Source organism: Triticum urartu, chromosome 2, assembly GCF_003073215.2.
Source record: "Triticum urartu cultivar G1812 chromosome 2, Tu2.1, whole genome shotgun sequence".
Taxonomy (NCBI): Eukaryota; Viridiplantae; Streptophyta; class Magnoliopsida; order Poales; family Poaceae; genus Triticum; species Triticum urartu.
Window position 1 is genome coordinate 642,653,032 of NC_053023.1, and position 72,089 is coordinate 642,725,120.

Below are 72,089 nucleotides of genomic sequence, written 5' to 3' on the forward strand. Positions count from 1 at the left end.
TACTTGATCCTTCTCCCTTCTGGGGTGGTAAGCAAAATTGATTTACTAGCACATTAAATATTTCCTTCATACTTTGATAACCAATCCATTCCTAATATCACATCCAATCCTTGGGATTCCAATACTATTAGGTCTGAGGGAAAAACATAGTTACCAATCCTTAATGGTAACCGATCACACCATAGACTAGCCACATATTCTGCTCCAGGCGAGGTTACTAACATGGGTGACCTAAGGGCTTGGGTTGACAATTTACTTATCCACAAATCCCCTTGATATGTATGAATGCGATGCACCAGTATCGAAAAGAACGAGTGCAGTAAATGACTTAACCAAAAACTTACCAATTACTGCATCCGGCTACTCTTCAACCTCCTCCACGCTAATGTGGTTCACCTGTCCCCTGTTGAAAGGGTTTGGATTCTTCCCAGAGCTTCCATTTCCGTTTCCATTCTGGCATTCAGGACATTCATTGGCACAATGTCCGGTCTTCTGGCACTTAAAGCAAGTGACTTGGCTCAGGTCTTTCTTGGGTGGGGTTGATGGGTTGGTGTGGTTCTGGCCATTGCTTCCTCCATTCCCATTACCATTCCTTGTGCCGTTGTGCTTGTGCGAGCTACCTCCTCCATGGGTATGTTGAAAATGTCCTCCCGGTCTAGGGGTAAAACGTGGCTTCTGCTGAGCTCCAGAATTGTACTTCCCTTGTCGATACTTCCTCTTGCGGTTCTCAATCTGCTGCTGCTTCCCTTCAATCATAAGAGCACGGTCTACCAACTCCTGGTAGTTGTTGAAGGTTGGTACCATCAACTGCATGCTCAACTCATCATTCAGTCCTTCCAGAAACTTCTCCTGCTTGGTTGCATCCGTAGCAACGTCATCTGGGGCATAACGTGCTAATTTACTAAAGTCCTCCACATATTGGCCGACTGTCTGTCCTCCTTGGCACAAGTTGTGAAACTCACGCTTCTTCATGGCCATAGCTCCTGCTGAAACATGGGCAGTACGAAAAGCCTGCTGAAACTGGTCCCATGTGACAGTGTCGACTGGGAAAGTGGCTGTGAAATTCTCCCACCATGATGCTGCGGGTCCTTCAAGCTGATGTGCGGCAAACTTCACCTTCTCTGCATCTGTGCATCCTACTGTGGTCAACTCTCTAGCTGTCTTGCGGAGCCAATCATCTGCTACTATCGGCTCGGTGCTACTGGAAAACACCGGCGGATTCAGCCTAAGAAAACGGGCTAAGTGATCAACAGGTGGTGGTGGTGGTGGGTTGTTGTTGTTGTTGCCTTGATTCTGATTCTAGACTAGCAACTGCATCAATGTGTTCTGCTGCTGGATCAACTGGGTGAGCTCCGGTGGAAAGGTAAATCCGGGGTCACGTCTCGGAGGCATCTGAGGGTTTAGAAAAGATGAGATGTAAGAATAGAGGGGGGTCTAAAGAGAAAACACTACCCATATGCATATGAGGCAAAAGCAAACAATTCAATTCACTGAATCAATCAAACAAGGGCATACAATCAATCTAACTATCGCAAAAGTGCTCGGACTACTATATTTACATGGTGGACTACTACTACTGATGAGGTGGTCTACTAGAAATATTCTTCGGTTGCAGACTCCATGATATCTGCTCCTGCTTCATCAACATAGTCATCATCGCTATCATCTGGATCCGAATCGGTGTCGTCGATGATGATGTAGTCTTATGGGCGAATCTCCTTGGGTTCTTCGTCTTCATCTACAGGTGTAGGGCCTCCCATAAATATTCCGATCTTCACTGTTGGGTCGGCATTCTTTTCCACCAATACTTCAATTTCCTCTTCATAATCTTCACGAGTAGCCTTGTGTTCTTCCTCCAGTTCCTTGATTCTTGTCCTTTCCCTCTTCAGGTCTATCATGTCGGCACACATCTGGTTCTCCTGTCGTCGAATGTGATGGCTTAACTCCTGGATAAAGTCTGCAATTGATCTATCCTTTTTGGTGCTGATCATCTCCTAGTGTTCATCTTGGCGCCCACAAATCTGGTAGATAGTATCCTTGAGATCATTGCGGTAGACTTCTCCAATGCGTCCCATGGCGATGTGAGCTGTCGTGCTCTTTCCTAGACTCCAAGTTGGTCCATCAAAAGAAAACTCTATGGGCTCAGTGACTGGCATGAACGTCCTTCCTGGAACTTGAACTTGAATCATCCAACGCTCTTCTTTAGGTAAAGTGGCGTTGTAGGTTCCGGTGAAGCTTGGTACTCCTATGTTCAGGTATCTCGTGACTTCCTTCAGGTGACGTCCAAAGGGTGTATCTTCATCCGGTTGCGTGAACTTGTTCCTTGCATCCGCCATCCTAAAAGAGTAGAAAAGATGAGGAGTCAGAAGAGAAGAGAGTAGATAGTGATCTAGGTCTTTAGCTTAGTGGTCGTGTCCTACTGTTAGCGTGTGCTCTGATACCATCTCTGTAGCGACCAGACCTCAAACAGTCTGATCTCTGTGCTCCGGTGTCATCCCTGGATCAGTAATGCTGACACCACACAGTACTCGGAGGATTTATAATAGAGTAGCAATCACACACTTATTACATCGAGTGTCTCAAAAGAGAACTTATTACAATAAATATGGCTTAAGGCCATCTAATAACGATAACAACGGAAGGCTTGGAAGATAAGTGAGTCCATCAACTCCAACGGCATCACTGAGTATAGAACCACGGCAGAAAAACTCCTTAATCGTCGTCTGAAAAGTCTGCAACATTAACATTGCCGCCCGAAACGGGTCAGCACATGGAATATGCTGGCAAGGTAACACATAGAGAGTAATGGAATGAAACAGCTATACTATATGCATATTTGGCTGATGGAAAGCTCTATGGTTACAGTTTTGCGTAAAGCCAATTTTCCCTATTGCAAAGGAATAAATTTTATTTAACTATCATGGTAGTTGTTAAACATTGAGAATGGTTGACACCATCCTCAATCCCAATTAAAGTAATCATCATTAAACAAAACCCAAATAAATAATTTGAAGTAACATGTTGAGATTCACATGATAATCCAGGTACTAGATACTCAAGATGTCCATAACCGGGGACATGGCTAACCATGATTAGTTTGTTACACTCTGCAGAGGTTTGCGCACTTTTCCCCACAAGACTCGATCGCCTCTGTTTGGTTTCTCGCACTACATGGTGTTTGAGAAGACGGATGACCGAGACATAGTCTTTCAGAAGCGCTAGCACCTTACGATCGGGTAGACCGTACCACCTACATCCCCTACATCTGCTAGTCTACCACTGTAAGAGTTCGCACTGACTTAGTCAACTATGCTAGAGCCCATAATAGCTTGTGGCTGCACACGGAAGTTTCTATTATGAATAGTCTCATGATCCCTTTGAGCCTGGGTGGCGGTCCAAAAGAAAAACAGGCAATCCTAGAATACCCAGGTACCTCAATCCACCCAGATGTGTGTTGAAGTTACCACCTTAGATAAACCATTATTTAACAAACTCACATCTGTCATGGATATCACTCACCCAATCCACGTCTACTAGCATAGCATGGCATAATGGCAAACGTAGAAGTAACTCCCAATGGTTTGATAATAAAACAGGTAATAGGTACTACCTCATCTACTTCCCATCCCACAATTTAATTAGATCCTAATCATGAAATGTTTGAGGATTGGTCTAATGCAATAAAATTGGGTAGTAGAGAAGGGTATGATCAAAGTGTTACTTGCCTTGATGATGATCCGCGAAACCTAGAGATTCGAAGTAACAGGCGGCGCACTCCGGGTATTCTATCGCAGACAAACAAACAAGCATACAATAAGTACTCATCTAATGCATAGGTAAAAGTCAAATAAGAGATCTAACCATAATGTTCAACTTAAGAACTCCGGTTGGCAAAAAGGATCAAATCAAACGAAGCAACGAAAGTCAAACGGCAAAAGAAAACAACTTCGTTCTACTAATCTGGATCTAAGGCAATTTTTACAGTAGCAAAAACTTGTTTAAGTTGGTTGAACGGATAGAGGGTTTCGAGACAAAACTCCAGGCGCTTGAATCGCCTGATTCCGATAAACGAGCGAAAAGTTATACTAAAACGAAAATCGGATCTGAGATCGCGATCAGAAAAATCGCAGATTTAATCCGAGAAAAAGAAAAACGACGAACGTTCGCTAGAACGAACGAACGGACGAACGCTCACTATTTAAATAAACCGGAGAACCGATCTATTTAAAAAAACCAAAACTAAAAAAACCAATGAAAACCGATGGAAAGCCGAACGGTTTTTCGAAAAAAAATAAAAAAAAACCGGCGCGGACTTTGAGGCGACGGCGAACCTCGGGCGGCGTGCGGCGGCGGTGGCGCTGGACTGGGGGCGGCTCGGGGCTGGGGCTAGGGTTTGGCTTCGGCTGGGCCTCCCCCCGGCTTATAAAGGATGGCCGGGCAAGAGTCCCAGGCGGACACGGCCCGGTTAAGTCGGTGCGCGATTTTTTTTTAAAATAATTACGCGCCGAAGAAAAATAAAAAGAAATACTAAACCGACTCCAAAAATCCCAAAATAAATTTTCCCGTGCTTCTAAAATCAAGCCTCACAAGGTGAACATTTATTTGGGGCCTAAATGCAATTTTGAAAAACGCACATTTTTCCTAAATTCAAATAAAATACCGAAAAACTCCGAAATAAAATATTATTTGATTTTATTATTAAATCCTCAATATTTCTTTATTTTGGGAAAGTTATTTTATTCCCTCTCTCATGTTTTTGTAATAGAAATAATTGATGATAAAATAATTAAAATCAAAAGATCCTATTCTCAAAATTTGAGAAAACTCAAATATGAAAATAACGAAATCCCCAACTCTCTCCGTGGGTCCTTGAGTTGCGTAGAATTTCTAGGATTAAAACCAAAAGCAAATAAAATATGATATGCAATGATGATCTAATGTATAACATTCCAAATTGAAATTTTGGGATGTTACAGGGGCGGCGGAGGCAGGGGTCTGGGCCGGTGGTCGCTGGCGGTTTGAGAAAGATCGTCAAAGTGACTGGCGGGAGGTAGACGAAGGCCATCTGCCTATTCCTTATAGATCGGACGATTCATTAAAAAAATCTGACCTATTTATTTTCAGTCGACTGTTATCTTAGATATGACCACATGTGGTGGTGTGCTGGAGGAGTAACTGCATTTCCTGTGCTCATATATGACAAAATCATACGGAGTAGAATCTAATTTTGTTTGCCATGCAATGTTGTAGAGCTATCATATGTCTCCTGTCATTTATTTTTCAGCCACCTGCCATCTTCTACTTTTAGAGTGCACTAGTTCTGCACACACTTCACCCTTACTCTCACTATTGTGTTTTTATGCAAGGGTATTTCAGACTCTGCTGCCATGAGAGAAGCTAAAAAGAAAAGAGAGAAGTCACTCCAGCTTCGTATGTGGGTAGGCAAGACATGTTACAGCGCTATAAAGGTTGCAGTGTTAGCAGATGGAGACGGTAAACGTAGCTCTGGAGTTGATGACCTCGCTCGCAATGAACCACCATCCCAGGTGCTTGCTTTAACTTCGCGGTGTCATATGTGGTTGTATGTTCCATATGGTGTCTAGCTTGTCTTCGAAAGGCCGAAGTCGGTAAGATAAGGAAAGATATTTTTTACATGAACCACCATCCCGTGAGCACCAGAAGACAAATAGCTAGTCAGGGCACTGGCCGAGCCAGTGACAAGCCCAGCAAAGATAGGCATCACCTGGAAGCCAACTAAAAACTTGCGATGGTGGCGAAGCAGCCCGCCTCCCACCAGGCTCTCAGGTCCTAGATGATCATGCTCACCACTCCAGCCGGATGTCTAGCTTGTATTGCTTCCAATTTGGTTAAATTGCATCTGCTTAGCTTACACATTATACCTTTGAATATGACATGCCTTTCTGTTTTTGGTATATACTAGTACATCTGTGTATTAACCATGTTCTTACATCAAACTAATGTTCTTGTGTATCCCTCATCAATCACTTATGACGAGGCAGGCAGGCAAGGGGACTACTCCTCATTTAAAGAATGCAGCGTCAGCCTCCCGACATGATTCTCAAGAAACCAAAATGCTAGATGAAGACAGTGAACGTAGCTCTGTAGTTGATTACAGCATTTCCCCTACACTAGCATCGCAGGTGCTTTCTCTAACTTGGCAGCGTGATATGTCGTTGCATGTTGCATATGGTGTCTAGATTGTAATTCTTCCAATCTGGTTAAACTGCATGTGCTAGTCTGCTTAGCTTATACATTATACCTGTTAATGTGACACGCCTTCCTGTATTTAGTACATAGTACATCTGTCTATTAAGCATGTCCTTACATAAAACTATTGTTTTATTTTTGTATCCCGCATCAATCAACATGACAAGACACCTTTAGTATATGCAGTGCGATATTAGTTGCATCTTTCATATGATTTATAGCATGCGCTGCTTCTAATTTGTTGAAATTCCATTTATGATGGGACGCTTTTAACTTGGCAGAGTCATATTGGTTGCATCTTTCATGTGGTGTCTAGCTTGCATTGCTTCTTATTTGCTGGAATGGTTTCTACTTAGTTTACACAAACAGTTGTGAACATGCCATGTCGTCCTGTTTTTCGTACATATTCCATCCTGGTATCATGTGTTTGCCTTACATCAAAGTAGTGATTGTTAGTATCATGCATGAATGAGTTCTGAAGAGAGAATTTTATTGCTTTTTCTTGTCGGTTTTACTTGACAATTCAAAATCAATAAAGCGGAAGGAAGTTAGCAAGGCGGCGCATAAAGGTGCTCCATCCGAACGGAGGGCCTCTACATTTTCTACTCCTCCACACCCCCAAGATAATTTCCAAGACAACACATGCATAGACACTCAACAAAGCTGTGTTTATGATGAGCACGTCTCCCCTAGTGCAGCATCACCGGTGCTCCCTCTAACTTGGCACTGTTATATGTGGTTTCATGTTATGTGTGATGTCTAGCTTGTATTGCTTCTAATTTTGCTGAATTCCATCTGCTTACTTTACACATTATACTTGAATAAGACACGTGTTCCTGTTTCTAGAACATACAATATCTGTCTATCACACCATGTTCTTACATCAAATTACTACTGTTGTGTAACCTGCAACAATCACTTATCATAACACATGTTTGACTTCGGAGTGTGATATAGGTTACATCGCACATTCTTTTCTAGCTTGTACTACTAATTTGTTGAAATGGCACTTATGACGTGACAGTTTTAACTTGGTAGAGTGATATTCGTTGCATCTTTCATATGGTGTCTAGCTTTCATTGCTTCTAATTTGTTGAAATGCCTTCTCCTTAGTTTACACATCATAAGTTGTGAATATGCAATGCTGTGAATATGCAATGGCACTAATGACGAGAGACCTCTAACATGGTAGTGTGATGTTGTTTGCATCTTGCATATGATTTATTTCTTGTACTGCTTCACATTTGTTTAAACGCCATTTATGATGAGACACTGTTAACTTGGCAGAGCGATATTTGTAGCATCTTTCATATGGTGTCTACCTTCCATTGCATTGCTTCTAATTTGATGAAATGTCTTCTTCTTAGTTTACACATCATAGTTCTGGATATCTCTTCCATCTTGTTTTTCATACATATTACATCCTCCTATCATGTGGTTGTCTAACATCAAAGTTCAGTTCGTCTGCATCACGCATCAATTTGTTCTGAAGAACTAAATTGTTATTCGTTTTTCTTGTCGGCTTGACTTAACATGGCACAGAGAAAGAGGAAGAAACACAGAATGGCAGGGAATGAGAAGCGGATGAATCCTGCAGATTCTGCTGGTACTGATGGTGCAATAGAAGGTCAAAGTCCAGCAGAAAATTCTACAAACACGACATCCCATGCTACATGAGATGCAAAAAAAGCCAAACAGAAACAAATAGCTGCCACCAAACAAGCAGAGATAGCCCTAGTTCTTGCAACACCTACCATAGTACTACCAGCTGCACGACTTACTCGTGCATCAACTGAGCTAGCAGCACGTTCCCAAGCTCCCTTGCCACCTGACACTACTTCCCAAGCACTCTTGACACAAGACGAGTTGGCAATATCAGATGAACCTTGTGAGCTTCAGCAACAAGAAGGTAGTTGTTGGAGTCAAGTTATAGTTGCATGCTTCTTTATATGTAGTCTCACAGTTTGATGTACACTAACACTTCCTATGTTCATAGCTGGACTAGAACCTAGGCGCAAGAGGAAGCAAACATCAGGGATAATGCTCGATAGGTTAACTAAATCTAGAGGAGGAAGAATGGAGATCCATTTTGAGGCGGGTTTAAAAAGGCCACGTGATGCTACAGAGTTAGCCAAGTTAGTATCAGAGGCAGCGGTTGCCGTTAGGTGTCATGTACGTATCCTCCCAACATGGATTCAGTACAGGAATGACAAATACGAAACCCAGTTCAACACCTTCCTCGACCATTTATCTGTAAGTATGGTTATGTATGGAAACTAGTAATATCGTCTTGCTCTGTCCCATACTTTCTAGGTTGCTGATAATGAGACTCCCATAATTTTCAACATATGAGGTTCAAGTTGGATAGCCAAGATGATGCAACTAGACAAGCTTGCACCCATGTTTTCAAGTCTGCTCTACGACAGTATCGGTATAACTTGAGGAAAACTCACATTCAAGGCAAGGCTAACAGTGAACTTTCCCAAACATCTCCAGTGGAAAATATATCGGATGAAGACTGGAGGGGCCTTGTTAAACACTGGTCTGATCCGAAGTATTAGGTACATTATATATATATATATATATGATCAGATCACATGTTGAAGTCCTATTTACGCATGTGCCACACAAATCTATCTTCTTGTAGGTGAACTGTTCAAAGAACAAGGCCAACCATACGAAAGTGAAATTCCAACAGACGGCAGGATCTCGTAGCTATATTGCACACTGCGAGGCTCTTGTAATTAGCTGATGTTTCACTCTTTTTGCTGTACCATATTATCAGATCTATATTGACTTGTTCGAAATGCATAGGAAAGCCCGCAAGGACCAAAAAGTACCTGAACCAAATGTTGTGGAAATCTTCAAGGACTGCCACACCAGCAAGAAGAAGGGCATGACTACACCAGTCAAAGCCGCTGTTGTAAGTCCTTAATCCTCATGCCTTTTAACTACTACTTACTCTGACTTGTGCCTTGAACTGCATGGTTTGTAGCCAATGTCTATTACTCTTCTAAATTTTATACACAATTGTCTTAGCTTATCATTGCACCTTACAAGGTTTAAAAGAGAGGAGTGATGTTCCTTTGATCTTGACCCGTAATCTAGTTCCATGCTGGACTTGCCCACACAACGTTACAATTGCATGTTTGTCTGTTCTCAGTTGTTTTGTGATATGAATGATGTCATACTATGCTTACCGTATTATAAACTTCGTCTCTTTATCCTTAGCCCTCAATACAATGTGAAGAAATAGACAATACATTAGTGATGGTACATGGTCATATGTTTGGAACCTGGTTTTATTATGTACTTTGCAATAAAATACAACTAATATTTTACATGGGTTCACCAGAATAAGTCCTGTATACAGACCAAAGCTATTTTGTTTGGTTTTGCTGCCTCCTTAATATCTTCTGTTCTGGTACTACTAATGTAAAACCTCAACTTTTCAGCGAGCTATGGAAAAAATGGTGGAACCGCGACCTTCTGAAGGTGGCGAAGGAACTATAACTGCAGTGTCAGCTCTTGCTGTAGTGGGTCAGTACTTGTCCACTAACAGTGCCAAAAGCACGTTCCTGCGTAATACTTGGTTGGTTGTTAAGGCAATATCGTCCAAACTGCCTCATGATCAAGATATGCAAGCTCAAAGCAATGTTGTATCTGCACTCCAGACACAAGTCCATTCCCTAACAGAGACCCTTTGTGAAACAAGGGGAAACATTGCTCAATGTCGTCAAGATATGCATGGTTTTGAAACCAGACTATCATATATTTGCTATGTTGTTCAGGAGCCTAGGGGAAATGAAGGCAAGGGTTATGGTGCTCCATCGGACAATACAGCATGAAAACATAACAGTCAGGTCAAATGAAATGAGCTTCTGAACTTCTGGTGGTGCATTTATCTGCTAGACTGTTAAGTTTTATGCCAACCTTCCTTTTGTTATATAGCTGTAATTTGTTTTGGTGCGATACAAAATTTATTCTTAACGTGTATCCACCGGGTGAAGAAAACAGCAAGCCATTTTTGTATAGTGTAGGGTGTTCCCGATATTTGCACTGGTGGCGATCTTTGATGCCGAGTGGATCTAATCTGTGCAATCGCCTTAATAGCCTAGCGTTAGTTTCGGCCTTATTTATTTCCTAGTCTTCTTTTTCCCTGGTTTGCTAGTGGCCGCAACTACCATGGGCCATATATGGGCCGTAGGATCCGTGGGTCTCTTACGAGCCGTCGATAAATGGGCGTATAATCAGTGGGCCTCGGGCCGTCGGATAAATGGGTCTACATGGGCCGTAATCGGGCGTAATTGGTATCGGCCCAGCACGGTAACAGGCCATTAACAGGCCGTAGGCAGCAAAGGCTTAATTCTGTCATAGGCATAACGGGTCGTTAATGGGCCAGAATATAGGACGGGCTGGAAACGGCGCAATGGGTTAACATGCCAGAAACGGGCCGACTCTTTCCATGGGCCGAATTTGGCCCATTAGGGTAACAGGCCAGTAACGGGCCGACTCTTGCCATAGGCCAAATTTGGCCCATTAGGGGAACAGGCCAGTAACGGGCCGACTCTTGCCATGGGCCGAATTTGGCCCATTAGGGGAACAGGCCAGTAACAGGCCGGAAGTAATCGAGGGCCGAAAAGGAGCCCAAGAACGTATGGGCCGTCAATAGGCTGAAAGCTAACACGGGCTGGAAACAGCCCATGTAAATCACGGGCCGTTAACGGGTATAAAGAAAATTACTGTTCATTATGGGCTAGAGTCACCCTGGGCCTGTAAAGGGCCGAAAGATACGAAGGCCTCATATGGGCCGAAAGACGTCATGGGCCATACATGGGCCAAAAGTGAAATGGGTTGGAGTTATATTCGACGGCCCACATGACGTTGTTGGGACGATTTCCTTTAGGGCCTAACGGGCCGTGAGTTAAAGGGCCATAAAATGGGCTATTTGTGAAGAGACCGTTAACAAGCTTTTCATGGGCCAGCCCGTTAACTTTTGACCAAGTCAAACGAGCCAGCTTTGTAAGCTAAATGGGCCAGTGGTGGGCCGTGGCACGTGTCGACATATCATAGGCGCCTATCTGACCCACTGACGAGCTGACACATGTTTCGTCCGGCCAATAAGAATTTTACATGTGGAAATTTCCCATTGGTCGGGGCTGTTAACGGGTTATCGGATCCAAAACCCGACCCGATAGCTTAACGGCGTTCCGTTACGGTGGATGCCACATGTCGGTCACCCTTGACGAAAGCACTTCTGTGACACGCAATTTATCTTCATGGAAGTGGACACTTCCGTGATGATAATTTTGGTAATGTCATGGAACACTTCTATGACAGCACAGGTATGACTATCTTGATTCTCTCATAAATTTGTCATGGATGTACATGCATGACAAAAAACGCGACCTACTGTGACAAACACATATCATCACGGAAGTGTATTTTTTTGTAGTGTTAGGAACCGCCACTAGCGTGCTTAGCATGGAAGATGTTGATAACTGATAGTCGTGAAGTGAATGAGAAGGGTGCATGTCTCAAAATATCATTTATCTCTGTTTTAAAAACTTGAGCTCTGGCACCTCTACAAATCACTGCTTACCTCTGTGAAGGGACTTTCTATTTACTTTTATGTTGTGTCATCACCTTCTATAAACAAGCGCCAGAAACTAAGTAGAGCACAGCGGTCATGATTTGTGCATTGTGTATAGCTAATGTTGGGTGCATCATGACTGGATCTTTCCTACCATGACTTACAATGTTTAGTCGCTTCTTGAACTTTGGAGGTGCTCTGCATTTATGTTTTGCGGTCTCAGAAAGGGCTAGCGAGATACCATTATTGTCATATTATATCATGATTGTTTTGATAATGTGTTGCTGTTTGAGATATCTTATTATTGCTCGCTAGCTGATCATGTCATTGATATGAATAATTATAATCTTTAAGAGTTATTGTAGACATGGTTAGTTATAATGCTGGCTGAAAACTTGGGTGTTGTTTAAGCTTATTTATGCAAACAAGAGCAAAAGAGTTCGTAAAAGTTTTTCTTTCTCACTTTCACAACTGAATTGCTTGAGGACAAGCAAATATTTAAGCTTGGGGGAGTTGATACGTCTCCAACGTATCTACTTTTTCTCATGTTTTTCCTCTTGTTTTGGACTCTAATTTGCATGATTTGAATGAAACTAACCCCGGACTGGCGCTGTTTTCAACAAAACTACCACGGTGTTGTTTTTGTGCAGAAATAAAAGTTCTCAGAATGGAACGAAACTTTTTGAGGGTTTTTTATACTAATAATAAGAATTTCTGGAGCCAAGACCCACCGGAGAGGGCCCCCTGGGTGGGCACAACCCACCAGGGTGCGCCCCCCTCTCCTAGCGCGCCCAGGTGGGTTGTACTGACCTGGTGGCCCCGCTGATGAACCCCCTGATACTATAAATTCACATATTTCCAAAAAAATCAAGGAGAAAGAATTATCACGATCCACGAGACAGAGCCGCCGCCAAGCCCTGTTCTTCCTCGGGAGGGCAGATCTGGAGTCCGTTTGGGGCTTCGGAGAGGGGGATCTTTCGTCATGACCAACCTATCTCCATCGCCAATTCCATGATGCTCCCCATCGGGAGTGAGTAATTCCTTCATAGGCTCACTGGTCGGTGAGGAGTTGGATGAGATTCATCATGTAATCGAGTTAGTTTTGTTAGGGCCTGACCCCTAGTATCCACTATGTTCTTAGATTGATGTTGCTATGACTTTGCCATGCTTAATGCTTGTCACTTTGGGCCCGGGTGCCATGATTTCAGATCTGAACCATTTATGAATTCATCATTATATCCATGTTTTAGATCCGATCTTGCAAGTTATAGTCACCTACTACGGTTATGATCTGGCAACCCCGGAGTGACAACAACCGGGCCCACTCCCGGTGATGACCATAGTTTGAGGAGTTCATGATGAATATCATCCAACAAGTCACTGATCCAATTGATGACCCACAACTATAGGGGATCTATTGTAGTCCTTTCGATAAGTTAGAGTGTCGAACCCGACGAGTAGCAGAAGGAAATGATAAGCGGTTTTCAGCAAGGTATTCTCTGCAAGCAGAAGGAAATGATAAGCCGAGCATATAAATTCTGAATAATTATTTCTCTTGAGAGCTCATGATTGGGGAATGAATATAACATTGATTTAAGCCTCCCCCAAGCTTGAGCGATGCTTTCTCCTTCACGAGGCCCAAAATTATATATATAATTGCGATCACGATGAACAAGATGCATAGGATAAAACTTCTGATGAAATTCCAATTTCAATCATTTGTAGTTCCATGACCCCATATCATCACATAGCCTATACCATGTCAATGCATCTCCGTTCAAAGATAAAGGGAAGACCTTCTTAATAACATATCCGGGCACACCTGCAAGCTTAAATAATCCACAAACTTCATCCACATATATTAGGTGCTCATCAGGATGCTTTGTTTCATCTCCTGCAAAAGGATTAGCTAGTAGTTTTTCGATCATACCCGAAGGAATTTCAAAGCAGACATTTTCATTTTCAGTAGGTTCAGTAGGTTGGGGAGAAACTTTTTGCTCTACTGGTCGGGGTGAAGATACCCCGAACAAGCCCCTCAGAAGATTAGTTTCCATAGTAACAAGTGAAAGTAAATTTCAGCACACTATATAAATTTTTCCTTACCAAACTCCACCTACCAAAGGTGCTTCACTCCCCGGCAACGGCGCCAGAAAAGAGTCTTGATGACCCACAAGTATAGGGGATCTATTGAAGGAAATATGCCCTAGAGGCAATAATAAAGTTATTATTTATTTCCTTATTTCATGATAAATGTTTATTATTCATGCTAGAATTGTATTAACCGGAAACATAATACATGTGTGAATACATAGACAAACTTAGTGTCACTAGTATGCCTCTACTTGACTAGCTCGTTAATCAAAGATGGTTATGTTTCCTAACCATGAACAAAGTGTTGTTATTTGATTAACGGGATCACATCATTAAGAGAATGATCTGATTGACATGACCCATTCCATTAGCTTAGCACCCGATCGTTTAGTATGTTGCTATTGCTTTCTTCATGACATATACATGTTCCTATGACTATGAGATTATGTTGGGTTGGCGTATTTCGAGATTAGGATTTGTCACTCCGATTGTCGGAGAGGTATCTCTGGGCCCTCTCGGTAATGCACATCACATAAGCCTTGCAAGCATTGCAACTAATGAGGTAGTTGCGAGATGATGTATTACGGAACGAGTAAAGAGACTTGCCGGTAACGAGATTGAACTAGGTATTGGAATACCGACGATCGAATCTCGGGCAAGTAACATACCGATGACAAAGGGAACAACGTATGTTGTTATGCGGTCTGACCGATAAAGATCTTCGTAGAATATGTAGGAGCCAATATGGGCATCCAGGTCCCGCTATTGGTTATTGACCGGAGACGTGTCTCGGTCATGTCTACATTGTTCTCGAACCTGTAGGGTCCGCACGCTTAAGGTTACGATGACAGTTATATTATGAGTTTAGGCATTTTGATGTACCGAAGGTTGTTCGGAGTCCCGGATTGATCACGGACATGACGAGGAGTCTCGAAATGGTTGAGACATAAAGATTGATATATTGGAAGCCTATGTTTGGATATCGGAAGTGTTCCGGGTGAAATCGGGATTTTACCGAGTACCGGGAGGTTACCGGAACCCCCCGGGGAGCTATATGGGCCTTAGTGGGCCTTAGTGGAAAAGAGAAGGGGCTGCCCTAGATGGGCTGCGCGCCACCCTCCCTCCCCTAGTCCTATTAGGACAAGGAGAGGTGGCCGGCCCCCCCTCTCTCTTTTCCCCCTCCGCGAATCCTATTCCAACTAGGATTGGGGGGGGGGGAATCCTACTCCCAGTGGGAGTAGGACTCTCCTGGCGCGCCAAGCTTGGCCGGCCAGCCTCCCCCCTCTAGTCCTTTATATACTGAGGCAGAGGCACCCTAGAAAGACACAAGTTGATCCACGTGATCTATTCCTTAGCCGTGTGCGGTGCCCCCAGCCACCATATTCCTCGATAATACTGTAGCGGAGTTTAGGCGAAGCCCTGCTGCTGTAGTACATCAAGATCATCACCACGCCGTCGTGCTGACGGAACTCTTCCCCGACACTTTGCTGGATCGGAGTCCAGGGATCGTCATCGAGCTGAACGTGTGCTCGAACTCGGAGGTGTCGTAGTTTCGGTGCTTGGTCGGTCGGATCGGGAAGACGTACGACTACTTCCTCTACGTTGCGTCAACGCTTCCGCAGTCAGTCTGCGTGGGTATGTAGACAGCACTCTCCCCTCTCGTTGCTATGCATCACATGATCTTGCGTGAGCGTAGGAAATTTTTTGAAATTACTACGAAACCCAACAGTGGTATCAGAGCCTAGGTTATTTATGTTGATGTTATATGCACGAGTAGAACACAAGTGAGTTGTGGGCGATATAAGTCATACTGCCTACCAGCATGTCATACTTTAGTTCGGCGGCATTGTTGGACGAGACGACCCGGACCAACATTACGCGTACGCTTACGCGAGACCGGTTCCCCCGACGTGCTTTGCACATAGGTGGCTTGCGGGCGACTGTCTCTCCAAATTTAGTTGAACCGAGTATGGCTACGCTCGGTCCTTGCGAAGGTTAAAACGGAGTCTATTTGACAAACTATCATTGTGGTTTTGATGCGTAGGTGAGATTGGTTCTTGCTTAAGCCCGTAGCAGCCACGTAAAACTTGCAACAACAAAGTAGAGGACGTCTAACTTGTTTTTGCAGGGCATGTTGTGATGTGATATGGTCAAGACATGATGCTAAATTTTATTGTATGAGATGATCATGTTTTGTAACCGAGTTATCGGCAACTGGCAGGAGCCATATGGTTGTCGCTTTATTGTATGCAATGCAATCGTGATGTAATGCTTTACTTTATCACTAAACGGTAGCGATAGTCGTGGAATCATAAGATTGGCGAGACGACAACGATGCTACGATGGAGATCAAGGTGTCGCGCCGGTGACGATGGTGATCATGACGGTGCTTCAGAGATGGAGATCACAGGCACAAGATGATGATGGCCATATCATATCACTTATATTGATTGCATGTGATGTTTATCCTTTAAGGCATCTTATCTTGCTTTGATTGACGGTAGCATTATAAGATGATCTCTCACTAAATTATCAAGAAGTGTTCTCCCTGAGTATGCACCGTTGCGAAAGTTCTTCGTGCTGAGACACCATGTGATGATCGGGTGTGATAGGTTCTACGTTCAAATACAACGGGTGCAAAACAGTTGCACACGCGGAATACTCAGGTTATACTTGACGAGCCAAGCATATACAGATATGGCCTCGGAACACGGAGACCGAAAGGTCAAGCGTGAATCATATAGTAGATATGATCAACATAACGATGTTCACCATTGAAAACTACTCCATCTCACGTGATGATCAGTTATGGTTTAGTTGATTTGGATCACGTAATCACTTAGAGGATTAGAGGGATGTCTATCTAAGTGGGAGTTCTTAAGTAATATGATTAATTGAACTTAAATTTATCATGAACTTAGTCCTGGTAGTATTTTGCAAATTATGTTGTAGATCAATAGCTCGCGTTGTTGCTTCCCTATGTTTATTTTGATATGTTCCTAGAGAAAATTGTGTTGAAAGATGTTAGTAGCAATGATGCGGATTGGATCCGTGATCTGAGGTTTATCCTCATTGTTGCACAGAAGAATTATGTCCTTGATGCACCGCTAGGCGACGGACCTATTGCAGGAGCAGATGCAGACGTTATGAACGTTTGGCTAGCTCAATATGATGACTACTTGATAGTTTAGTGCACAATTCTTAATGGCTTAGAATCGGGACTTCAAAGACGTTTTGAACGTCATGGAGCATATGAGATGTTCCAGGAGTTGAAGTTAATTATTTCAAGCAAATACCCGAGTTGAGAGATATGAAGTCTCCAACAAGTTCTATAGCTAAAAGATGGAGGAGAATCGCTCAACTAGTGAGCATGTGCTCAGATTGTCTGAGTACTACAATCGCTTGAATCAAGTGGGAGTTAATCTTCCAGATAAGATAGTGATTGACAGAATTCTCTAGTCACCATCACCAAGTTAGTAGAACTTCGTGATGAACTATGATATGCAAGGGATAACGGAAACGATTCCCAAGCTCTTCGTAATGCTGGAAATCGACGAAGGTAGAAATCAAGAAAAACATCAAGTGTTGATGGTAGACAAGACCACTAGTTTCAAGAAAAGGGCAAAGGGAAGAAGGGGAACTTCAAGAAGAAACAAGCAAGTTGCTGCTCAAGTGAAGAAGCCCAAGTCTGGTCCTAAGCCTGAGACTAAGTGCTTCTACTGCAAAGGGACTGGTCACTGGAAGCGGAACTACCCCAAGTGATTGGCGGATAAGAAGGATGGCAAAGTGAACATAAGTATATTTGATATACATGTTATTGATGTGTACTTTACTAGTGTTTATAGCAACCCCTCAGTATTTGATACTAGTTCAGTTGCTAAGATTAGTAACTCGAAACGGGAGTTGCAGAATAAACAGAGACTAGTTAAGGGTGAAGTGACGATGTGTGTTGGAAGTGGTTCCAAGATTGATATGATCATCATCGCACACTCCCTATACTTTCGGGATTAGTGTTGAACCTGAATAAGTGTTATTTGGTGTTTGCGTTGAGCATGAATATGATTTGATCATGTTTATTGTAATACGGTTATTCATTTAAGTAAGAGAATAAATTGTTGTTCTGTTTACATGAATAAAACCTTATATGGTTACACACCCAATGAAAATAGTTCGTTGGATCTCGATCGTAGTGATACACATAATCATAATATTGAAACCAAAAGATGCAAAGTTAATAATGATAGTGCAACTTATTTGTGGCACTGCCGTTTAGGTCATATTGGTGTAAAGCGCATGAAGAAACTCCATGCTGATGGGATTTTGGAATCACTTGATTATGAATCACTTGATGCTTGCGAACCATGCCTCATGGGCAAGATGACTAAGACTCCGTTCTCCGACAATGGAGCGAGCAACAGACTTATTGGAAATAATACATACTGATGTATGCGGTCCGATGAGTGTTAAGGCTCACGGCAAGTATCGTTATTTTCTGAACTTCACAGATGATTTGAGCAGATATGGGTATATCTACTTGATGAAACATAAGTCTGAAACATTTGAAAAGTTCAAAGAATTTCAGAGTGAAGTGGAAAATCATCGTGACAAGAAAATAAAAGTTTCTACGATATGATCGCAGAGGTAAAATATTTGAGTTACGAGTTTGCTTCAATTAAAACAATGTGAAATAGTTTCACTACTCACGCCACCTGGAACACCATAGTGTAATGGTGTGTCCGAACGTCATAACCGTACTTTATTAGATATAGTGCGATCTATGATGTCTCTTACCGATCTACCACTATCGTTTTGGGGTTATGCATTAGAGACAGCTGCATTCACGTTAAATAGGGCACCATCTAAGTCCGTTGAGACGACACAATCTGAACTGTGGTTTGGCAAGAAACCAAAGTTGTCGTTTCTTAAAGTTTGGGGTTGTGATGCTTATATGAAAAAGTTTCATCCTAATAAGCTCAAACCCAAATCGGAGAAATATGTCTTCATAGGATACCCAAAGGAGACTGTTGGGTACACCTTCTATCACAAATCCGAAGGCAAGACTTTTGTTGCTAAATTCGGAGTTTTTCTAGAGAAGGAGTTTCTCTCGAAAGAAGTGAGTGGGAGGAAAGTAGAACTTGATGAGGTAACTGTACCTGCTCCCTTATTGGAAAGTAGTACATCACAGAAAACTGTTTCTGCGACACCTACACCAATTAGTGAGGAAGCTAATGATGATGATCATGTAACTTCAGATCAAGTTACTACCGAATCTCGTAGGTAAACCAGAGTGAGATCCACAGAGTGGTACGGTAATCCTGTTCTGGAAGTTATGTTACTAGACCATGACGAACCTACGAACTATGAGGAAGCGATGATGAGCCCAGATTCCGCAAAATGGCTTGAGGCCATGAAATCTGAGATGGGATCCATGTATGAGAACAAAGTATGGACTTTGGTTGACTTGCCCGATGATCGGCAAGCCATAGAAAATAAATGGATCTTCAAGAGGAAGACGGACGCTGATAGTAGTGTTACTATCTACAAAGCTAGAATTGTCGCAAAAGGTTTTCGACAAGTTCAAGGTGTTGACTACGATGAGAGTTTCTCACTCGTATCTATGCTTAAGTCTGTCCGAATCATGTTAGCAATTGCCGCATTTTATGAAATCTGGCAAATGGATAAACAAAACTGCATTCCTTAATGGATTTATTAAAGAAGAGTTGTATATGATGCAACCAGAAGGTTTTGTCAATCCTAAAGGTGCTAACAAAATATGCAAGCTCCAGCGATCCATCTATGGACTGGTGCAAGCATCTCGGAGTTGGAATATACGCTTTGATAAGTTGATCAAAGCATATAGTTTTATACAGACTTGCGGTGAAGCCTGTATTTACAAGAAAGTGAGTGGGAGCACTACAGCATTTCTGATAAGTATATGTGTATGACATATTGTTGATCGAAATAATGTAGAATTATTCTGCAAAGCATAAAGGAGTGTTTGAAAGGAGTTTTTCAAAGAAAGACCTCGGTGAAGCTGCTTACATATTGAGCATCAAGATCTATAGAGATAGATCAAGACGCTTGATAAGTTTTTCAATGAGTACATACCTTGACAAGATTTTGAAGTAGTTCAAAATGGAACAGTCAAAGAAAGAGTTTCTTGCCTATGTTACAAGGTGTGAAATTGAGTAAGACTCAAAGCCCGACCACGGCAGAAGATAGAAAGAGAATGAATGTCATTCCCTATGCTTTGGTCATAGGTTCTATAAAGTATGCCATGCTGTATACCAGATCTATTGTATGCCCTACCACTGAGTTTGTCAAGGGAGTACGATAGTGATCTAGGAGTAGATCACTGGACAGGGGTCAAAATTATCCTTAGTGGAATAAGGAAATATTTCTCAATTATGGAGGTGACAAAAAGGTTCGTCGTAAAAAGTTACGTCGATACAAGTTTTGACACAGATCTGGATGACTCTAAGTATCGATCTAGATACATATTGAAAGTGGGAGCAATAAGCTAGAGTAGCTCCGTGCAGAGCATTGTTGACATAGAAATTCGCAAAATACTTACGGATCTGAATGTGACAGACCCGTTGACTAAAATTATCTCACAAGCAAAACATGATCACACCTTAGTACTCTTTGGGTGTTAACCACATAGTGATGTGAACTAGATTACTGACTCTAGTAAACCCTTTAGGTGTTGATCACATATCGATGTGAACTATAGGTGTTAATTACATGGTGATGTGAACTATTGCTGTTAAATCACATGGCGATGTGAACTAGATTATTGACTCTAGTGCAAGTGGGAGACTAAAGGAAATATGCCCTAGAGGCAATAATAAAGTTATTATTTATTTCCTTATTTCATGATAAAATGTTTATTATTCATGCTAGAATTGTATTAACCGGAAACATAATACATGTGTGAATACATAGACAAACAGTGTCACTAGTATGCCTCTACTTGACTAGCTCGTTAATCAAAGATGGTTATGTTTCCTAACCATGAACAAAGGTTGTTATTTGATTAACGGGATCACATCATTAAGAGAATGATCTGATTGACATGACCCATTCCATTAGCTTAGCACCCAATCGTTTAGTATGTTGCTATTGCTTTCTTCATGACATATACATGTTCCTATGACTATGAGATTATGCAACTCCCGTTTGCCAGAGGAACACTTTGGGTGCTACCAAACGTCACAATGTAACTGGGTGATTATAAAGGAGCATTACAGGTGTCTCCAAAGGTAGATGTTGGGTTGGCGTATTTCGAGATTAGGATTTGTCACTCCGATTGTCGGAGAGGTATCTCTGGGCCCTCTCGGTAATGCACATCACATAAGCCTTGCAAGCATTGCAACTAATGAGGTAGTTGCGAGATGATGTATTACGGAACGAGTAAAGAGACTTGCCGGTAACGAGATTGAACTAGGTATTGGAATACCGACGATCGAATCTCGGGCAAGTAACATACCGATGACAAAGGGAACAATGTATGTTGTTATGCGGTCTGACCAATAAAGATCTTCGTAGAATATGTAGGAGCCAATATGGGCATCCAGGTCCCGCTATTGGTTATTGACCGGAGACGTGTCTCGGTCATGTCTACATTGTTCTCGAACCCGTAGGGTCCGCACGCTTAAGGTTACGATGATAGTTATATTATGAGTTTAGGCATTTTGATGTACCGAAGGTTGTTCGGAGTCCCGGATGTGATCACGGACATGACGAGGAGTCTCGAAATGGTCGAGACATAAAGATTGATATATTGGAAGCCTATGTTTGGATATCGATGTGTTCCGGGTGAAATCGGGATTTTACCGGAGTACCGGGAGGTTACCGGAACCCCCCGGGGAGCTATATGGGCCTTAGTGGGCCTTAGTGGAAAAGAGAAGGGGCTGACCTAGATGGGCTGCGCGCCACCCTCCCTCCCCTAGTCCTATTAGGACAAGGAGAGGTGGCCGGCCCCCCCTCTCTCTTTTCCCCCTCCGCGAATCCTATTCCAACTAGGATTGGGGGGGGGGGAATCCTACTCCCAGTGGGAGTAGGACTCTCCTGGCGCTAAGCTTGGCCGGCCAGCCTCCCCCCTCTAGTCCTTTATATACTGAGGCAGAGGCACCCCAGAAAGACACAAGTTGATCCACGTGATCTATTCCTTAGCCGTGTGCGGTGCCCCCGGCCACCATATTCCTCGATAATACTGTAGCGGAGTTTAGGCGAAGCCCTGCTGCTATAGTACATCAAGATCGTCACCACGCCGTCGTGCTGACGGAACTCTTCCCCGACACTTTGCTGGATCGGAGTCCGGGGATCGTCATCGAGCTGAACGTGTGCTCGAACTCGGAGGTGCCATAGTTTCGGTGCTTGATCGGTCGGATCGGGAAGACGTACGACTACTTCCTCTATGTTGCGTCAACGCTTCCGCAGTCGGTCTGCGTGGGTACGTAGACAGCACTCTCCCCTCTCGTTGCTATGCATCACATGATCTTGCGTGAGCGTAGGAAATTTTTTGAAATTACTACGAAACCCAACATCTATCAAAGTACTTTCTATAAGTAAGAGTGTCGAACCCAACGAGGAGCAGAAGGAATGATAAGCGGTTTTCAGCAAGGTATTCTCTGCAAGCACTGAAATTATAGGTAACAGATAGTTTTGTGATAAGATAATTGGTAACAAGCAATAAGTAACAAAAGTAAATAAAGTGCAGCAAGGTGGCCCAATCCTTTTTGTAGCAAAGGACAAGCCTGGACAAACTCTTATATAGAGAAAAGCGCTCCCGAGGACACATGGGAATTATCGTCAAGCTAGGTTTCATCACGTTCATACGATTCGCGTTCGGTACTTTGATAATCTGATATGTGGGTGGACCGGTGCTTGGATGTTGTCCTTACTTGGACAAACATCCCACTTATGATTAACCTCTATTGCAAGCATCCGCAACTACAACAAAAGTATTAGGGTAAACCTAACCATAGCATGAAACATATGGATCCAAATCAGCCCCTTACGAAGAATGCATTAACTAGGGTTTAAGCTTCTGTCACTCTAGCAACCATCATCTACTTATTACTTCCCAATGCCTTCCTCTAGGCCCAAATAATGGTGAAGGGTCATGTAGTCTCTGTTGGAAAAGGCAGTGCCTAGGAGGCGCTTAGGCATGCCTAGGCGCTAGGCAATGGCCAAGTGCCTCGCCTAGGGCATAAATGGAGCTCTAGGCAGGGCAAGCAAGGAATTACCTACCCAGGAAAGAAATCATGCCACATACTGCACTGACACGGCAAACGGGTTATATTCTAATGACATTAGATGGTAATTAACTTATTTATATGTCCTAAACTAATATCAACACCCATATAATAATCACAAAATACACTACGAGTAAAAACTATATTACCGCCTAGGCCGCGCCTAGGACGCTTAGGCATCGCCTAGGCACTAGGCGAAGGCCAACCGCCTCACTTATGCCTAGCGCTTTTTCCAACCTTGTTGTACTCGATGTTCACATAACACCACTAGAGGAGAGATAACATACATCTCATCAAAATATCGAACGAATACCAAATTCACATGACTACTAATAGCAAGACTTCTCCCATGTCCTCAGGAACAAACGTAACTACTCACAAAGCATATTCATGTTCATAATCAGATGGGTATTAATATGCATACAGGATCTGAACATATGATCTTCCACCAAATAAACCAACTAGCATCAACTACAAGGAGTAATTACACTACTAGCAACCCACAGGTACCAATCCTAGACTTAGACACAAGAATTGGATACAAGAGATGAACTAGGGATTGAGATGAGATGGTGCCGGTGAAGATGTTGATGGAGATTGCCATCTCCCGATGAGAGGAGCGTTGGTGATGACGATGGCGATGATTTCCCCCTCCCGGAGGGAAGTTTCCCCGGCAGAACAGCTCCGCCGGAGCCCTAGATTGGTTCTGCCATGGTTCCGCCTCGTGGCAGCGGAGTCTCGTCCGGAAAGATGGCTTGTGATTTTTTCCTCATCGAAAGACTCCATATAGCAGAAGATGGTCATCGGAGGGCCACCAGGGGGCCCACGAGGTAGGGGGAGCGCCCCCCACCCTCGTGGGCAGGGTGTGGCCCCCTGGTGAACTTCTTGCGCTCAGTATTTTTTATATATTCTGAAAATGACTTCTGTGAAGTTTCAGGACTTTTGGAGCTGTGCGGAATAGGTCTCTAATATTTGTTCCTTTTCCAGCCCAGAATCCCAGCTGCCGGCATTCTCCCTCTTTATGTAAACCTTGTAAAATAAGAGAGAATAGGCATAAGTATTGTGACATAATGTGTAATAACAGCCCATAATGCAATAAATATCGATATAAAAGCATGATGCAAAATGGACGTATCAACTCCCCCAAACTTAGACCTCGCTTGTCCTCAAGCGAAAGCCGAAATCAAAAAATATGTCCACATGTTTAGAGATAGAGGTGTCAATAAAAATAAAATACGGACATGAGGGCATCATGATCATTCTTAGAACAACAACTTATATAATTCTTGTCATATGATCTCTTATGCTAGAGTAATAATTCAATCACAATTTCAAGTATGAATCATAAACTTCATTGGAAACTAACAAACTATAATCTCAGTCATTGGAGCAATTGCAATTTATCATAACATAGGAAAGAGTCAATATATAAGAGCTTTTCAGCAAATCCACATACTCAACTATCATATAGTCTTTCACAATTGCTAACACTCACGCAATACTTATGGGTATGGAGTTTTACTCGGACACAGAGAAAGACATGGGCTTATAGTTTTGCCTCCCGACGTTTTACCTCAAGGGTAATGTCAACAATAATAGTTCATGAAAACTCACATCCAATTAGCCATATATACCAGGATCTTTCCAACATATTGTGCTTGCCAAATGATAAAATGTAAAAAGGAAGGGTGAAGATCACCATGACTCTTATGTAAGGTAGGAGATAAAAGTAAAAGATAGGCCCTTCGCAGAGGGAACCGGAGATTGTCATGCGCTTTTATGGTTGGATGCACAAAATCTTAATGCGAAAGAACGTCACTTTATATTGCCACTTGTGATATGGACCTTTATTATGCAGTCCGTCGCTTTTATTTCTTCCATATCACATGATCGTATAAAGCTTATTTTCTCCCACACTAATAAGTCATACATATTTAGAGAGCAATTTTTAATGCTTGCACCGATGAAAACTTACTTGGGGGATCGTACTCAATCCATAGGTAGGTATGGTGGACTCTCATGGCAAAACTGGGTTTAGGGATATTTGGAAGCACAAGTAGTATCTCTACTTGGTGCGAAGAATTGGCTAGCATGAGAGGGAAAGGCAAGCTCAACCATGTTGGATGATCCATGACAATATAATTTATCTCAGATGTAAGAAAACATAACCCATTACATTGTCTTCCTTGTCCAACGTCAACTCTTTAGCATGTCATATTTTAATGAGTGCTCACAATCATAAAAGATGTCCAAGATAGTATATTTATATGTGAAGACCTATCTTTCTTTATTACTTCCTATTAATTGCAACGATGACCAAAACTATGTTTGTCAACTCTCAACAACTTTTATTCATCATACTCTTTCTATGTGATCTCATTACTCTCCATAAGATCCATATGATCTCTTTGTTTCTTTTTATTCTTTCTCTTTTCTTTTATTCACTCAAGATCATGGTAAAATAATCAAGCCCTTGACTCAACACTAATTTTTATTATATATAGCCCCTGTTCAAGAATTCGTTCGTTTAACAAGTTAACTTGCGGATTAATCCTTATTCGTAGGGTCACCGAGTAGCCGACTAACCGATAAATCATTCGATTAATTAATTAAATGGCCGATTAACTTCCCGATTTGCCTATTAATCCCTTACTCGCCAGCCAACCGAGCAGTTACCAGTTAACGATTTTCTCAACAATGTATATAGCTCACAGACTCGATTACATAGAAGGATCATAAAGCAAAACTCACACTAGATCATACTAAGAACTTTTATTCTACTAAATCAAAATATTACCAAAAGGATCGAACTAAGAAAAACGGTAAAGCTAAAAGTGATGGTGATACGATACCGGGGCACCCCCCCCCCCAAGCTTGGCAGTTGCCAAGGGGAGTGCCCATACCCGTGTGATTATGTCTCCTTTGTTGGTGAAGAAGATGGTGGTGATTAAGGGTAGTCGCACATCATGCGTAGGAGGTCTTCCAAATTGCGGATAATGCCCTTGAGTGCGATGATATGCTCCTTCAACAAAATATTTTCATGCGTGAGATACTTGTTTTGTATATGAGCTAGCTCAATCATCTTGAAAGCTTTGATCTTAGTTGGGGTAAGAAGATTGTGATCAAGTTGAAGGATGTCTTCTGTTGCCGGAACTTGGTCCTCGGTGGCCTTCTTGATCCCTTCATCCTTGTTGATCTCCATGGGTTCTTCTCTCTTCAGCTCTATCTTCATTAGCCAAGCATCGCTGCCCTCATTGTTGGAGGAGGAGGGAGACGACATGATGCTTGGATTTGACAACCCTGGTAGAAAACAGCTCGAAACAAGAACATGAGATTTTTGCGTGATACGGTGGTCAAAACCTTCGGGAGGTTATATAATGAATGTTTACCGACCAAAATACGTAACGTGTAAGAAAACGGAGTCCGGAGAGCACACGAAGTGCCCACGAGGTAGGGGGCGTGCCCTCCACGCTCGTGGAGCCCTCGTGTCCTTCCTGGACTGCTTCTTATTTTTCTATTTTTCTAAATATTCCAAAACAGAAGAAAATTGCCATTAGAATTGTTTTGGAGTCGGTTTACTTACCGTACCACATACCTATTCCTTTTCAGAGTCTGAAACGTTCCGGAAAGTGTCCCTTATGTATTCCTCCGGGGTTACGGTTTCAATAACATTGGTTTCAACATTTATAGAATTACCTGAGATATAATGTTTAATTCTTTGACCATTCACCACCTTCAGATTTGTGCCTTCGAAGTTGTTGATTTTTATGGCACCGGAACGATAGACCTCCTCGATAACGTAAGGACCTTCCCATTAAGAGAGAAGTTTTCCTGCAAAAAATCTTAAACGAGCGTTGTATAATAATACATAATCACCTACATTAAACTCACGCTTTTGTATTCTTTTGTCATGCCATCTTTTGACTTTTTCTTTAAACAACTTGGCATTCTCATAGGCTTGGGTTCTCCATTCATCAAGTGAGCTAATGTCAAATAACCTCTTCTCACCGGCAAGTTTGAAATCATAGTTGAGCTCTTTAATAGCCCAATATGCCTTATGTTCTAGTTCGAGAGGTAAGTGACATGCTTTTCCATAAACCATTTTATACGAAGACATACCCATAGGATTTTTATATGCAGTTCTATAGGCCCATAATGCATCATCAAGTTTCTTGGACCAATTCTTTATAGATCTATTAATAGTCTTTTGCAAAATTAATTTGAGTTCTTCATTGCTCAATTCTACTTGACCACTAGACTGTGGGTGATAAGGAGATGCAATTCTATGATTAACATCATACTTAGCAAGCATTTTACAGAAAGCACCATGAATAAAATGTGAACCACCATCAGTCATTAAATATCTAGGGACTCCAAACCTCGGAAAAATAACTTCTTTAAGCATATTAATAGAGGTGTTATTATCAGCACTACTAGTTGGAATAGCTTCTACCCACTTAGTAACGTAATCAACAACTAAAATATGTGTATATCCATTAGAGGCAGGAAAAGGTCCCATATAATCAAAGCCCCAAACATCGAATGGTTCAATAACAAGTGAATAATTCATAGGCATTTCTTGATGTCTACTAATATTACCAATTCTTTGACATTCATCACAAGACAAGACAAACTTACGGGCATCCTTGAAGAGAGTAGGCCAATAAAAACCGGATTGCAATACCTTATGTGCAATTCTATCTCCAGCGTGGTGTCCTCCATAAGCCTCGGAATGACACTTGCGTAGGATCTGTTCCTATTCATGCTCAGGTACACAACGTCTAATAACACCATCTACTCCTTCTTTATAAACATGTGGGTCATCCCAAAAGTAATGCCTCAAATCATAGAAAAACTTTTTCTTTTGTTGGTATGTGAAACTAGGTGGTATAAATTTAGCAACAATATAATTAGCATAGTCAGCATACCATGGAGCAATATGAGAAGCATTTATGACATTTAATTGTTCATCAGGAAAGCTATCATCAATGGGTAGTGGGTCATCAAGAACATTCTCTAGCCTAGACAAATTGTCTGCAACGGGGTTCTCAGCTCCCTTTCTATCAATAATATGCAAATCAAATTCTTGTAGCAAGAGAACCCATCTAATAAGTCTAGGTTTAGCATCTTTCTTTTCCATAATATAGTTAATAGCAGCATGATCCGTGTGAATAGTTACTTTAGAATCAACAATATAAGGTCTGAACTTATCACAAGCAAATACAACTGCTAAGAATTCTTTTTTAGTAGTAGCATAATTTCTCTGAGCATTGTCTAGAGTTTTACTAACATATAGAATAACATTTAATTTCTTATCAACTCTTTGCCCTAGAACAGCACCTACAGAATAATCACTAGCATCACACATAATTTCAAAGGGTAAATTCCAATCAGGTGGCTGAACAATAGGTGCAGAGATCAATGCTTTCTTAAGTATTTCAAATGCTTCTACGCAATCATCATAAAAAACAAATGGTATATATTTTTGTAGTAAATTAGTCAGAGGCCGAGAAATTTTTGAGAAGTCCTTAATGAACCTCCTATAAAAACCGGCGTAACAAAGGAAACTTCTTATACCTTTGATGTCCTTGGGACATGGCATCTTTTCAATAGCATCAACCTTAGCTTTATCAACTTCAATGCCTCTTTCAGAAACTTTATGCCCCAAGACAATACCTTCATTAACCATAAAGTGACACTTCTCCCAATTCAAGACAAGGTTAGTTTCTTCACATCTCTGCAAAACTCGATCAAGGTTGCTTAAGCAATCATCAAAAGAGGATCCATAGACAGAGAAATCGTCCATGAAAACCTCACAAATCTTTTCACAAAAGTCAGAGAATATAGCCATCATGCATCTTTGGAAGGTAACAGGTGCATTACATAAACCAAAAGGCATACGTCTATAAGCAAAAGTACCAAACGGGCAAGTAAAAGTGGTCTTAGATTGATCATCAGCTGACACAGGTATTTGAGAGAAACCAGAATAACCATCTAGAAAGCAAAAATGTGTATGTTTGGATAATCTTTCTAGCATTTGATCAATAAAATGTAAGGGGTAATGATATTTTTTAGTAGCCTTATTTAATTTGCGGAAATCAATTACCATCCTATAACCTGTAATAATTCTTTGCGGAATCAATTCATCGTTATCATTAGGAACGACAGTAATACCTCCCTTTTTAGGGACACAATGGGAAGGACTTACGCACTGACTATCATCAATGGGATAAATTATACCTGCCTCAAGGAGTTTTAGTATTTCCTTTCTTACCACTTCTTTCATCTTAGGATTCAGCCGTCATTGGTGATCACGAACTGGTTTGGCATCTTTCTCCAAATTTATTTTGTGTTGACATAGTATGGGACTAATGCCCTTAAGATCATCAAGAGTATATCTAATAGTAGCACGATGCTTCTTCAGAGTTTTCAATAATCTCTCTTCTTCATGCTCTGAAAGGTTAGCACTAATAATAACAGGATATATGTTCTTTTCATCAAGATAAGCATAATTAAGAGTATCAGGTAGTTTAAGCTCAAACACGGGATCACCCTTGGGTGGAGGAGGATCCCCTAGGATTTCAACAGGCAAATTGTGTTTCAGGATGGGTTCCTGTTTAAAGAATACTTCATCTATTTCCCTTCTTTCATTCATAAACATATCATTTTCATGGTCTAGCAAATACTGTTCTAAAGGATCACTAGGAGCCACGGCAATAGAAGCAAGACCAATAATTTCATCTTTACCAGGCAATTCCTCTTCACGTTGTTGTCTATGAAATTTAGAGAAATTAAATTCATGAGACATATCACCTAAACCAATAGTAACCACATCCTTTTTGCAATCTATCTTAGCATTAATTGTGTTCAAGAAGGGTCTACCAAATATAATGGGACAAAAGCTATCTTGTGGGGAACCAAGAACAAGAAAATCAGCAGGATATTTAGTTTTCCCACACAAGACTTCAACATCTTTAACAATTCCCATTGGTGAAATAGTATCTCTATTGGCAAGTTTAATTGTGACATCAATATCTTCTAACTTAGCAGGTGCAATATCATGGATAATTTCTTTGTATAAGTCAATAGGTATTGCACTAGCACTAGCACCCATATCACATAAGCCATGATAACAATGATCTCCTATTTTAACAGAAATAACAGGCATGCCTACCACAGGTCTAGGTTTATCTTTAGCACAAGGTTTAGCAATTCTAGCAGTTTCATCACAGAAATAAATAACATGCCCATCAATATTATCAGACAAGAGATCTTTAACAATAGCAATATTAGGTTCAACTTTAACTTGCTCAGGAGGTGTATAAGTTCTAATATTGCTTTTACGAACCACAGTTGAAGCTTTAGCATGATCTTTTATCCTAACAGGAAAAGGTGGTTTCTCAACATAAGCAGTAGGAACAATAGGATCATTATAAGTGACAGTCTTTTCTTCAACTTTAATAGGTGCAGCTACTTTCACTTCTATGGGAGGATGATATTTAAACAACTTCTCCCTAGGGAGATCAACATGAGTAGCAAAAGATTCACATAAAGAAGCTACTATTTCAGAGTCAAGTCCATATTTAGTGCTAAATTTATGGAAAACATCGGTATCCATAAAAGATTTAACACAATCAAACTTAGGTGTCATACCTGACTCCTTACCTTCATCGAGGTCCCAATCTTCATAGTTGCGTTTAATTCTTTCCAATAAATCCCATTTGAATTCAATAGTCTTCATCATAAAAGAGCCAGCATAAGAAGTATCGAGCATAGTGCGATTGCTATCAGAAAGCCAAGCATATAAATTATGAATAATTATTTCTCTTGAGAACTCATGATTGGGGCATGAATATAACATTGATTTAAGCCTCCCCCAATCTTGAGCGATGCTTTCTCCTTCGCGAGGCCAGAAATTATATATATAATTGCGATCATGATGAACAAGATGCATAGGATAAAACTTCTGATGAAATTCCAATTTCAATTGTTTGTAGTTCCATGACCCCATATCATCACATAGCCTATACCATGTCAATGCATCTCCCTTCAAAGATAAAGGGAAGACCTTCTTCTTAATAACATCTCCGGGCACACCTGCAAGCTTAAATAATCCACAAACTTCATCAACATATATTAGGTGCTCATCAGGATGCTTTGTTCCATCTCCTGCAAAAGGATTAGCTAGCAGTTTTTCTATCATACCCGAAGGAATTTCAAAGCAGACATTTTCATTTTCAGTAGGTTCAGTAGGTTGGGGAGCAACTCTTTGCTCTACTGGTCGGGGTGAAGATACCCCGAACAAGCCCCTCAGAGGATTACTTTCCATAGTAACAAGTGACAGTAAATTTCAGCACACTATATAAATTTTTCCTTCCCAAATTCCACCTACCAAAGGCGCTTCACTCCCCGGCAATGGCGCCAGAAAAGAGTCTTGATGACCCACAAGTATAGGGGATCTATCTTAGTCCTTTTGATAAGTAAGAGTGTCGAACCCAACGAGGAGCAGAAGGAAATGATAAGCGGTTTTCAGCAAGGTATTCTCTGCGAGCACTGGAATTATAGGTAACAGATAGTTTTGTGATAAGATAATTGGTAACGAGCGACAAGTAACAAAAGTAAATAAAGTGCAGTAAGGTGGCCCAATCCTTTTTGTAGCAAAGGACAAGCCTGGACAAACTCTTATATAGAGAAAAGCGCTCCCGAGGACACATGGGAATTATCGTCAAGCTAGGTTTCATCACGTTCATATGATTCACGTTCGGTACTTTGATAATCTGTTATGTGGGTGAACTGGTGGTTGGGTGTTGTCCTTACTTGGACAAACATCCCACTTATGATTAACCTCTATTGCAAGCATCCGCAACTACAACAAAAGTATTAAGGTAAACCTAACCATAGCATGAAACATATGAATCCAAATCAGCCCCTTACGAAGCAACGCATAAACTAGGGTTTAAGCTTATGTCACTCTAGCAACCCATCATCTACTTATTACTTCCCAATACCTTCCTATAGGCCCAAATAATGGTGAAGTGTCATGTAGTCGACGTTCACATAACACCACTAGAGGAGAGACAACATACATCTCATCAAAATATCGAACGAGTACCAAATTCACATGACTACTAATAGAAAGACTTCTCCCATGTCCTCAGGAACAAATGTAACTACTCACAAAGCATATTCATGTTCATAATCAGAGGGGTATTAATATGCATACAGGATCTGAACATATGATCTTCCACCAAATAAACCAACTAGCATCAACTACAAGGAGTAATTAACACTACTAGCAACCCACAGGTACCAATCCCGGACTTAGAGACAAGAATTGGATACAAGAGATGAACTAGGGTTTGAGATGAGATGGTGCTGGTGAAGATGTTGATGGAGATTGCCATCTCCCGGTGAGAGGAGCGTTGGTGATGACGATGGCGATGATTTCCCCCTCCCAGAGGGAAATTTCCCCGGCAGAACAGCTCCGCCGGAGCCATAGATTGGATCCGCCAAGGTTTCGCCTCGTGGTGGCGGAGTCTCGTCCGGAAAGATGGCTTATGATTTTTTTCCTCATCGAAAGACTCCATATAGCAGAAGATGGTCATCGGAGGGCCACCAGGGGGCCCACGAGGTAGGGGGCGCGCCTAGGGGGTAGGGCGCGCCCCCCACCCTCGTGGGCATGGTGTGGCCCCCCTGGTGATCTTCTTGCGCTCAGTATTTTTTATATATTCTGAAAATGACTTCCGTGAAGTTTCAGGACTTTTGGAGCTATGCAGAATAGGTCTCTAATATTTGCTCCTTTTCCAGCCCAGAATCCCAGCTGCCGACATTCTCCCTCTTTATGTAAACCTTGTAAAATAAGAGAGAATAGGCATAAGTATTGTGACATAATGTGTAATAACAGCCCATAATGCAATAAATATCGATATAAAAGCATGATGCAAAATGGATGTATCACCAATGCCTATGAATTTATCCTTATTGATTTTGCTGCGTTACTACTGCTATCATCGCTGTTACACTTGCTACAAAATATTGCTATCACTATTACTGTTACCATTGCTACTGTTACTACTATCAAAACTATCAAACTACTCTGCTACTCATCACTTTGCTGCAGATAATTAATCTCCAGGTGTGGTTGAATTGACAACTCAACTGCTAATACCTTCAAATATTCTTTGGATCCCCTTGTGTCGAATCTATAAATTTTGGTTGAATACTCTAGCCTCGAAAACTGTTGCGATCCCCTATACTTTTGGGTTATCACCCGTGAACCAGGCTTCAATGACGATGTGTCCGGCGCGCAGATTGTCTTCGGCATTGCAAGGCGGGTTCCTCCTCCGAACACCTTAAAGTAGTTGATCAACAAGAACTATGTCCGGATCTATTTAACAGGTTAACCCTCCAACCATAAAGGCATAATACTTAAAATAAGATATATCCATCGACAGCTTTTTCCAGCGAAATGTCACGCTTAGCTCTGCTATCATTTTGAGCCATTTTTGGGCCTCCTGCCTCGAGTTTCAATACGCAACTCCTATTGACACGTCTTGTCAAAGCAGAGATCGTGTCCCCTTATTGCGGGATTCTCATCAATACGAGTTTTGGTAATCTAACCGTGTTGTGCGCACTACCACTTGGGAACATGCGAGTTTTCAGGCTCGAGGGAGGGGACGCTTGATATTCGCAGCCCATATAAGTGGATAGAATCCAACTCCTCCGTCCCACGCCTCATACTCTCTCTGCCTTCCCATCCTCGAGCTCCAGCGCCCAACTTCCAAGATTTTCTCCCCTCCACAACTCTTCCGACCATGGCCAGCTCTCAAGGCAAGTGGATGGCCTCCTCCGTCACGGAGGAGAACATCAAGGAGGCGCGGGAGGCGCCGTATCTAACCGCGAAAATCAAGCACAAGCTTCCCAATCCGGTGCAGGTCATCCCCACTCCGGGGCCCGGCGAGATGGTGGTGTTCATCCCCCACTTCCTCCGTGGACTCGGATTCGCCCTCCACCCCTTTGTGAGGGGTCTCATGTTCTACTACGGGCAGGATTTTCATGATCTGGTCCCAAATTCGTTCCCCGCATCTCGGCGTTCACCGTTGTGTGTGAGGCCTTCCTCCGGGTCCCTCCACATTTCAGCTTATGGCTCAAGATTTTCAACGTGAAGCCGAAGGTGGTCGATGGGCAACACGCGGACTGTGGTGGCGCCATGGTGAGCAAGCTCCCCAAAGTCAATTGGCCAAAGGGAGTTTTTGTGGACACCATCTGGATATGGCAACAGGAATGGTTCTATCACAAAACCCTGCGGCCCTAAGTGGGCAGCTGCTCCAGCCTTCAGATCCGGACCCACGCTAAGGCTCACATCCTGGACCGACAAGGGTCCGGACTGGGGATCAGTCAATGAGGTGTTGCTGCTACAGAAATGCGTCCAAGGCATGATAGCGAGGGACATTACCCTCGCTGATGTGATCCAAGTGATGCTGATCCGCCGAGCACTTCCCTACCAGCGGTGGACCCTCAAGATGTAGGAGTTCAATCCGAAAGGACCGCGGACCCTACAACGGTTCTACAACACAACGCATAAGGGGATCTGGAAGCATCTTTTTAAGAAGCAGAAGTCGTGGCCAAAGTCATCGGGTGACACCGGCCTCGGCTGCAACCATCCAACCTCCGAGGTAAATTCTAAAACCTTCAAACACCAATTGGTTCATCCATCCAAAGGAGAAGTATTGAGTAGTCCACCTCCAAACATGTCTGGACCAAGAAGGCGGAGCAGATCCGTTGTCCGGCTCCGCTCCCCGAAAATCCAGCCGATCCTCTACTAATGAGGATGTTGGTCCCGGGGCCATACCAAGTGTCGATAAAGAAGGACAAGAAGAAGAAGAAGAAGAAGAAGAAGAAGAAAGAGGAGGGCACTTCGGACGCAGTGTTCGGAGAAGCTGATGCCCAGTCCTCTCACGAGGGCGACGAGGAGGAGGAGGAGGAGGAGGAGGAGGAGGAAGAATAAGATCCTCCCCGCAAGGGAAAGAAGAGGGCGGCCTCCGAAGACCTGGAGGCCGAAGAATCCAAGAGGGACAATATTACCCTCTCCGATGACTCAGAGTCACACACCGAGGCCATCCCGAAGTACCGTCACCAGACCAAGCCCCAAGCCGACTCGTAAGTAGGCTGGGATTTTTCACGTACATCCAATCTCTATGGACTGTGATGATAACTCTAAGTTCTATTTTTTAGTCCGGCATGCAATCTCCCCCAGATATCCTCATCCTCGGGGGATCTACCATCAGAGATAATGGAGAGCGAGTCGCCTCCACTAGCTTCCGCGCCGCCTAGGGCAGATGATGCTGAGGTGTCATCCTAGAGGCCCTCCCCGGGCCTTGAAGAGATGCGGGGGAGGGGGCTGACTTAACGGCGCCGGAGGGCAATACCTCGGCTGCCGAAGGACTGGGGGGTACGACCCCCATGGAGACCGATGACGGGGGCCCCGGTCAATCTAAACCCCAGCTGTATACTACTCTAGAGACCCATACGACTCCAGAGTCTAGTGAGCGACCCCCTACGGGAGAAGGGGAAGCGGCAACCTCTGTTAATCCGGAGGCGCCGAATCCCACGGCGGACGCACTGCAAAGTGCATCCGTCCTGGATGAGCACCGCATCCTGATGGGTACGGTGGCTAAGAAGATTCAGTCCGCCAAGAGCGGGATGAATGCGGCCTTCTCTAGCCTACTAGCAGGCTTCGAGGTACGCAATGTAATATCTTTGATCATTTTTATGAGAAATATGCTTGTATAAAGATAGTAGCCCCTGAGACTGTTCGGTTCTTTCAAAGAAAAGCGAGCAGAGGATCAAAAGTTAGTTGTCAGGTGGTAACATGCTATTTTATTTGGCTTAAAACAGGCCTCTCTATTGGCGGCGACTGCCCAGACCGCGGAAGTTTCTGAACTCAAACGGAAACTGGCGCGAGCCGATGAGGACCAAGTCCTTGTTAACACGAGGCTCGACCAGGCACAAGGTATAAAATACATCTTACTCTATACCTGTTTATGTCCGTGTTCTGTGAAATTTCAAGAGCTTCAATGTGTGTGTTTGTACAGATGGTGCCGCCACGGTTGAGACCCTCAGGGGTGAGCTTGCCCAAGCCAAGGAGCAAGCGAAGGTAAGCACGGAGGCCGCTGATAAAGCGGCTGTGGACTTAACGGCCGAAGAGGCCGCTTGGCACCATTTTGAGGAACGGGTGACCGAGGTGGAGCAGAAGCTCAAGGACGCCACCCGCGAGTGCGAGTCCCTAGAAGAGGAAAATAAGGCGAAGGGGGCCGAAATCACCAAGGCCCTTCAAGACGCCAAGGAGGCGCGGTCCGAATCCCGCGCGGCGCGCGAGGAAATCCGTCAAGCCGGACAGATAGCGGCTGGTAAGCCCTTTCTTTTACAGGCTAAATGTGGGGATCGGAAATATGCCTTGCTTAATCAATTGTGGAGTTCTCTAGACGCATATGTGGATCTGCCGAAGAGTGCTGCGGACGCCTCCCAATTCTTCCAGGCCCAGGAGGGGTACGCAAAGGAGAAGCTCTTCTGGTCGCAGTTTGCGGGGCAGGAGCGTCCCACACTGCTAAATGACCAGATGGCACAATGGGCGGAGCTACATAAGATGTCCAGCGCAGCCATGGAGGACGTCATAGTTCGGTTGTGGCCAACCAAAGCTATTCCGGACAGCTACTTCGGTCTTGTGCGGCGTCTCGTCGATGCGCTGCCCCGAATTGACACCGTCAAGAGGTGGTCCTGCATAGAGGGAGCGCGAATGGCCTTTGCCCATGTCAAGATGCACTGAGCAAAGATGAACGCCGAAAAGGTGGAAGTTAAGGGTCCGCCCAAAAGCAAGGACCATCGCACACCGGAGCGCTATTTTGAGGACGTACTAAAAGGTTGCCGCCTTGTAGAAGGCCAATGCTCGAAGCATGTAGTGTTCGAGTGAACGAGTCCAAACTATTCAGGAGTTTGTATTATGAACTAAGGCTTTTGTAATATATTCATGCCATTATGAAGAGTTTTATCCTCCTGTGTGCCTGTTTTTATATCTGAGAATTCCCAGTCGTCGGCTTCAGCCACCATGTAGATACTACTGGGGTGTTCGGAATTGCACATGACTACACTTAACCCAACGTCTTGGTCCATGAAGGAGGTGTCAGTGCGGTGAACCAGGCAATCGGACTATGCGGTTTTATTGCTCTCACTTAGCCATACGATTTTCACGGTGGGTCTACAAAGTAGCCCCTGGTATGTGCGCGGCTATCCCAATGCGGATGCGTTGCATATGTGACCGGAAAAAAGTCCTTCTTGTAATACAGAAAAAATCACTAAAGATTTTAATAAGTCGTCGAGTGGCTGACCAGCTCTCGCCGCATCATGACAGTCAGTTTTCGGCTTTCTCTACTGAGGTGCTTAACCGGACGAACCAGAAACACAATCGCAGTTGTTCTCCCTTTACTACCCTAGCCGATCAGACGGAACGTAAGGTAGCAAACACAGGAGCCGGGCAACCCAACTATTGACCAAAAACGTGATTCGGAGCCGATGCATATAGTGCTGAGCTCGGGACGCCGAATTGTGCTATAAAGTTGTTCGGACTTTTTGTTTGGCAACACATGTGTTGCCATATAGAGCCCCTAGCAATTTGTGCCGAGGTGAGCATGAGATAAAGAGGGTACCATAATCACCAAGGCCATTTTACATGCTAGGGGTCTAAGGCTAAAAAGCTCCATATAGGTTCTTGAGTGAACTTGTGGTCTACAAAATCCGTTGCACCATCCTACCGCACGTATGTGCCGCTTTCCCCTAAGTAAGAAAGATTCCTTGAGAGGAAAGGTCTTCGACTATTTGTACAGAACCGGGCTCGGAGAGAGTCCTTGTGAGTCCCTAGGATGAGTAGGTTTTAATTCACCTATGGTAAAAGATAAGAAATAAGTAAAAAGGAGGGGAAGGCCATGTAGGGTCGAACCGTACTATAGGCCTGTGCGTATTTTGTCTCCGCTGATGCCCAAGGTACTTTGAGTGCGTAATTGTGCAATTGCGGTACGAATTTCACTGATGTACATGGCAATCGACAAAGGCGAAATTGCTAATCCAGCCCTGGAATTGCCGGGATGCCGGCATGCGGAACCGACCGGCCTTGCATAATAAAGTTCGGCAGCTTAATAGCTGATGAGGTGTGTGGCTTGACAGGGCTTTTTTGTACTTCGGCCGCAATGGCCGCGGCATGCTCCTTAGTACGGAGGGAGCATTCCATGTTTCCGTTGATTGTAATGACGCCACGTGGACCGGGCATCTTGAGCTTTAGATAGGCGTAGTGTGGGACCGTGTTAAAGCAGGCGAAAGCAGTTCGTCCGAGCTGTGTGTGATAGCCACTGTGGAAGGGGACGATATCAAAGATCAAGTCTTCGCTTCGGAAGTTGTCCAACGAACCGAAGACGACTTCCAGTGTGGTTGAGCCCGTGCAGCGGGCCTCTACACTAGGTATTACTCCTTTAAAGGTTGTTTTCCTGGGCTTGATTCTTGATGGATCGATGCCCATTTTGCGGACAATGTCTTGATAAAGTAGATTGAGACTGTTGTTGCCGTCCATGAGGACTCGCGTGAGATGGAATCCGTCGATGATTGGATCAAGGATCAGAGCTGCCAAACATCCATGACGGATACTAGTTGGGTGGTCCTTTCGATCGAAGGTGATCGGGCAAGCCGACCATGAGTTGAATTTTGGGGCGACCGGCTCTATGGCGTAGACGTCCCGTAATGCGTGCTTGCGCTCCCTCTTAGGGATATGTGTGACATATATCATATTCACTATTTTTACCTCGGGGGGAAATTGCTTCTGTCCCCCTGTGTTCGATTGACGAAGCTCTTGGTCATCGTCGTCGCTGGGCGACCCTTTCCCCTTGTGTTCGGCGTTGAGTTTGCTGGCCTGTTTAAAGACCCAACAATTTCTGTTGGTATGATTGGCGGGTTTATCGGGGGTGCCATGAATCTGGCAAGGCGATCAAGTATTCTGACTAAACTGGATGGGCCATCTCTATTTGTCTTAAATGGCTTCTTCTGCTGACCGGATTTTGAGCCACTGAATCTGGCGTTGACCGTCGTTTCTTCGGTATTGTCATTGTTGCTTCAGCGCTTCTTTTTGTTGCGTTGGGGTCTGCCGTTGCCGTTTCTGGCTTCGGGCGTGCCAGGGTCGCTGGTACTGTTGCTGCTACGGGCTAGCCAGCTATCTTCACCCACGCAAAAGCAGGTCATGAGTGTTGTAAGGGCTGCCATGGACTTTGGCTTCTCTTGGCCAAGGTGTCGGGCGAGCCATTCGTCGCGGATGCTATGCTTAAAGGCCGCTATGGCTTCTGCGTTCGAATATTCGACAATTTGGCTTTTTAATTAGGAACCTCGTCCGGAATTTTCTGGCGGACTCTCTAGGTTGCTGGACTATGTGACTGAGGTCGTCGGCGTCCGGAGGCCGGATATAAGTGCCTTGGAAGTTGTCTCTAAAGGCGTACTCCAAGTCTTCCCAGCTTCCAATAGAGTTTTTTGGGAGGCTGTTTAACCAGTGCCGAGCTAGTCCCTTAAGTTTTAGGGGGAGGTATTTGATGGCATGTATATCATCACCGCGAGCCATGTGAATGTGGAGAAGAAAATCTTCAATCCATATTGCGGGATCTGTTGTGCCATCGTATGATTCAATGTTCAAGGGTTTAAACCCTTCTAGGAAATGGTGCTCCATTACCTCATCGGTGAAGCATAGGGGGCGTGTGGCGCCTCTATATCGGGCGACGTCTCGACGCAGTTCGGGTGAAGTTCAAATGCGATTTTCGGCCTGGTGAGGTTGTGCTTATCGCGCCAGGCCTGTTGGCCGTCTTCTCGCGCTGGGGCATGCCCCCTTGATCCCTAGATTGATCTGGTCTGACCGGCTCTATTGTCCAGGTCTTGTCGTAGGTTGTAAGTGTATCCTGCGGCCGTTGTTTCTCTGTCTCTACGGCAAGGTGGTGCGGGCTAGTGTTCGGCTCAGGTTGCCGCTCTGTCCCGACCACGTGGTGGTCGGTCAGGTTGGTCAGCGGCGTTATATGCTAGCGGTATAGGCTCCAGGGACTCATCATCGAATTGGGGTAGCAGCTTGCGCTTCGGGTAACTCTTAGTTGGGTGTACGAGGTCGTATTCCTCGGCTTCCAGGACATTAGTCCATCTGTTATTGAGTAAATCCTGATCAGCTTGAAGTTGTTGCTGCTTATTTTTCAAGCTTCTTGCAGTGGCTATTAGCCGGCGCTTAAAGCGCTCTTGTTCGAGGGGTTCCTCCGGCACGATGAAATCTTCGTCGCTGAGGCTCACATCCTCTTCGGAAGTCGGTAGGTAGTTACTATCCTTCGAGCCCTCGTTCCCGACAGGATCGTCGGGGTTAACTTGCCCATCCTCCCAATCGTCCTGATCGGATGTTGGCTCGATAGGGGCTTCTTGGTCTTCGGCATTCTCCGGAGTATTATTGTCTTCGGCGCGGGTATTGCTATCCTTTTCGCGATGCGATTTCGAGCGGCGTCGCTGACGTCGACGTTTTGGAGGTGCCTCAGCAGGCTTGTATTCAATCGGATCCTTCTTGTCGTCTCTATCATCTTCTTTGGGTGTGTCCACCATATACATGTCATATGTGGAAGTGGCCGTCCAGCGTCCGGTGAACGGCGGGTTCTAGCCTTGCTCATCTCCGGCATCGTCGTCAGTACCATCGATGTCTTCGGAGGTGTAATAGAGCATGTCGGATAAATCTTCGATAATGGCTATGAAGTGGGTGGTGGGAGGGAAGTAAATTCCCTGCTTTCAGCCCCAAGTCTAGGCCGGGCGCAAATTGGAAGCGATTTCTCTGTGATGGCAAGGGATCCCATTAAGTCCAAAGCCTCGTTTCAGAGTGAGGTTTGGACGGGGAAGAGAGAGTCCGTGGAGTTGGGCGGGACGGAAGTTCCTTGGCCAAGCTCTTGTACCACGGACTTCGAGGGTCCGGAGCTAGTGTCCGGAGGAGAGTCCAGCTTCATGATGATGGAGGAAGTCTGGCGTAACTCCGGGCCTGCCGGTGACGCGCTCCCGTCCGGTTCTCCGGTGACAAGCTCTATAGCTGTAGAGAGTCCGACAGGCTCTAAACTCCCGTCCTCGGACCTGGTGATGTGCTCCGGATCTAAGGCCAGAGCAGCGGTTGGGGCCGCGAACCCTTGGAATACCAAGTCTCCTCGGATATCAGTGACATAGTTCACATTTCCAAAACTGATCTGGTGACGGGGGGCATAGCTGTCGATCAGCTCCAGGTGGCCAATCGAGTTGGCGCGCAGTGCGAAGCCACCGAATACAAAAACTTGGCCAGGGAGAAAAGTCTCCCTCAAGGCGGTATTGTTGTAGATGATTAATGGAGCCATCGGACCTTCTATTCACAGCACAGAGGAACTCTCAATGAAAGCACCAATGTCGGTGTCAAAACCGGCAGATCTCGGGAAGGGGGTCCCGAACTGTGCGTCTAAGGATCGAGGTTAACAGGAGGCAGGGGACACGGTGTTTACCCAGGTTCGAGCCCTCTTGATGGAGGTAAAACCCTACATCCTGCTTGATTGACTTTGATGAGTATAGGGGTTACAAGAGTTGATCTACCACGAGACTGTAATGGCTAAACCCTAGATGTCTAGCCTGTATGATTATGACTGCCTCTACGGACTAAACTCTCCAGTTTATATAGACACCGGAGGGTCCTAGGGTTGTACAGAGTTGGTTTACAGATAAAGGGATCTTCATATCTAAATGCCAAGCTTGCCATCCACGCGAAGGAGAGTCCCATCCGAACACGGGGGAAAGTCTTCTATCTTGTATCTTCGCGGCCCGTTGGTCTGGCCCATGTTGCACAGCCCTGACGCCTGAGGACCCCCTAATCCAGGACTCCCTCAATATGCCCCCGTTGCTAGACTTGAGTCCATCCGCATCTTACTTGGCTATGAAAATCACCATGATATTACCTTATACCAAATGGACATTAGTGCTTTTCTAAATGCTGAAATTGAGGAGGAAGTTTATGTTAAACAACCTCCTGGCTTTGTTAATCCTAAGAAACCCGACCATGCTTACAAACTTCACAAAGCTCTTTATGGTCTTAAACAAGCTCCTAGAGCGTGGTATAAATGACTGACTAAGTTCCTTATTGAAAAAGGCTTTGAGATTGGAAAAATTGATTCAACACTTTTTACTAAAAGGGTTAATGGAGAATTATTTGTGTGCCAAATTTATGTTGATGATATCATATTTGGTTCGACTAACCCTCATTTTAGTGAAAAGTTTGGAAAGCTAATGTTAGAGAAGTTTGAGATGTCTATGATGAGGGAACTCAAGTTCTTTCTTGGTTTGCAAATCAAGCAAACTAAGGAGGGTACCTTTGTCTCCCAAACAAAGTATACCAAGGACTTATTCAAGAAGTTCAACATGCAAGAATGCAAAGGTATGAATACACCCATGCCTACTAGTGGTCATCTCGACTTGACTAAGGATGGCAAACCGGTTGACCCAAAGGTTTACCGCTCTATGATTGGTTCATTTTTTATATCTATGTGCCTCCCGACCCGATATTATGCTAAGTGTGTGCATGTGTGCACGATATCAAGCGGCCCCCAAAGAATGTCATCTTAAGGCTGTGAAAAAGATAGTGAGATACTTAATTCATACACCAAATTTTGGCATTTGGTATCCTAAGAGGTCCTCTTTTGATCTTGTTGACTACTCTGACTCGGACTATGCCGGTGACATGGTTGATAGAAAGTCCACTTTGGGTACCTGTCAATTTCTTGGTAGATCTCTTGTGTCTTGGTACTCCAAGAAACAAAACTCGGTATCCTTATTCACCGCCAAAGCGGAATACATTGCCGCTGGTTCATGTTGTGCTCAATTACTTTGGATGACCCAAACTCTTACAGATTATGGGATACATGTGAAACATGTCCATTGCTTTGTGATAATGAAAGTGCTATTAAGATTGCTCACAATCCCATGCAACATTCTTGAACTAGCATATTGAAGTTCGTCATCATTTCATTCGAGATCATGTTGCTAAAGGAGACATTGACCTTAAGCATGTTCGTATCGATAAGCAATTGGCGGATATATTCACAAAACTGCTTGATGAGAAAGTATTTTTCTGCTTAAGAGGTGAATTGAACATTATTGATGCCTCAAACTTGGAGTAGGAACTCCATTTGGATGCATGCAAGGCATGAGCCTTTGACTAATCCTTGATATTTCTGATGATGATCATATGTCTTGGATCTACACTTTTACCCTTGTATGCTATCTAACCCTTGTAGGTACTTGGATGAGCTCGAATTCATGAGATTGCAACTCACTCACATCTTGAGCAATCTCTACATCACCAAGTCTCTACAATATGGTGGTTGAAGACAAGGAAGCATGAAACCTTTCAACATATCCTTTGACAAATTCTATATATCAAATTTCATTTGGTATCAAATTTCATGATTATCACTTTGGATACACAAGTGCTCTTCCTTGCAAGACTAACCCATGTAGGTAGATGAACTCAAACTACAAGTGGTGCTACCAACTCATTGATGAGCTACATCAACCTTGAGCGTCCCACACAAGTTCAACTACATGATCAAGATCAACACCACCACCCAAGGTATGTTATTCCATCTTAGAGAAGCTTTACCCCAAGTCATGGGTCAAAGCAGCTCAACAAGATGTGAATACATCAAAATGCTTAAACGAAAAATGGCAACCCCATTTTGAGCTTAAACGATGAGTATGACCTATGATCAAGGTGTGAAAGCAGCTCAACAAGATGTGAATACATCAAAATGCTTAAACGAAAAATGGCAACCCCATTTTGAGCTTAAACGATGAGTATGACCTATGATCAAGTGATCTCACTTGACCTCTCAGTCAATATACTCTAACATAGGTGACTTTGTCGCCGACCAATTCTAGATGAAGTTCTCCAGTGTTTTCTATGTCCTTGCATTTGTCTTTTGCATGTTTGTTTCCCTCTTCATCTAGATTTATTCTCCTTTCTCTGTTTTGTTCTACATTCCCAGCATCCAATTCATTGCAAATCTTTCAGTAAATTCCCTGCAAATCTTTGTGAGATCTTATTTGCCTAGTGAGCTGAGATGACAATTGTGTTCTCTCTGTGCTAAATTCGGCCTCACTTGTTTGTTTCTTTCAGCTGAACTGAAAACAACTAGGTGCCACCGAAGAAAAGGACTCGGTGTTGCCGATTTCAATGCTGAGAAAACACATTGTCATTTGCATCCTGCATATTTGTTCCAGCTCCACTTAATGATTATTGTCCTCTAACGGCATCTTATATTACATGTTGCTTTGTAATGTGACTCAAGGACCAAACCTACTTGACTCTTGCTCCAGAAGATCTCTTCTTGGAAATTGATGTCAAAGGGGGAGAGAGCACATCAAAGCTTATCACATATGAGAGAATGCACTCCTTAAGCTTCTCCAGATGCTTTTACCCATAGAGGAGAGAAGTCACATGTCCTCAAGAGGGGAAAGACATGTTAGCATGTGTTAAGTTTGTTATGTTTGTTTTGCTCTGATTTTCTTTTCCCTATCTTCTCCCATTATCCAATATCATATTTAGGGGGAGAAAGACATCTAAAGGAAGGAAATCTTCGAATTCATTGCATATCTTTACTCTTTGGGGACATGTCTATATCAAATAGGGTACTGAGTACTCAGTCTCTACATGTCGTCCCAATCTTGGTACTCTTGTGGTTTCTTAAATTGCTTTGTCCAGTAGGTGTTCGTGTGTTATCTAACCTTGTTTACTCAGGTTCATCTCTTCCAAAGCTACCTCAAGACCACAAGGTAAGTATATGCATCACATCCATGTGCATGATGATTTTATTGCTACTGTACATATTGTTTGCAAGAAGAAATCATGAACATATGGAGGTACATTTCCTATAGCTACATCATTGGCTCTGATGCACATAGCCAAGATACATGTAACTCATTGCTTGCTCTATCATGGTCATGCATTCACATGCTCTTATATTCATATTCACATGATTGCATACATGTAGGGGGAGCATATGCACGTTACATGTCTTTCCAAAGCTTTACTTGTCATTCTTCACATCTTTATCTAAAGTTTTGATGTATGTTGTCATCAATTACCCAAAAGGGGGAGATTGAAAGCACAAGTGCTCCCTGGGTAATTTTGGTAATTAATGTCAACATATCTCTTGTTGGACCAATACTTTTATCTAGTATATTTCAAAGAGTTCAACAAAGGCATGGCATGGACAAGAGGATGTGGAACCCCTTCAAGATGCTAAGAACAAATGTTGGCAAAAGCTCAAGACTCTACATTTTCATTTTAGTGATCCAAGATCACATTGAGTCCATAGGAAAGCCAATACTATTAAAGGGGATGAGGTGTTGCTTAATGGATTGCTTGCTCAAAGTGCTTAGTGATATGATCAAAAGCCCTCAACCACTTTCTCATTTTCACATATGTCCCAAACCTAAAGTCAAACTCGGCCCCACTGATTTGATCTATCCGGCGCCACCGAGTTCACTTGACATAGCCACTACCAGAAACCGTAATCAGTTCGGTCTCACCGATAGGTAGGTCTCACCGAGATGGGCTTGCAAACTCTCTGTTGCCTGTTGCAATTATCTCGGTCTCATCAAGATATGCAATCGGTCCCACCGAGTTTGCTTGACCAACTCTCTGTTTTGCTTATTACCAAAATCGGTCTCACCGAGTTTGTGTAATCGGTCAAACCGAGTTGAGGTTTTACCCTAACCCTAGCACATCGGTCTCACCGAGTTGATCATATCGGTCCCACCGAAAACTATAACGTTCACATTTTGAACCATATCGGTCTGACCGAGTTTCTCGATTCGGTCCCATCGAGTTTGATGAATTGTGTGTAACGGCTAGATTTTGTGTGGAGGCTATATATACCCCTCCACCCATCCTCCATTCATGGAGAGAGCCATCAGAACATGCCTACACTTCCACTACTCATTTTCTGAGAGAGAACCACCTACTCATGTGTTGAGACCAAGACATTCCAATCCAACCACAAGAATCTTGATCTCTAGCCTTCTTCAAGTTGCTTTCCACTCAAATCATCTTTCCACCATATCCAAATCTGTGTGAGAGAGTTGAGTGTTGAGGAGACTATCATTTGAAGCACAAGAGCAAGGAGTTCATCATCAACATGCCATCTATTACCTTTTGGAGAGTGGTGTCTCCTAGATTGGTTAGGTGTCACTTGGGAGCCTCCGTCCAGATTGTGGACTTGAACCAAGGAGTTTGTAAGGCAAGGAGATCGCCTACTTCGTGAAGATCTACCCAAGTGAGGCAAATCCTTCCTGGGCGATGGCCATGGTGGGATAGACAAGATTGCTTCTTCGTGGACCCTTCGCGGGTCGAGCTCTCCGTGGACTCGCGCAACCGTTACCCTTCGTGGTTTGAAGTATCCATCAACATGGATGTACGATAGCACCACCTACCGGAACCACGCCAAAAATCTCCGTGTCTCCAATTGCGTTTGCACACTCCAATCCCATCCCTTACTTTCTTGCAAGCTGCATGCTTTATTTTCCGCTGCTCATATACTCTTGCCATGCTTGCTTGAAATGTATTGTGAATGTTTAAACTTGTGCTAAAACTCCACCTTAACTTGAAGAAATTAAAAACTGCTACTTTTCTTTGTTGAGGGTCTAATCACCCCCCTCTAGACACCTCTTCTCGATCCTTTCAACCGCGGGGGAACAGGGGCTTACCTTTTCAGGCCGGCCTCTCGATCGCACTAGTGGGAAGCCGGCCGCCCACTATACGTGTCCTATTAAAAGTGGAGGAACGAACAAATAAAAAGAGAAAAAATAGAAGTGAAAGAAAAAACATTGAAAAAATCACATGTTGTTGTCATGTGCGGTAATATTTACTTATATCTCATTTAGTAATAAGAGAAATCCTACCTTTCATCCGACAAATGAAGCCGCACGCATCGACCGCCTCCATGGCCATCCGATCTATTTTGATCAGACGACTCGCAGCCATCTCCAACCTTTGCAACTTGACCCATGTTGCAATGCAAGGAGCGCAACAAGGTGCTTGTTGCAAAGGTTGGTTGCCATGTCCATCACGCGCTAGCCTCATAGGCGATGGCTGGTCTTCGACCACTGCCAACAAGGCCCCGCCCACGTGCACCTCCTCTTCTCTTGTTCATCACCGTCGGAGTCGCCCTGCATTGCGCCACCATGGAGCTTCGCTGCGCGTGTCTCAACCTAACAACCGAGCCTGACTGAGCGCCTTTGCCTATAGGTCATCGTCATCGAGAGCCTTCATGTTGGAACTCTGCTGTCAAACTCTTCCTTGGTGACCAGGTCGATGGATCCGGTGAGATCCACCATGCTGACAAGGAGTGCCGCCAACCTCACCTCGTCCTCATGTGCACGTGAGTTCCTCCATTGCGGCGCGTCCAGATTGCAAACAAAGGACGTGTCGAAATTGCAACATGCCTCTTGTTGCAATGGGACGGGACACATGTGAGCGAAAGATGTTTTTTTGCAACAAGGGTTTTGTTACAGTTACAAACATGTGCCTTCTTGAAATTGGAACACGGCTCTTGTTGTAATGGGACAGGACATGCATGAGCCAAAGATATTTTTATGTTTTGCAACAAGGCTCTTTTTGCGCGAGTCGCATATACCTTTTTGCAACAAGGCTTTTGCTGTAGGATTTCTAAGAAAATCACGCTCGTGTTGAAGAGGAACCCAGTGTGTTTGCGCTATAGAAAATATAGGAACTCATGAGGCATACAATTTCTAAGAAACTAGACTTAACAGGAAATTTCTTTCTAATTGAGGGCAAAGTGATCCTTAAATACACCTCCTACCCAAATAAATACAATAGATCGCATGTCAATATAGAGGGGGACTGCAGCCACACATACATTTGCCCCTAAATGAAGAAAAACAGTTGTCGCGATCATCCACACCTGTATTTCAACACGAGCAAAGAAAACAAAACAATCTGTCACTCGAGCAAAGAACTAACATGAGCTGAAGGCCCCTCAGCTCCCGACGTGGCCTCCTCCTCCCCGTCGCCGGGCAATATGAGGATCGGGCTTCGCACGATGTGCTTGCTGGAGACCCACTTGAGCTGCCCTTCGACGGCGCCTTCCGGCACGGCCGCCGCCTTGACGGAGACCGTGTAGTTCAAGACCTCGTCCAGCTCCTTGAACTCCAGCTTCGTCGGCGTCACTTCCACCGTCACCGATTTCGGCACCTCAACCTCCATCTCGTACGTCGAGCTTGCCACACCGACGTTGGTCACCGCGCGGGTGGCGTTCACGGTGGTGTCTGCCTTGTCGATGATGATGGTGATCGACGGGTAGTTGAGGTCCTTCTCGCCGATCTTTGTTATCTTGGTGCAGTCCACCGCCGGCTCCGGGTGGATGATCGAGTTCACCTGCTGGTCCGTGTAGTTGAGCCCGCACAGGTAGGGGACGTAGTCCGACGCCGACAGGTTGTACACCAGCCCCGGGTCCATGGCTTTCTTCGGGTTCACGTGCCCGGCGCCCGTGGCAAAGTACGTCGCCTGCGTGCCGTCCACGTCGGCGAACGGTTTCTTCTTGTTATCGGTGGTTTCGGTGGTCGTCATCAGCGCCGACTTGATGGCGGCGGGCGACCACGTCGGGTGCGCGTTCTTCAGCAGCGCGGCGACCCCGGCGAGGTGCGGGCACGACATGGACGTGCCGGACTTGACGTCGAACTTGGGCATCTCTGCTTTGGGCGGCAACACCAAGTCCGCGATGCCGGGGACGCCCGCGAGTATGTTCACTCCCGGGCCGATGATGTCAGGCTTTAGAATCCCCCGGCTTTGCAGGTTCGGCCCCCGCGCCGAGAAGGGCGCCATCATCGGCGACCGCGGGGTGTCGAACGACGTTCCTTTCAAGATGAAGTTCGCCGTGGCTTCTTTCTCGGACTGCACGTAGGTCTTGAGCTTCTGCCCGACTTTGTAGGGCACTTGCACCGTCGGGACGACGTGGGGCCTCGGGATGATCACCGGGCCAAACACCTCAGGGGTGACGACGATCATGCCGAACCCTCCGGCCTTTTCGACCATTTTGGCCTTGGTGGTGCTAGGGGTGCCGCCAGTCTCGCAAATGACGATCTTCCCGGTGACGTTCTCCGCACTCAACACGGTGTCGCTGGTGCACTTACCGTCGCCCACGTCGCGCGCCAACGGCCGCAGCTCCTTCCCGTAGTCCTTGACTTCGCTGAGCGACTCGCCGTCAAGTTCATCTCCACTGCCAAGCTTCACGGTGGCCGCGAACCGCCTGTCGGTGGTGCTCGCCCCCACGGTGAGAAGCCAGGGTGCCCCGTTGGCGACGGTTGCCGGGTTCGGGCCGATGTTGCCAGCCGCCGTGCTGACGAACACGCCGTTGAGGGCAGCGGTGTATCCGCCGAGCGAGACGGGGTCCTCCGAGAAGTCAGTGTCCGGGTTCCCGCCAAGAGACATAGAGAGCACGTCGACGCCGTCCTCGATGGCATCGTCGACCGCCGCGAGTATGTCATCCCGGTCGCAGCCCTTCTGCTCGAAGCACACCTGGTAGAAGGCGATGTGCGCGCGGGGCGCCATGCCGACCGCCGTGCCCACCGCGAGGCCGGATATGTTGGCGTCGGGCACGAACGCGCCGGCGGCGGTGCTGGACGTGTGCGTCCCGTGCTGGCCCTCGTTGATCGGGAGCACCGGGTCGTCGACGCCCTTCCACTTCCACTTGGCCGACTCGAAGAAGGACCGCGCGCCGATGAGCTTGTTGTTGCACACGGTGTTGTTGAAGTCGCACCGGCCAGTCCACTTCTTGGGCGGCGGCTTCATCCCCTCGCCGTCGAACGACGGGTGGCCGGCGTAGATGCCGTCGTCGAGGACCCCGATGATGATGCCCTCGCCCATGTTGCTGGTGTTCCAGACGCCTTCCCCGGCGCGGTCCTCGCCCATGAGCCCCAGCATCTTGGGCGTGTGCGTGGTCATGAGGTGGTACGTCTTCTCAGGATAGGCCTTATAAAACCAGTCCTTCTTTTTCATTTCCTCCAGCTCCTCCACCGTGAGACGGGCGGAGAAACCATTGACGACGTTGCGGTAGGAGTATAGGAGCCGGGTGACGGAGGAGGGGTCATTCTCCATCGCCTCCTTGGCCATGTCGCACACCTCGGCCAGGAGCGACGCATGCCAGCTCGACGTGTTCTTGTACAGCTTCGTGTCGTACACGTACGGGCTGCGCACGATGATGAGGAAGTTCTTGTGCAGGCCGGTGTCATTGCCATGGGGGCCATGGCTCGCCGCCGGGGTCGCAGCTACGCACAGGAAGAGGAGGACGGAGGCGACGCGGAGGGCGAGACGCGGCGGCGAGCATCCTCCATGGATTCGATTGTCCATTTGGGTCTAAGGAGAATGATCAGAGGAGGGAGTTGCGCGAGGTAGCGTTACATATGGGGAGTTTGCTCTTGTGATCTCTAAAGATGGAACGTAGCCTTCTGTGGTCAGACGGCGAGATGGCTTAATAAAGATAGCAAAGGCATGCAATAATTGGGGAGGCTTTGCTCTGACCAGAAGTTCAATTAGACTCTGTGTTTTCATTTCAGGGCTTTTCTTGTAGAGGAAATGAAGGAGAGACTAGATGCCTTGAAATGAAGCTGAAAGTAGGCGACTACGAATTTCCCCCATGATTTTGCTAAATGCAGGTCAACTAGATTTTTTTCATGCGTTGATTACTCTGTTTTGATGTCCGTGCAAGACAGAGGAAATCAAAACTAGATCACATGTCTAGCACCATCGTCTTTCTTTTTCTGCCTGTAAAACAGAGAGCTTGATTCAGGTAAAAGCATTCTTTGAACAATCAGTCAAGAGGCCGGTCATTAAAAAGTTGGGAATTTCATCAAGATGGCCCCCGGTCACATTCAACGTATAAGCATGCACAAAGATGTGGTAAAAGGCTTGTTGACCTGTTTACATACTGAATGTCAAAAGGAGAGAAAACACTAGCAAGCTCTCCTATTTCTAACAGGATAGAAGTCACAATTGAACAAGAGGCAAGTGTTATAGTGTCTCCAACTCCGGGCAGTTCATCTCCATTATCACATGTGAGAATCATCGAAGTGTTGCGAAACGAACACCATCGCACAGTGAAAAGGTTTCAGGTATCAATGGGCCAGAAATATCCATGTACGGTTTACACCATGCACCAAGCATGGCCGAAGAAGAGCGTGCAACGCCTCCCGCACCACCCGACCATCAGCAAAGTTTAAGGAGCCGCCGGTGTTGATCTTGATAATGCCCGGATCAGGGGACGCCGGCTGAAGCCCAAGCCCGACAAGACAACAAGGGTCTTCCGAGCGCAAAGTCATTTTGCGCGGTTGCGCTATATGCCGGTTCATCCGAGAGCACTCATTTCTGCTGAGATTCGTGCAGGTGTATGGTCCATCTAGATGCATAGTGCTAGCATATTTTTTGTATCTTTTCTTTTAGTCAAAACGGTGTCAGTTTAATGGGCCCAAGGTACATTTTTTGTCAGAGAAGGTACGCATGCAACTCTCTCGTCTCTCTACCCACAGAACAAATCCATAGACTTTTTTCTCATCATATATAGTAAAATCAACAATATCTTTTAAACTAGGGAAAATTTCATTTATGCCCCTAACTGGAACTCACTACTCAAATTTGCCCCTAATTTCAATATGTGATCAAATTTGCCCATCTACCATTAGTTGCCCTTATAGCAATGCCCTTATGCGCTGTTATCGTCCGGTCAAACAACTTTGACCATCTTAAAAAAAATAGCAAACAAAATTAAAAAAATTCTAAAATTTTGAGGGATCAAAGATACTCAGGTGGGCAAGGTGCGTGCAAATTTTTGTGCTATTTAGACATATCAGGAGCTCGTGGCAAAGGAAAACAATAAATCTATACATCTTTAAATAGTAAATTAAAAAATAGCAAGAAAATTCAAGAACATATGAAATTTTTTGGAATCCAAGATGCTCGGGTGCGCAAGGTGTGTGCAAAATTTTGTTATCAAATGACTTGCAAGGAGCTCTAGCAAAAAAAGCAAAATAGTGTATTTTCAAAGTTTTTCTCCGAGACAAATTTTGTTTTTTTCTCCACGAGCTCCTACAATGTCCGAACACAACAAGATTTTGCACACACCTTGCGCACATGAGAATCTTGGAATCCCAAAATATTCATATTTTTTTAAATTTTCTTGCTATTTTTTTGAATTTACTGTTCACAGGCGCACATATTTATTGTGTTTCCTTTGCCACGAGCTCCTAGAATGCCCAAACAACATGAAAATTTGCACGCACCTTGCGAACATGAGTACCTTCAATCCCACAAAAAATCATTATTTATTTATTTTTTGGTATTTGTAAGGGTATATTTCTCCCTATGTGGTTTTGGTGATTGATGACAGTGCATTTGCGGACTAATCGTGTGCGTTGAGCATTTCAGATATCTCATGTCTAGGCACAAGACGATTCGGTGCCCCTCGGAACCTATCGAAGACAGCGGTTCTCTAAGTTTCTTTTCGGTGGATTTGAGTCGTAGGAAAGTTGTACTATTAGAAGGGGGTCCGCTTCGAAAAGGTTAAGGTGGAATCAACACGTACACATATGTTCCTTTGCACCACCTTTCCTTCGCTTCAATGGAGCACCATCCGTTTATTCTTGTCTCTGCAATATAAAGGGTGCCAAGTGCTATAGTCTTTGTGGCGTGCGGTAGAGCAGTAGTACCGCAGGGGTCCACGATAGTACCGCTCAGGCAAGCGGTAGTACCACACCAAGCGGTAGTACCGCTCCTCGCGAGCGGTAGTACCGCTGCCTCCAGCCCAGACACTGGCGCATGCGGAAGTAGGCGCGGACGTAATTTTTTACTTCCGCCCCCACGTGGTAGTACCGCTCCCTGTGAGCGGTAGTACCGTGTCGGACTTTCTCACAGTCCTAAACTCAGCGGAAGTAGTCACGGAAGTAATTTGTTAATTCTGTGCATCTTCCTGCGCTAGTAGAGCCCGGTAGTACCGTAGGGGCGCGCGGTAGTACCGCTCCGACGGTTCTATCGCCCCTTGCCTAGTGCAACAGGACCTCATCTGGCCTCTACTGCACGAGCGGTAGTACTGTCGTGGTTCTAAGTCTGACAGTAATGTAGGGGGGTAGGTATGGAGAGGCAAGATCTTAGCTATGGAGTAGTTGTAAGCACACGAGATTTACGAGTTCAGGCCCTTCTCGGAGGAAGTAATAGCCCTATGTCTCGGAGCCCGGAGGCGGTCGACTGGATTATGTGTGTATGAATTACAGGGGTGCGAACCCTTTACACTGAGGAGGGGGGTGGCTTATATAGAGTTCGTCGGACCCCTCCGGCCCTCGGTTATGCAGGGTTTCAAATACATTAAGGTCGGGCGTTACTGGTAACGCCCCTAATAAAGTGCTATGATGACCATAAAAGCTACTTAATGACCGACCGTTAGCGTGCGGAGTGACTTTAGGTCTCCTGGCCGTCGAGTGGTTGGATCTTGGTCGAGTGATTGCTTCTTGGTCGAGCGTCTTCGAGTCCGTCGAGTGGAACACCTCCAAGTCGATTGAAAGGTGATTTCTTCTAGAGATGTCCTTGGGTAGGGCAGTTAGGACATGTCCATGACCCTACCCTAGGTACATATCTTCATCATTAGCCCTCGAATGGATCGAGGTTTGAGTGGGAAAGGAATTGAGAACTTCTCTGACTCATTTTGCATGCCATGAGCATATCTTGTTTTGGATCAATGAACCTGAGTGATGACAGCAACTTCTTTTTCAGTCGCCTTGATCCATTCTTTGTTTTCTGTCGAGTGAGTTTCTTTACTTGAAAAGCTCCGAGTGACGGTGTGGAGGAGATCTTCCGTCTGACAAGTTGTTCTGCTGCCCGCAGATTTCGCGGGATTCGAATTTTGGGAAGCTCGCGGGACGGGGGAGGCCGCAGTAATCGGATGGGATAGGGCAGAGCCGCCTCGATCTCTCCGCCACCTTTTTCGCCACGTATCGCGCGCGCGATTGTTACGGGATTTGACAGGATCGTCCGGGCCTACCAGTCAGCCACTCGGAAGCGACCTCATATAAGGCGTCGGACCGGGGTTTCTTGAACAGTGCGTTCTCATTTTCTCTTCTCCTCTTCAGGCTTATTAGTCGCGCTCGCTCTCGCCCTAGCGCCGCCGCTCTGTACGCGTCTCGCCGGCAACGATGGGGAAGGAGAAGACGGCGGCTCTGGAGCGGGCGAAGAAGGCGACGGCAAAGGCGAAGGGGAAGGCGACTAGTCGGGGTGGATCTTCCTCACGGGCCGGCCTGCCGAAGGGCTGGATCCAGGGCGACTGGATCCGCTCGGCGATCCGCCAAGATGACCTTGACGACCTAGCCGACGGAGGACTGATCCCCCATGGATCGGTGCGGCTTCCAGGGAAGGAATCCGAGCCACAACCTCGGGAGGGTGAGCGCGTTCTCCTTGCCACCCACGTCGACCGTGGATTTTCCTTGCCTCATCACCCTTTCTTTCGGGGATTTCTGAATTTCTTTGGGGCACAACTCCACCACTTCACTCCCAACACAATCGTTTATCTCGCTGCTTTCGTGTCTTTGTGCGAGAATTTCTTGGGTTGTCGGCCTCATTGGGGTCTTTTCAAGCACATTTTCACCTGTCGTTCTCAGACGGTGAAAAAAGCCAATCCGAGTGACGAGAGAACACAAGTGATTCAGATGTGTGGGGGTCTTGGTGTTCAGATGAGAGGGAAAAGTTCCTTTCCGGCCATGATTCTTCCCGACTCGGTCCGCGGATGGCAGTCGACCTGGTTTTACTGCAAAGACCAACCGACGCCAGGGCAGTCGACTGGCCTCCCTCCTTTTACCATGGACCGAGTGAGGAAACCCTCCTCTTTGAAGGTGCTCCCAGAGGAGAAGGCGCAAGTTAGGGTGCTGGTCGAACGAGTGGTCCAGCTTATCCGTGACGGGGTCACTGGTATGGATCTCTTGGAGGTTTTCCTTCGGCGGCGCATCCAACCTCTTCAAGCTCGAGACCATCCGATGTGGATGTATTCGGGTCTTGACGACACCACTCGGATTCACCCGGAGGAGGTCGATGACGACACACTGGAGGGGTGGCTGTCAGGCATCACCGGAAACAAGGACAACCCCAGGGGAGCCAGGAGAGTTCCTCCATTCGACCAGTCCCACGAACCAGAAAAGGTCCGATTCTGAGCTTTTGATTATAATCTGAATTCACTCGCGCAGCTGTCTATACTGCGTCGACTGACTTTATTCTTCCTGCTTTCTTTCAGGCCCTTATCGAAATGTACTCGGTGCCCAACGGAGAGCAAGAGCAAGATCTGGAAGGAGAGGCGAGCGACGGCGATAGTGGCGAATGGCATTCTGACGGAGAAGAGGACGAAGAAAGCGACGACTCAAGTGACGAAGAAGTCGAGTCGCCTCCTCGCAGGGAGAGGCGATCCAAGCTTGCCCAAGAACGACCGAGCGCCCGTGAAAAGGTGATTGCTCAGACTAGTCAGTCTTCAAAGCGTCCTCGGACATCTTCACCAACCCCAACTGAAAAAGTGTCAAAGCATCTCAAAGTTGCAGAGCAGAAGCCTCGGAAGGCATTCCGAAGATTAAGATTGACATCCCCGTCGCTTCTGCGTGAGTGTCTCCCTTTGTATTCACTCGACGCTCTGTGCTGTTTATTTTTGTTGATTTAACCAGACGAACTTTGGAACTGGCAGCGCTGCTACTTCCGGGACCTCAGCTTACAGAGATGAGGATGAGGTAATGGAGGATGCAGTCACTTCCAATCTGGGTATGATTTCTGTCATTCTGTCTTTATTTGGTCGACTCAACTGCAATGTGTACCATTAGGTGACGTGATTTTGGCGATTGATCTTTGAACAGCTCCTAACATTATTGACCTCCCCGATGATGATGATGAAGAGCCTGAGAGGCCTTTGACGAGAAAAAATAGGAAAGCTCCTGCAAGCAAGGTGCCACAGTCGATGCCGATCGCGGAACCAGTCGTTCAGGACGCTGGTGATGCCAATCGGGGTTCTGTTACCTTCGCCGTACCATTGTCGAGTGCCCTGCCTTCTTCGTCGACTGCTCAAGCTTCTGCCGACCCACCTTCAGTTTTTGCGATCCATCATGTCCCAGAGGACTAAGTGAATGCTGCCAAGGAAGCCATACGCCAGGCGGGCATTATGATGGAGAAGGTGAAGATGGTGCGGGACGCCAGTCAGGCCGCCTATGATGCTAGCTCGGCTCTCCAAAGCAATGTTCAGGTTAGCTGGTCACCGCTTGTTCGGTTAGGATATGCTATTTGGAGACTCTCTTTCCGAAAACCTTTGCATCTGTACACCCGCTGGGTGCGTCGATTGAATTTTTGGACTAGTGGGGGCACGCCGAGTGCACCCACTGGGTGTAGTCCCCGAGACTATGGTGGACTGCTGGCAGTCGACTGTAGTCTTTGTATTTTGATTCTTTCGCTCGATCTGGTCTGGCCGTGTCAAGTGTAAACCAAACCGGTAGGGGCACGCAAAGTGCACCCACTTGGTGTAGTCCCCGAGACTATGGTGGACTGCGGACAGTCGACCGTAGTCTTAGTATTGATTGTCTTTGTCGTTTTTCGCTGTAAAATAACTTCCCCTCCATGTTTGCAGAAATCTTGCGATCTTGGAGCTCGCTTTGCTGACTTGGAGAAACAGCAGATCTAGCTAAACCTTGACTTGGAATTGGCCAAGACAGAGCTGCAAAAGTCCAAGGACGACGCCAATGGTAAGACGAGCTTGTCGACTGGTTTGTCTTAGGCTTGAGTACCCTTCTGCTCTTTCTGAATCAAGTACCATTTCTTTGCAGAAAAACTGAACGAAGCTCTGGCGAAGAAGGATCGGGATTTGGCTGCTGCTCAAAATAAAGCTGACGACAGAACCGCTCTGGCTGAACAGAAACTGGCTTCAGTCGGCCAATTGGAAGAAGAGAACGCCAAGATGAAATCTGCCCTAAACGAAGCCAACAAGGAGTGCACGCGGTTGAAGAAAAACAATGTCAACCTGTACGAGAAGATGGAAGGCATCGCTCGCAGGAGGGACGATCTGGAGAGTTATCTGAGTAGCCTTGCCAAGAAGTTGTTCATCAAGCTTGAAGGTATACATTTTGTTCCGACTGATGTTTTTTTTTGTCGACTCAGCATACGAAAATTGACTTATCCTTGGATCGTGAATGCAGAGTTTTGCCAGAACTTCGAGGAGGAGATTGGGCGGATTGAGCCAGGTTTGGACCCCATCAACTCTCCCGTGAAAGATGAAACTACCATGAATCTGCTCCGACTGGAATCCCGCATCGACGGTGTTGTGGACTACTTGGCTCGACTGAAGGTCGCCACGTCATGGATCGACACGGCACTTTGGCCAGGGGCCACGCTCCATAATGATCTCGAGTCTCTGATGACTCGACTTAACGAGATCCCTGGTCGAGTGCAGGAGTGGAAGAAATCTTCTGCCCGGTGTGGTGCTGATGTGGCTCTGTCTTTGATTTGTGTCCACTGCAAGGAGGTGCGACAAGATAAGCTGGCAGCAATCAAGGTCGCCAACACCCAGAGGCATGACTTCCGATCTTTTATGAAGACTTTTATTGCTGCAGCCACTCGGATCGCCGACGGCGTCGACCTAGACGAGTTCGTCGAGCCTGCCAGTCCTCCTCCTGTGGACTGAAAAAACTTTTATGCCCCACCTTAAATTTGCCTCGGAATGCCAAGTGGTTTTTGTAACCGTTAAACTCTCTCAGGCTGAATGCCCGAGCACTTTGATCTGCGGTCTGGAACCTTTAGGATTTATCTGAACTTGGTTTTATCGTTGAATATCTTCACGAATCCTCCGTCGAGTGGAACTCGTTCTTCACTCGAGACAACTTTTGTATTTATGGCGCAGCTCCGAAGGAGAAGGTAGCAGTCTACCTGCACCTCGTCGTCCTTGCGGATTGGGATGGAGCGCATGTTGTATTTGTGGCGAAGCTCCCAATGAGAATGTGGCAGTCGACCTGCACCTCATCGTCCTTGCGGATTGGGATGGAGCGCACGTTGTATTTGTGGCGAAGCTCCCAAGGAGAAGGTGGCAGTCGACCTGCACCTCGTCGTCCTTGCGGATTGGGATGGAGCGCATGTTGTATTTGTGGTGAAGCTCCGAAGGAGAAGGTGGCAGTCGACCTGCACCTCGTCGTCCTTGCGGATTGGGATGTGTTTCGTACTTAGGCGAGTACTGAACTGCAGCTAAGCCTCCGAGTGGGAGGGTCGCTCTCCACTCAGTAGGATTTTTCAAACTTAGGCGAGTACTGGACTGCAGCTAAGCCTCCGAGTGGGGGGGTCGCCCTCCACTCGGTAGGAGTTTTCAAACTTAGGCGAGTACTAGACTGCAGCTAAGCCCCCGAGTGGGGGGGGGTTCGCCCTCCACTCGGTAGGATTTTTCAAACTTAGGCGAGTACTGGACTGCAGCTAAGCCCTCGAGTGGGAGGGTCGCTCTCCACTCGGTAGGATTTTTCAAACTTAGGCGAGTACTGGACTGCAGCTAAGCCCCCGAGTGGGAGGGTCGCTCTCCACTCGGTAGGATTTTTCAAACTTAGGCGAGTACTGGACTGCAGCTAAGCCCCCAAGTGGGAGAGTAGCTCTCCACTCGGTAGGATTTTCAAACACTTAGGCGAGTACTGGACTACAGCTAAGCCCCTGAGTGGGAGGCTGGCTCACCACTCGGTAGGATTTTCAAACACGTAGGCGAGTACTGGACTGCAGCTAAGCCCCCAAGTGGGAGGCTGGCTCACCACTCGGTAGGATTTTCAAACACTTAGGCGAGTACTGGACTGCAGCTAAGCCCCCGAGTGGGAGGCTGGCTCACCACTCAGTAGGATTTTCAAACACTTAGGCGAGTACTGGACTGCAGCTAAGCCCCTGAGTGGGAGGCTGGCTCACCACTCGGTAGGATTTTCAAACACTTAGGCGAAACGGGTTCGCAGCTAAGCCTCCGAGTGGGAGGCTGGCTCATCAGTCGGTAGGATTTCCAAACACTTAGGCGAAACGGGTTCGCAGCTAAGCCTCCGAGTGGGAGGCTCGCTCACCACTCGGTAGGATTTTCAAACACTTAGGCGAAACGGGTTCGTAGCTAAGCCTCCGAGTGAGAGGCTGGCTCACCACTCGGTTAGGAAATTATTTTTACAAACTTAGGCGAAACGGATTCGTAGCTAAGCCACTCACTGGGGGATTTCTCACGCAAACAAAAACAATAACAATCACAGGGAAAATTATAACGCTCTTGTCTTTGATAAATAAACTACATAAGTTTTTCTTATTACATCTCATCTGAGTGAGAATTCAAGTATAAAAGGGGCGGAGCAGCTCCGCATTCCAGGCTCGTGGCTCATCAATCTGGCGATCGACATTATAGAGGTGGTACGCTCCATTGTGGAGGACTCTGGTGACTATGAAGGGACCTTCCCAAGGAGGAGCGAGTTTGTGTGGTTTCTGTTGATCCACTCGGAGGACCAAGTCTCCTTCTTGGAAGGCTCGACTCTTCACATTTCTGGCATGGAATCGACGCAAGTCTTGCTGATAGATGGTCGACCGGATCATGGCCATTTCTCTTTCTTCTTCTAGGAGGTCGACTGCGTCCTGTCAGGCTTGTTCTGCTTCATCTTCAGAGTAGAGCTCAACTCGGGGTGCGTTGTGAAGCAGGTCACTCGGCAAAACTGCTTCGGCTCCGTAGACCAGAAAGAATGGGGTTCTTCCAGTCGATCGGTTCGGGGTTGTCCTCAATCCCCGAAGAACTGACAGAAGCTCGTCGACCCATGCACCTGCTACGTGCTTGAGATCGCGCATCAGTCGGGGTTTCAGTCCTTTGAGAATTAAGCCGTTTGCTCTTTCCGCTTGTCCATTCGACTGGGGGTGAGCGACTGAAGCGTAGTCGACTCGAGTGCCTTGAGAGGCGCAAAAGGCTCTGAATTTGTCAGGATCGAAGTTTGATCCATTATTAGTGATGATGATGTGCGGAACTCCATGTCTGAATATCAACTCTTTGATGAAACTGATAGCAGTGCAAGCATCAAGATTCTTGATAGGCTTAGCTTCAATCCATTTGGTGAACTTGTTGACTGCTACTAGCACATGAGTGAAGCCGCTCCTTCCTGTTCTCAGTGGTCCAACCATGTCCAGTCCCCAAACAGCGAAGGGCCAGACGAGTGGAATGGTTTTCAGGGCTGACGCGGGTTTGTGCGACATATTGGAGTAAAACTGACATCCTTCACATTTGTCGACTATCTCTTTCGCCATTTCATTCACCCTTGGCCAGTACGATCCCGCTCAGTATGCTTTAGCCACAATGGTCCGAGAGGACGCATGATGACCACAGGTCCCCGAGTGGATTTCAACAAGGATTATCTGACCTTCTTCTGATGTTATACACTTCTGACTGACTCCAGTCGCGCTTTCTCTATACAACTGTCCCTTTATGACTGTAAAGGCCTTGGATCGATGGACGATCTGTCGAGCCTCTTCTTCGTCCTCTGGGAGTTCTTTCCTTAGGATGTACGCGATGTACGGTACCGTCCAGTCGGGAGTGATGACCAAAACTTCCATGATCAGGTCGACCACAGCTGGAACTTCAACTTCAATCGGATCCGTGGCACTTTTTGGCTGCGGGGCTTCTTCAGTGAAGGGATCCTCCTGAACTGATGGTGTGTGGATGTGTTCCAAAAACACATTGCTGGGAATGGCTTCTCTTTTGGAACCTATTTTCGCCAAATCATCAGCTGCTTGATTTTTCAGTCGGGGTATGTGATGAAGTTCTAACCCCTCGAATTTCTTCTCCAGCTTCCTCACTGCATTGCAATAACCAGTCACGGTCGGACTTCTGACGTCCCACTCCTTCATCACTTGATTAACCACCAAATCTGAGTCGCCATAGACCATGAGGCGACGGACGCCGAGTGAAATGGCCATGCGCAACCCATATAAAAGTGCTTCATATTCTGTTTCGTTATTGGAGGAATCAAAGTGGATTTGAAGAACATATCTGAGCTTATCTCCTCGGGAGGAGACCAATACTACCCCGGCACCGGAACCATTCAGCATTTTGGAACCGTCGAAGAACATGGTCCAATGCTCCGAGTGAACCTGAGTCGGCAATTGTTGTTCAATCCACTCGGCGACAAAATCTGCTATTGCTTGGGACTTGATAGCTTTCTTTGCCTCAAACTTGATATCTAGAGGAAGGAGTTCAATTGCCCATTTTGCCACTCGACCAGTTGCGTCTCTGTTGTGCAGGATCTCTGACAATGGAGCGTCGCTGACGACTGTAATGGAATGATCAGAGAAGTAGTGAGAAACCTTCTTTGTGGTCATGTAAATCCCATATACAAGCTTCTGATAATGAGGATATCTTTGCTTCGACGGGGTCAAAACCTCAGAAATATAATATACTGGGCGCTGAACTTTAAAGGCTTTTCCTTCTTCTTCCCGCTCGACTGTAAGTACCGTACTGACGAATTGTCCCGTGGCTACGATGTAAAGCAGCAAAGGCTCTTTGCTGATTGGGGCAGCAAGCACCGGCTGGGTGGAGAGCAGAGCTTTAAGCTCTGCAAACGCTGCATCAGCTTCAGGAGTCCACTCAAACTTGTGTGACTTCTTCATCAATCGGTAAAGAGGCAATGCCTTTTCACCGAGACGAGAGATGAATCGACTTAAAGCGGCCAAGCAACCAGTAAGCTTCTGGACATCGTGCACTCGCACAGGACGTTTCATCCGGAGTATAGTACCGACTTTTTCTGGATTGGCGTCGATTCCCCATTCGGAAACGAGAAAACCGAGTAACTTTCCGCTAGGAACTCCGAATGTGCACTTTGATGGATTAAGATTGATATCATACCTCCTGAGGTTGGCAAAGGTTTTAGCAAGGTCAGTCAGCAGGTCGGAACCCTTCCGTGACTTGACCACAATATCATCCATGTATGCTTCCACATTCCGACTGATTTGAGTGAGCAAGCACTTCTGAATCATCCTCATGAATGTGGCTCCAGCATTCTTGAGGCCGAATGGCATGGTAACATAACAGAAGCACCCGAATGGAGTGATGAAAGCTGTTTTGATCTCGTCTGGTCCATACAGACGGATCTGATGGTACCCAGAATAGGCATCTAAAAAAGATAGTCACTCACATCCCGCAGTCGAGTCGACTATCTGGTCAATGCGGGGGAGAGGAAAATGATCTTTCGAGCAGGCCCGATTGATATGTTTAAAGTCAATGCACATGCGAAGTGACTTGTCCTTCTTGGGGACCATGACAACGTTGGCGAGCCACTCGGAGTGGTAAATCTCTCGGATGAACTCCGCTGCTAAGAGCCGAGCCACCTCCTCACCAATAGCCTTTCTCTTCTGGACGGCGAACCGTCGGAGATGTTCTTTGACGGGTTTCACTTTTGAGTCGACTCGTAGGCGGTGCTCAGCCAGCCCCCTGGGAACATCCGGCATGTCCGAAGGCTTCCATGAGAAGATGTCCCAGTTCTCACGGAGGAACTGGATGAGCACTTCTTCCTATTTGGAGTCGAGTGTTGTTGAGATATGAGTCAGAGCAGCACTGGGATCGGTCGGGTGAATGTGAACCGGCTTCGTTTCACCAGAAGATTGAAAAGCTGATTCTGTAGCGGGCTTCTTGGCTCGCAACAAATCACTCGGGTCGGCAGTCTTCTGGTACTCCTGCAGCTCCACCACTGCCATCTGAGCGTCAGCGATCTTTGAGCCTTTCTGAAAACACTCTTTTGCTTTCTTCCTATTGCCCGTAACAGTGATCACACCTTTGGGACCAGGCATCTTCAATTTGAGATACACATAACATCATCGAGCCATGAAGCGTGCGTAAGCTGGCCTGCCCAAAATAGCGTGATAAGCACTCTGGAAATCCACAACTTCGAACGTCAACTTTTCTTTGCGGTAATTCTTGGAATCACCAAAAACCACATCAAGAGCAATTTGGCCGAGCGACTCAACCTTCTTCCCAGGAATGACTCCATGGAAACTCATGTTGCTAGTACTGAGTCTGGACATCGGAATGCCCATCCCTTTCAATGTCTCAGCATACAGTATGTTCAAACCACTGCCACCATCCATCAAGACTTTGGTCAGTCGAGTGCCTTCAACAACTGGGTCGACCACCAAAGCTTGCCTCCCAGGGGTGGCAATATGCATTGGGTGATCGGACTGGTCGAATGTGATGGCAGTCTGAGACCACTTCAGATAACTGGGTGTCACCGGAGCAACCATATTCACCTCACGGTTGATAACTTTCAGTCGACTTTTGCTTTCAACATCAGCAAAAATCATCAAGGTGGAATTGACCTGGGGGTATCCGTCATCACTATCTTCATTGTCCTCAACTTTGTCCGACTCCTTTGCCTTATCTTTGGACTGTTTGCCCTGGAACTGCTGGATCAAGAGCCGACACTGTCGAGTGGTATGTTTCGGGTAAATGAACTTACCCTCTTCATCTTTCTTGGTGTGGATGTGAAATGGCAAATCCAACACATCATTTCCGTCTTGGTCTTTAACTTTCTTGGGGTTCGAAGGCCCTTTGGGTTTCCCCTTAAACTTTCCTTGAGTTACAGCCAAGGCTTCCCCAGGAGCAGCTGGCTCGAATTTCCGCTTCTGTTTCTGATTGGAATTTCCTCCTCCGGTTTCTTGGGCGACTGACTTGTGCTTGCCACTCCGGAGTCGATCCTCATCTTCACCATTAGAGTACTTGGTGGCAATCTCCATCATCCGATTTAGAGACATGTCTCTGGTTCGACCGAATTTCAGATTCAGTTGTCTGTACTTGACGCCTTCTTTGAAGGCACAGACCGCTTGGTGATCAGGCACATTCTCTACCGTGTGATGTAACGTGATCCATCTCTGGATGTAATCCCTCAAAGTTTCATTCGGCTTCTGCACGCAAGACCGCAGTTCCGTCAGCCCTGTAGGTCGCTTGCATGTTCCTTCAAATGTGGTGACAAACACTCGGGTGAGATCTTCCCAAGTGTAAATGCTGCTGGGTGCTAATTGATTCAGCCACGCTCTGGCCGAGCCCTCCAACATGAGAGGCAGGTGCTTCATGGCCACTTCATCATTGCCACCGCCAATCTGGACAGCCACTCGGTAGTCTTCAAGCCAAGTATCGGGCTTGGACTCACCAGTGAACTTACTGACTTCAGTCGCCAACCTGAAGTTGGGAGGAATCACAGCGGCCCTGATGGCTCTACTAAAGCACTCTGGCCCTGAAACATGTACTCTGCTGCTGGTAGGTGCATCTCTGTCGTGACCTTCTCGGTGAGCTCTGTTCCTGTCGACCAAACCTTGAACGAGTGTCAAAGCCTGGTTCCCTGGGGTCGACTAGAATCCTTCGCCCAACACTATGAGGGCGCCTGTCATCCTGCTGTCGAGGCACATACGATCCACTCCTCGGGGGAGGGGTGGGCACTCGACGTCGATCGTCACGATCGAATCGGTGATCATACTGCTCACGGTTTTCGTACTGATCACGCCGGCCCCCACGTCCCTCATGCCTCGGGGGCGATCTTGGGCTATGAGCTGACTGGACTGTGTCTGCAGCAATGGATCTGCTATGAATCCTGTTCCGCGACTAAGAAACAGCAGAATTCTGGTCTCCTGCTGCCCGGAGTAATGCTCTGATCTACAGCAAGCCTCTGCCAGCCTCTGACTGGGAAGGCTGAATTGACTCTGCTATACGGGCTGTAGCTGCTAAATTCTGGATCGGAGTTCGATATACCTGCGGGGGCGGAAAGAGCTGACGTTGACTGGATTCTGGAACCCGTTGTCGCGCACGCTCGTCGAGTGCCCGCTGGAGGTTCTCCAATCGAGTGCGCTCAGCCAAGTTTGCCAGGCGCGCGTCCTCCAAGGCACGAGCCTCGGGGGTTTCTCCAACGATTGGAATGTGCAGTGCATCCATGTTCCGGCGACGAAGTTCTTCTCTCTGCAACGACGTGAGAGGCTCAGGGAGATATTCCTCATGGGGATGCGACGGGTCACCTCCACCTGCGCCTCCGTCGGTGCGGGGAAAACCGGGAGGACTGCGCGGTCCATCGACCATCAGAACCTTCGCCGCCGGATCACTGCTGTCGCACTCGGATGCGGTCTCTGCGGAGCCAGTCGACAGGTCGAACAGGCCATAGAGGGATTCGTCGGGCTCGATCGCCGCGACTTGAGGGGTGGCCGACTGGCGTGCCACCGCGTGTCTCACCCACCGCTGAAGTCTCGACCGACCGGAGCGCTTGCGCCGGCGGTAAACAGAGAGGGAGGACAACACAGGGGTCGACCTATAATGGGTCGACGGTTGCCGCAAGAGGACACCGCGGACGCACGCGTGAAAGCGCGTTGCCCCGCGGACAGGGAGTGCGTCCACGTCGAGCGGAGCCTCCTGAAGCCAAGCGGAGTCGTCGACGATGAACGTGAGCGCGCCGAGACGGATCTCGCGACCCTCCACCAAAACTCCGCCAGAAACCATGATGATTTGGATCGGAAAAGATCGCAACTCCTCCAACAAATCGCTAAGACACCTACCCCACGGTGGGCGCCAACTGTCGTGGTTCTAAGTCTGACAGTAATGTAGGGGGTAGGTATGGAGAGGCAAGATCTTAGCTATGGAGTAGTTGTAAGCACACGAGGTTTACGAGTTCAGGCCCTTATCAGAGGAAGTAATAGCCCTACGTCTCGGAGCCCGGAGGCGGTCGACTGGATTATGTGTGTATGAATTACAGGGGTGCGAACCCTTTACACTGAGGAGGGGGGTGTCTTATATAGAGTTCGCCGGACCTTTCCGGCCCTCGGTTATGCAGGGTTTCAAATACATTAAGGTCGGGCGTTACTGGTAACGCCCCTAATAAAGTGCTATGATGACCATAAAAGCTACTTAATGACCGACTGTTAGCGTGCAGAGTGACTTTAGGTCTCCTGGCCGTCGAGTGGTTGGATCTTGGTCGAGTGATTGCTTCTTGGTCGAGTGTCTTCGAGTCCGTCGAGTGGAACACCTCCAAGTCGATTGAAAGGTGATTTCTTCTAGAGATGTCCTTGGGTAGGGCAGTTAGGACAGTTCCATGACCCTACCCTAGGTACATAGCTTCATCAAGTACCGCACTATAAAGCAGTAGTACCGTAGCACCTTGCGGTAGTACCGCGAGCGTGTGCGGTAGTACCGCGTCTCGCGGGCTGAGTGAGGGGGTAATCGTTGGATCTTTTTCCCCACTATATAAAGGGGGGTCTTCTTCCCCAAGAAGACTACCTCTTCCCTCCCCAAGCTCCATTGTTGCTCAAAGCTCCATTTTTACCCGATCTCTCTCCCTAGTCAATCAAACTTGTTGATTTTCTAGGGATTGGTTGAGAAGGCCCCGATCAACACTTCCACCAAGAGAAATTTGATTCCTCCCCACTCATCCCTTGCGGATCTTGTTACTCTTGGGTGTTTGAGCACCCTAGACGGTTGAGGTCACCGCAGAGCCATTTTCCATTGTGGTGAAGCTTCGTGGTGTCGTTGGGAGCTCCAATTAAGTTGTGGAGATTGCCTCAACCTTGTTTGTAAAGGTCCGGTCGCCACCTCTAAGGGCACCAATAGTGGAATCACGACATCTCGCATTGTGTGAGGGCATGAGGAGAATATGGTGGCCCTAGTGGCTTCTTGGGGAGCATTGTGCCTCCACACCGCTCCAACGGAGACGTACTTCCTCTAAAAGGGAAGGAACTTCGGTAACATATCCTTGTATCCACCGGCTCCACTCTTGGTTATCTTTTACCTTTACTTGTGCAAGCTTATATTGTGTTGTATCCCTTGCTTTCTTGTGTGCTTGTTGTTGTTGCATCATATAGGTTACTCACCTAGTTGCATATCTAGACAACCTATTTTGATGCTAAGTTTAATTTGGTAAAGAAAAGCTAAAAATTGTTAGTTGCCTATTCACCCCGCCCTCTAGTCAACCATATCGATCCTTTCAATTGGTATCAGAGCCTCGTCTCTTTATTAAGGACTTTGTCATCCAAAGAGTATGGTTGACACCACAGACAAGGTGGAGGAGCACCCCGGTGCGAGTCCCACTTTGTCTGCGGCCGATGGGGGATCCTCTGTCTCTCGTGAGGAGTTCAATGTGGCCTTTGAAAACCTCCATGATGACTGAGGCAAAGGCATGCTTAAGAATTTTCTCGATGGTCTTAAATTATCCACCTCATCGTTGTAAGTGGTCGATCCCACTAATAAGGTGACGGATGCTAACTCCAATAAGGGGAAGCTACTAGTGATCAAGTTCCTTTGACTAGTGGTAGAAGTGTGAATGGCATCTTTGCCCATGTTGAACCTCCACTTACTTATGGAGGACCGGTTCCCTCCACGCATATGAATCATGTTAGTCATCCTTCTAAGCTTGTGAAAAATGAGGATTTTGCCTCTTGGTGTTGGGATCTATGGTAGGATGCGTCGACTGCAAATTAAAATTTCCAACGCGCAGTACAACCAAGAACATGCTACGGGAGATGGATCACAGTTTGTTACCACTAGACGTGCAGTGCCGTGCAGCGGAAGAAGAGTTGGGGCAGCGCGTCCGCGTGGATCGTCTCTTCCTCGTCCGATCTCCCTCGTACAGCCGGTGGTTGGTTCCCACGTACAGGTTCGCTGGAGCGGCGCAAGTGCACCGCCTCTAACTGTATCCACGCGTGCAGGAGGAACGTCGTGCGGCGGACTGCTAGGTCCGATCACACAACTGGCGGCGGGTGGAGGTGTCTATTTGCAACACATGCAAACCCTAGTGATAGCGCCGAAGCGATCAACCGCGTGAGTGTGCGGCACCACCACTATATATAGGCGTCCGTCGCGGGCTCAACACTTGGGCCTCGCACAGACCCTAAAGCCCATAAGTCTACTCGGCCATAATCCGAATACAGTTCGGATCACATCCGACCAGTGTCCTCGGATCCGACCTCGTAGGTTCCTTCCCTTAAGCGTGCAACCCCTTAGGTTCAAGTCGGCTTGGTCACAGTTCGGATCACCTCCGAGATGCACGGTTGGTAACGGCCTCTAGCCAGGCATGCCGAATACCAAGCAGACTATGAAGCTGGTTAGCGTACCTGTACATCATACTTTCATTCCTTTTGCCACACGATATATGTTGTCGAGCTCAAGGCGAGTCTATCATCCTTGTGCTAGCCCGACCTATTTCTTGTTCAAGTGATGCCGACCACAAACCAGATTATCTCATAATCCTTGTCGCATGGCCATGCTTATCCTGGTTGGATCAAACGAGGGGCCCAGAGTATATCTCTCCTGATCGGAGGGGCAAATCCCATCTTGCTCGACCACATCTCGCAGCATGGTTCTGGACAAACCCTAAACCTACCTTTATAACTACCCAGTTACGCAGTAGCGTTTGGTCGTCCCAAAGCAAGTCTGTCACCATTCCGAGTACATGCGTCACCTCAGGTCTTAGGACATAGAACATATGTTGTACTAGAGACTCACAGATGACATATCGATGCGTCTCATAGTTGGGTCTGTCCGACTCGGACCTTATCTCGACTCGGATCCGACTACGTCGAATCCGACCAGATCCTTCCAAGTCCATATTATCCGGTTAGCATCCAATGCTCCATGGCTAGTGAGACCAAGCCATCGATTGTGTCATATGCTAGTCTAGTTGGCTACGTGTCCACACAGCCCTTTCGACTAGGGACCTTTTAGGACAGTCATCATACAATGCATAGTCCCACAAGCAAGTCACGTACTTGCTGATACACATCATTGATAATGTCCAAGGACTATCTTTATTCATAAACACATAGGAAATATCATCATACATGATTGCCTCTAGGGCATATCTCCAACAGTCTCCCACTTGCACTAGAGTCAATCGAATAGACATCGAATGCCCATAGCTCTAACTTGCCCCTCATGCTTGGGTTGTGGAAGCGGCTTAGTCAACGGATCCACAACATTTGCATCCGTGTGAATTTTGCATAACTCTACATCACCACTCTTTACGATCGTTCGTATCAGGTGATATTTCCGATCTATGTGTCTGACCTTGTGGTGATTCCTCGGCTCCTTGGCTTGTGCGATGGCACCAGAATTATCACAATAAAGGTCCAACGGTTTTACCGAGGCTAGAAAAATACCAAGATCATCCAGAAAGTTCCGGATCCAAACACCTTCCTTTGCAGCTTCACAAGCCGCAATGTATTCGGCTTCTGTAGTAGAATCGGCCACCGTATCTTGCTTGGAACTCATCCAGCTCACTGCTCCTCCGTTCATGACGTACACGAATCCGGACTGTCATCGACAATCATCTCTGTCGGTTTGGAAACTAGCATCGGCGTAACCCCTTACGACGAGCTCTTCCTCACCTCCATAAACTAGGAACATCTCTTTAGTCCTTTCCAGATACTTCAAAATAATCTTTACCGCTTCCCAGTGACTCTCACCTGGGTTGGACTGGTATCTACTTGTTAGGCTTATTGCAAAAGCAACATCGGGCCGCGTACATATCATGGCATACATGATGGATCCGATTGCCGAGGCATATGGAATCCTACTCATCCTGCTTCGCTCATCAGATGTCGAAGGACTCTGAGTCTCGCTTAGCCTTATACCATGTGAGAGTGGCAAGAACCCTTTCTTTGCCTCACTCATGTTGAACCGTTTCAACACTTTATCTATGTACGTGCTCTGGCTTAAGCCGAGCAGCCTCCTTGATCTATCTCTATAGATATTAATGCCTAAAATGTACATTGCCTCACCAAGGTCCTTCATCGAAAACTTGCCATTTAATGACTCCTTGACCGAGTTCAGCATCGAAATATCATTTCCGATCAGTAGTATGTCATCCAGATACAAGATCAAAAACACTATCGAGCTCCCACTTAAATTCTTGTATAAACAAGAGTCCTCTTCGCTTTTGATGAAGCCGAAACCAGTGACGACCTCATCAAAACGAATGTTCTAGCTCCGAGATGCTTGCCTCAAACTATAAATGGATCTCTTGAGCTTGCATACCTTACTAGTGCTAGTCGGATCAACAAAACCCTCGGGCTGTATCATATACACGTCCTCGGTTAAATTTCCGTGAAGGAAAGCCGTCTTGACATCCATCTTCCATATCTCGTAATCAAAATATGCAGCTATAGCTAGTATGATCCTCACCGACTTCAGCATCGCTACTGGCGAGTAAGTCTCGTCGTAGTAAATTCCTTGAACTTGTCCATAACCCTTAGCGACAAGCCGACATTTGTGGATCTGAACATTTCCATCCACATCGGTTTTCTTTTTAAAGACCCATTTGCAACCAATGGCTGTTATGCCAGGCGGCGGATCAACCAAGTCCCAAACTTGATTCTCATCCATGGACTTTAACTCGGATCTCATGGCCTCCAGCCAAGCCTCGGAATCTGGGCTCACCATCGCTTCCGCATATGTGGCTGGCTCGTCGCGTTCTAGCAACAATACATCGCGCACTCTGCGCAATCTTTCCGACCTCCGTGGTTCCGGTGTCGCTTCCACTACGGGTTCCCTGACTGACTCCGGTATGATCTCATCACTAGTCGAGCCGTCCCTGAGTGGTCCTCGAATTTCTTCGAGTCGGACCGTCCTCCCACTGGCCTCCCGATCGAGAAACTCTTTCTCAAGGAAAACCCCGTTCTGAGCAACAAACACTTTGTTCTCTTCCCGGTTGTAGAAGTCATATCCCAAGGTTTCCCTCAGATATCCCACGAATATGCATTTATCTGACTTGGGTGTAAGCTTGTTTGACATAAGTTTCTTGACAAATGCTTCACAACCCCTAATCTTTAGAAAAGACAAACTGGGACTCTTCCCGGTCCACATCTCATGTGGTGTCTTGTCCACGGATTTTGATGGTACCCTGTTAAGTGTGAAAGCTGCAGTTTCTAGAGCGTATCCCCAGAATGACAAGGGTAAATCCGACTTGCTCATCATAGATCGAACCATGTCCAACAAGGCGCGATTCCTCCATTCCGATACACCATTTCTCTGTGGCGTACCCGGAGGTGTGAGCTGAGGTACTATACCTCTGCTTTTTAGATGATCATCAAACTCCTGGCTCATGTACTCACCTCCACGATTAGATCGTAGAAGTTTTATAGTCTTGCCGAGCTGATTCTCCACCTTGTTTTGAAACTCTTTGAACTTTTCAAAAGTCTCTGACTTGTGCCTCATCAAATAGATATATCCATATCTACTCAAGTCGTCGGTAAAAGTCACGAAGTACTGATAGCCACCTCTGGCAGTTGTGCTCATTGGCCCACACACATCACTGTGTATTAGTTCCAACAGCTCGGATGCCCTCTCACAACTCTTTGCGAAAGGAGACTTAGTCATCTTGCTGAGGAAGCATGATTCGCATGTCTCGAACGACCCAAAGTCTGTCGAAGTTAGGAGTCCATAATCATGGAGCTTCTTCATGCGTTTCAGACTAATGTGCCCAAGTCGGCAATGCCAGAAGTATGTCGGATTTATCTCATTGGGCTTATGCCTCTTGACATTCATGTTATAGACCGATTCCTGTTCTAGATTCAATATAAATAACCCATCAACAAGGGGTGCATAGCCGTGGAACATACCATTCAAATAAATCGAACAACCATTGTCCTTTAAATTGAATTCATAATACTGAATCATCAAGCATGAGGCAGAAATAATGTTCCGACTAAGTGCAGGAATGTAATAACAATTATTCAATTCCAAAATAAATCCAGAAGGAAGCTGGAGCTGCATCGTGCCGACCTCCAACGTAGCAACTCT

At 46.0% G+C, this 72,089-nt stretch overlaps 1 protein-coding gene across 1 annotated transcript; it reads right to left on the bottom strand.

Annotated features, from left to right (window-relative positions):
* Positions 1-48,244: 48,244 nt before the first annotated feature.
* LOC125533850 (subtilisin-like protease) lies at positions 48,245-50,650 on the bottom strand. Its single transcript, XM_048697183.1, has one exon. The coding sequence runs from the start codon at positions 50,648-50,650 to the stop codon at positions 48,245-48,247; it is 2,406 nt and encodes an 801-aa protein (XP_048553140.1).
* Between the last annotated feature and the right edge of the window lie 21,439 nt (positions 50,651-72,089).

Bases quoted from the DNA above. Each gene is read 5' to 3' on its own strand.
- LOC125533850 (XM_048697183.1), bottom strand. From the start codon at position 50,650: ATGGACAATCGAATCCATGGAGGATGCTCGCCGCCGCGTCTCGCCCTC.